The sequence below is a fragment of the Saccostrea echinata genome, unplaced genomic scaffold (assembly GCF_033153115.1).
Source record: "Saccostrea echinata isolate AGI-Se365-2 ecotype Australia unplaced genomic scaffold, CSIRO_AGI_Sech_v1 ptg000040l, whole genome shotgun sequence".
NCBI classification, from domain to species: Eukaryota; Metazoa; Mollusca; class Bivalvia; order Ostreida; family Ostreidae; genus Saccostrea; species Saccostrea echinata.
The window spans coordinates 143,156-215,244 of record NW_026889789.1 but is presented as its reverse complement, the minus strand read 5'-3'; the positions used below and the strand labels follow the sequence as shown (position 1 = coordinate 215,244).

The following is a 72,089-nucleotide window of genomic DNA, read 5'->3' as shown; positions in this document are numbered from 1 at the left end:
TATGTAATTTTGAAATTTACGTATGTGTCCAAGAGCACACCTGCCGGGAAAAACTATATAGCTGCAATATTCATGGTGTTTACTTTTATAGATTATATCATTACACATAAAGTTAACATTTGATAAATAATGAAAATGGAAAAATAAGATATAAGTTTGATTCGTTTAATAATCTACATCAAAGTATATAGTAATATCACATTTAAAAGAGATAACCTTTAATTGGCCATAAGATGGGAAGAACTGAAATATTTTACTCCAGTAGCCTGAACGTATATTTTCAGTAACTCAGCATGCTCAGTGCTCTAATACTAAAATACACAAATCTTGCAAGATCAGAATTATTTTATTCATACAAGAATATGTACCGTGAAAAAAAAATAGTAAACTGTATTGTACCACACACACACAATTAATATAATTATTCGATTTTTATAGAATATCATGCATTAAAGTTTTCACATCACAGTCCTACAATATAGTTTTCTGTTAAAGTTTGGTTGATTCAAATTAGTCTGAACATCTAGTTATGAGATCGTGATGTGACATTGTACGTGTAAATACATGCTGAATTTCTTTTCACGTTTCTGGTTCTCGTTTCTGTCTCCCCCCCCCCCCCCCAAAAAAAGAAACGAATCATAAACAAGGAAAGTTTCGGAAACCATTTATGAAGATATATGTAAATTGTTTCACGATACAGATTGTGTAACCATTACAACAATCTCTACAATACTAATCTGAAGAAGAAAAAACCCACAATTAATTATTTACAGAGGCGTATCATCGTTCGTGTGTGTGTGTGTGGGGGGGGGGGGGATGTTCCTCATTCTTTTGGTAAAAACATATGCCGGGGGAGGGGCCTGAAATGAAAATTTTCATACTAAACATACTAGTCAAAACAATATTCTTTGGTAAAAAGAAGCATAAAGAAATGGATTGTGTAAATATGTTTGGTGACAATGTTGTTTTTTCTGTAAAGGATGCGTTTTATAGACATGATTCATTTACATATTTTAGCTATATTAGCACGCAATAAAATTCAATTAGCTTGGTATAAATTTTGCTGAAATAAACCTACAATAGTTTCAGATATAAATTTAAAAAAAAAACAAAAAAAAACAAAAAAAAAAAAAAACAAAAAAAAAAACAAGGATATATATATATGTAGGACTCCAAAGTCCGATGGTGACGCCAAAGTCCGATGGTCTCGCCAAAGTCCGATGGTCTGCCCCAAACCTCGATGGTTAGACGTCTGTGCGGACGCCAAAGTCCGATGGTCACGTTTCCTATGATGCGGTAAAGTGCGATGGTCTGACACGCCAAAGTCCGATGGTGCGGAGAAACAATTAACGTTTATGACGTCACAATATTCCGACGTCAATCCTCGACGCCATGTAGTCCGTAATTCAAAACCAATATTTTAGGATGAGACATTGAGTCATCGAATACAATTTGACTGATTTTACTTAATGTTTGCACTCAGCTGAGTTATTAGGATTAGTCCTTGCACACCACTTGGCTGATAAGGGTTAATCCTTGTGCACAATTACACTGATTATAGGATAGGCTACACCCACCCAAGACATTAAGTGTTAATCTTTGTACACTATTCGATTGAATAGTATTAGTCTCGCACCCCAGAAGAGGTTTGACTGATTAGGGTTAGTTTCTCTCCCAACTAGGATGTTGCAGACTTTTCGACCGATTAGGGTTAGCCTTGCAAACATCCAGGAGATTAAGGTGAGCCTCGCACTCATCCGAAAGATTAGGGTTAGCCTTGCACCCATCCGAGAGGTAAGGGTTAGTCTGGCAACCACTTAAGAAATTATGGCTAGTGGTACAATATATTTTTGCGATTTTTAGTGAACCCTATTACTTTGGCGTTTAAATACTTAAAATTCATTTAATTTATTTTAAACCGTTTTACTTTGGCTTGGCGCGGCATCGTACTATGACGTCATAAATCAGGGATGGGGTCAATTACTTTAAAAAGTAATTAATTAAATTACAATTACTTTTACTTTTTCTTCAATTAAATTACAATCAAATTACAGGCTTTCTAAGACATGTAATTAGCGCGCTTCATGAAATATGCCTACGTGACAAGTCTGTGTGATTTACACACCAATATCTCACACAAAACTTAAAAACATTCCTTAAATGTTATATACATAGAGTTTATGTATACATGTATAGGTGTGGTAAGTGTTTTTTAAAAGTGGTTTTTCTTGACTGAAAGTGTCAGAATCTTTATTGTAACAACTTTTAAGTGTATTTAAAGTTGATTCAAAAATTTGTTAAATTTATTTTACATTTAGCAATCCGGAAGACAAGCCCCTATGCTTTAAAGTTGGAATTTCCAACTTCAAAAGTGTAATTTCTAACTTAAAACAAGATGTGTTTGTGAAACACTGATGTCCCCTTATGGCAACTTATAGCGAAGGTTAAAACTTTCTCAAATGCAAATCAAATATAATGTTGGTACCCAAAGTAAGGTCTTTTCACAAGAAATACACTTGTAAAATATGAAAGCCCTAGCACCACCTGTTCAAAAGTTATGGCCAAGGTTAAAGTTTTTAAAAGTAGGTCAAACTCCAAGGTCAAGGTCAAAGGGTCAAAGTTGTTGGTATCTAAAAGAAGGTCTTGTCACAAGGATTAAATATGTGAAGTATGAAAGCCCTAGTCTTTACGGTTCAAAAGTTATGGCCAAGGTTTAAGTTTTTTTTAAAGTAGGTCAAACTCCTAGGTCATGGTCAAACGGTCAAAGTTGTTGGTATCCAATGGAAGGTCGTGTCACAAGGATGGCCAAGGTTAAAGTTGGGTAAAATTTTGCAGAACTGGATCAGACTCCAAAGTCAAAAGGTCAAATTTGATGGTACCCAAAGAAAGGTCTTGTCACAAGGAATACACATGTGAAATATGAAAGCCATAGCCTCAACCAATCAGAAGTTATAGGCAAGGTTAAAGTTTTTGCGGACAAACAGACAGAAAGATTAACAGACAGACAGACGGACGGACGGACAGGGCAAAAATGATATACTCCCGAATCTTCGATTAAAAAAATATTACGTGGCACTAATAGGCTTCCGTATTACAGCGCGAAACAGAAACGGCACGACTGAAATCGGATTTATGAGAAACGCGAGGGGTTCCGAGTGAAATGTGAACGTTATAATTTTGGTGAAAGAACATAGCCACAACTATATTAAAATGCTGTCTACAGACAAATAATTGGTGACTTCTAAGCATTTAATTTTCTTTGACCAATATGTGTGACTTTGGAAACTTTATACGACAATATTTCAAGATACGTTTTAGTCACGTGATATATTGTGCGTTCAGTATCATGGTTACAGGAAACCTAATATTGGGCTTGCTTTCGGTAAAAAAAAAAATATTTATTAAATTTAAAAAAATCAAACATCAGATAGAGTGTTTCAATTATTTTAATGACTATGTCCTTCGAACCGGGTTTAAGGATAGAATGCTCCGTGTATTAATATGTAGAAAAACAAACACAGGCGGCGCGGCGCGTTGTGCTTTTTTTAAGGATCAATCCAGAGAGTTCCGAATGTCAAAGAGGCGGAAGCAGTAGAGAACAAGTTGAGAAAAACTACTGAGTCTATTGAATTCTTCCATTATATATGGATTCGTTTTGTGGCTGAAAGGTATCCACAAACACAAAAAGGTTTGTTATGATAAATCTGACAGTTATTTTCAAGGCAGCTTCATTTATTTTCTCCAAAATCGTTTCGAAGATGTTCTACATTTTTTCAGGCAGAGTATTGCCGGCCGGGTGGCTATGTGGAAGGCATTCTTACAGTGGCTCGAGGGCCTGTCCCGAGACAGATTATTCTCAACTAGTAAAATAACACTTTTAAAATAAATAACACACCGGAAGCAAGCCCATCTGAGGAAAAGAAAAAAAATGTCAAAGATTTATCTGATTTTTACCCCTATTCCACTGACCTTGACCTAAACTGGTCCAGTTCAATACGTAGCACCTTATAGCTGCTCCAGGTAGCTATTTTTACCGGTGTCGGGTGGTTACATTACGATTCCGTGTTCGACCCGCGTGGTTACGACCCAAGTGGTTTCGACCTACTCTAATGTATATCCCTACATGTGAATACCTGAGTACAGGGGTATACACTGTGCGGTAAACAAATGGATATTCGGTAGCTGTATATTGTATGGCTTCAGAGATGTACGTGTCAACAGGGACCTATATACTAACGTTAGTATATAGGTCCCTGGTGTCAATAGGTAGTTGTTTCCGTATAATGTGTAGTCAACATGCAGTGAGAAGGTTTCTTTTTTTTCTACTATCGCGGAGCATGGATGTTGATGAATTTGATTTAGTAATGAATTATATTTGAACAGTTTTCCATAAAAATTAATCAAATACTTCATCAAATGTACCGTGATTACATATGCACTGTCTAAACATTAATGTAGGTTTCTCCAAATTAAATTACATACGATAATTAACACAAATATACGTGGTCGATATAAAAAAAAATGTAGACAAAAAAATAAAATGTAAAACTGTTGAAAGTGTTAATTAATTTCGTTCGGAAGCAATTAATTGTTAATTAATTGCTTTGGAACAAAACCACTCGGGTCGAACATGGATTCGTGTCGAAACCACGCGGGTCGAACAAGTAGTCGGAACGTAACCACCCGCATTCATTTTTACCTACTTTATGCTTTACTTGCATTTGGCCAAACACAGAAATGGCGCAATATGATGAGTACCAAATTTCTTAACGAGGCCGAGTCTAATTATTTCTACCCTAGATATTTTGATAAATTTTCTTGAATGGATTTTTACTATTATATTTATTATTTTAATATAAAAGAATCAAATGTTTACCATCCCGATTTCTTAGGGGGCCATCTCAAAAGTTGTCAAATTTTACTGTTGGACCCTATGGGAATTTGTTGGAAAAGCACCAAATTATCAGATTTTCCCCATATTTTTTTGTATTTCTGCCCTAGGGATTTCCTTTTCAGTCAAATACATGAAAGTTTTTGTAAAAAGTCACCAAATTGTGAAATTTCAAAAAAGTTGACCATCTGGTTTGGTCAAGGTATTATTACAAAGTTTTTACCCAATGCCCAATACCTCTAATTTGTCATATTGCGGTTTATATTTTGTAAATATCGGCGCAGATGAATTAATTTTGGTAAAAAGAATAACAATGTTTAGATCACTGGTATGTTTCTTTTGATGTTCTGTCAACAGTTATCTAATAAAATGTCCATGCATGGATGTCTTGAATACTCAAGCGAGTTATGTGTCATTCTTCAGCGTCATCCATTGCTTACAGAACCAGAAAACAGTGACGTCGTGAAAGCCATTTCAGCGTTTATTCCTAATTATTATCTTGAAAGCACATTTTAAGACACATAAATGTTACAGATAATGTAATATAATGTTAATTTTGACTCAAAATTACAATACTTAAGATAGGTATTATGTTGCCCCTACAACTGAATGAAACTAAAAAGCTGTGCAAATCATGCACACTCGAATTAGACTCGGCCTTGTTAATACAGTCACACTCAGTCTGATGAATGCTACAAAATTTTTGGCCAAAAAATGATTACTTTCTAACTTATCAATTTGCACCAAAAACTACATCCAGCTTCATTTTTTTATCATTAGGATCAAATTTAAGTCCAAAATGTCTTACAGGCCTGTATCAATCTTCACGCAATTCTAGATAAAATGTTTTTGGGGAGATTATTTAAGCATTTCTTCTCTCTACATCCTCAAAAAGTTTTCAAATTAACACCCTGAATTTTTCTGTGCAAGTGCACAAGATGATGAACAACAAGTGTGAAGTGTTTTCTTTTTAATAACTAGATTTAGCTAGGCCTGCATAGCTTGAATAACCTACATAGCTTTATTTACTTGTCTGAAGTAGCTTTTTTTAGCCACTAAATCATACTTTTTTTCTTAAATTAACATTTTTAGAGGATGTGCAGAAAATTGCACGTTGATCACAGGGGGCTCGTCACGATTTGTCTTCTTTCTAATTGAACACCCCTACACTATAATATACACAAGGGATGTGTATTTTATTGAGTAGGGGTGGTCAAATAGATGATAAATTAATCAAGATAATCCCTTGTGCTTTGATGCAGTGATAATTTTTAACTTTGCCCTGATCTGAAAACAACTCATGAAAAAATACACTCTTAAACACTGTTGAAGATGCGCCTCTTTCAGAACAATTGCAATCAAAGTTCTTAAAGTTTTGGGCTAAATACAACAGTAATTTTTTGACCAAACAGTTACATATTGAATGATATAACAAAGAAGACTAGTTCTCTTGAACATGATAATTGATTGGTAATAATTCAGCACAATGTAAAGAAATCATATCCATGCTTCACAACAAGGTGGTGTACAGTTAAACAATGGATTCTGAAATACATTTTTTGCTTAAACATGCATCCCCCCCCCCCCCCCCCCCGCACTAAAAGTATGGTATCCATTAATTAACCATATATTTTACTCTGATTCCTAATATTTTATTAACCTTTCAGGTTTCTTTAAACCAACAAGACCCCAACATGGATATCGGAAAACAAATTTTTAGAGCTGACATTCCAAGGCCAAAAACCATTGAAAAGTAAATGAGGTACATGTATCATTATATACCAGGAATTAATCTAGGTTTTGGGGGAAACTACCCTTTCTGGAGAAATAGGGAAAATCAACCAGGGGTCTGGGGCCATTCCAGACCCCCAGCGGGTGCAGGGTGAGCCTAATTGGGGCCCAATTGAATTTCAGCATTTTAGTGACCATTTAGAGTGCATACAATAGCCAAGTAAAACCATATTTCACATCTTCTGAACATTTTTACTTTAAATTTCCACCTTTTATGAAGGAAAAAAAAATTATTTGAGCTTTTTGTCATTGTAAGGGGAATTTTTTACTCATCAAAAGGGGAAAATGGGATATTCAGGGGAAATTTTCTCTTGGGGAAAAATACCGAATATCAGTAGTAAATATGCACTAGATTAATCCCTGTATACTGTCTTTCTGGTGCTTCTTATGACAAAATTTCCATTATGCAATGCAGAGGAATATAAGTGGCAAGTTTAGTTGTTATATTTCTAACTATATGTTCATTAACTTTTTTGGAGAAATGACTATTGAGAAAATTAAAATATTCATTAGACAATTGGGGGGAAAGGGTACCTCTTTTGAATTGGGAATGGGGCTCAAATTATAGGCAATTAAGAGCCATAATTTTAGGTTTATTGACCCTCTGATAAGGGAGATAACTCTTAATTCACTTGAATAACTGAATATTATTCCTTTTATAAATTTGTCAGTTGAAGAGTCCATTTCTGTCAAATCTTTCCCCAAAAAAGTAAATAATGCTAAAACATTTTATAATAATATTTAATTATAAATTTGTTTTCTTTTGGAAAATTGTAAGAATTAATGCAAAATTTTACTTGTGCAAACAGAGGGATGACCATCAGACTTAAGGATCCTAATTACTGTTTCAGGAGCTGATTTTTGTGCAGAAGATGCTTTTCATACTGGAGTTTTTCAGTGGGCTGGAAGGGGCTAGAAGAAAATTGTGGAATGAAATCGTTCCAAACTTCCATAATTATTGAGATGGTATAAAAAAAAATTTCTTGTTCTTGGGTATTTTTTATGTATATATACAGCACACTGCCAGTTAAAACTATTTATGTTTGTCAACTTTTTGTAATTTCTTTATGTCATTAATTTTCAAATTTTAAGCTTGATTTCTATAATGCCTCATTCATAATTGTTCATTTGCAGGTATGTGATTCCTTGAAGCAAAACTGTGCATAAAATTCTTTGATCACAGAGAAAAAGATAAGCAGCATGGATCAGTTTCTAACAGGTATAAGATTAAAATATTGACACCCCCTTCCCCATGTCTTCTCTCCATTCTCTCAAGGGGCCAGTTGTTCAAAGGATGGATAACTTTAACACCAAGTTAAATGCAGGGAAATCAAAGTGTTAATTTGAACCTCCTTTGAACAACTAACCCTGGAGACCTGGCAGTTGAAGGTCAGCCGAGTGAGTTAACCTATTGTTAATTGTTTTCATCTGTCGATCATCATACATATATTTGAACCCTTTCTATATTCACAAATTGCAGCTTTCCCCAAACCTCTGTGTATTTTGAGGTGGGTACAGTACAGGCAACGCGGATCCCATATTAGACCGCGTCCCCTCGGCGGTGTGTTAATCCTTTCCGCGTTACACCATCACGGATTTTGATCGCGGTACTACCTGCGACCGTGTTTACACCGCGGCGGGGCCAGGTACCGCTTTTCTTCAGCTTAGATTTATTACCTGTAAAGTGTTGTCGATTTTTAACGATGAAAAAAGGGGGGGGGGTTAATTTATTAAAGATCATGGCCTGCATTATATCGTGAATATCATCAAATGAATTAAATTTTTTTGTTTAATTTTCAGTACTATCAAATTCTATAATAGTTATTTATTTTCTATGTTTTTCTCAATAGTCAAAATTTATTATTTCTTAAATTAAAAAAGACATATATAATTGCCAGTACTTGCGGTAAAATTGGATGAAATATGATCGTCAGCTCATTAACCGTATAGTATTTATTTAAAATCAATAATTCAAACATAAATTATCTTGAAATTGCTAAATAATCCACCTTATAATAGTAGCATTAGATTTTTTTTAAAAAATGCCAACGTTTCTTAATTGTCCACGATTAGCCCGTGAAGTTTCATTCTCAGTTACATGTAGCTAATGCATTTATTTTTTCTGCGAGATTCGATCACAGTCTTTGGTTTCTTAAAAAAAATATGTCTTTGTATAATTATATATTTCTAATATAAATATTAGAATGAAAAACGATGATAGATAGAGATGAAAACAGTATTAAACACGTGTATATTTTGGTATATGTTGCACCATTAACTGCTAAATATTATGCGCTAAACATGTTAGACTGTAGAAGTAATATCAACATGATCTTTTTTTCGTTATTGTTAATAAAATCATTACATCCTATTTATTCAGGATAATTTCATAGCTAGTTTTTCCATTTTAATTCTTTTTGAAATTAATATGATCATGCTCATCAGTATTTTCATTTACACGCACCGTCAAATCGGAAAAACCCTCTTTCATTGGCTGATTTTGGACCCTAAAATAATTTGTACAACACAAAAATAAACTTATTATATTCAGTGACAAAATGTGTTGGAGCGATAGGCTACGAGTTTTCAGGTGTCTGTGTAACTAGCTAAATAAATACTCTAACGAGATATCTGCAATACCTTCAGATAGCGTAATCTTATATTGTGAAGCAATATGGCGATCTTAGAAATAAATGTCTTGGACATGTTGGAAGCAGTAACTAAAGTTAGTTAAGTAAATAGTGTCTGTGGCTGTTACTGTTTCCGTGTTTTTCAGAAACTCGATTGTAGAATTAGACAAAGTCCACAACTGGTCAATAAACTGATAAATCGGCTACAGTATATGATCTGTTCACAGAAACGACTTGTACTGAAACTGAAACAAAAAAAAATTCATCCAGAAGCAACTCATTTCATTGAAATTTTATCATGAATATTTTGTTCTAATTGATGGACTTGATAAATCAATAAACTGACTGAAGGAAAAAAGATGCACGTGCCATAACATTCTGTACGTTTTTTTTCTCCTTTACTTTCTTTTTTAAAATTCTACTTACATAATACGTGTACATGCACATGTACATATATAAACAGAAATAAATATCAAGCCCCATGGGCATTTACATAAAATATTCATAAAACATTATTTGATTTGATTTATTTTATTTCATTCAGACTCTTATTAATTTATTTTAAATGTATGATAGACCCTTTTTCTCTTAATATACACTCAGGGTAAAAAAAAAAGCAAGTTTATATTGACTCGCGTAGATTTAATGGTCAGTGATTATTCTACACCCAATTTAGGTCCGAATATCGGCCCTTTCCCCTCTAAAAAAATTACCGATTTTTTCCCAATTTCTGTTGCTTTTTTCCCAAAACAAAACCGATGTTGTTTTTGTTACATTGAATTTTTATGTACTACTTATTAGCTCTTCTGAGCCAAAGGCTCAAAGAGCTAATGCTATGGCCATTTGTGCGGTGTGCGTAAACTTTTTAGAATATGGGCCATAACTCAAGAACCCCTTGGCCAATTATTGTCAAATTTGTCACAGGGTATCCTTTCCCCAAGGGCTCCCTTTTATACTAAAACTGGGGTTGTGACCCTTTAACAAGGGGAGATAATTAGGAAAATAGAAACAGAAGTACTGGTTGCTAAAAAATCTTCTTCTCAAGAACCACTGGGCAGATTATCACCAAACTTACACAAAAGGATGAGGATATGTTGTAGATTAAAATTTGCACGGGGATTTACCCTGGGGCAAAGGGCGTGGTCTCAAGGTCACTTCAAAGTTGACCAAAAATTACATTTTATTAAAATGTTGATATTTTGCTTACTATAAGGACTAGGATCATCAAATCTTGTCAGTTGGTGCATCTAAGGACCTCATATCATGTTGACTCAAAAGTAGGTCACAGTGACCTACTTTTTAAATTTTGCGGCCATTCTTTTTCAAAATGATTTAGAGGCATATTTTGAACAATTTAAGGCCTATGATCATCAAACTTTGTCAGTTGATGCATCTTGGGTCCTCAAAGTACGTCAACTAAAAAGTAGGTCACCTTGACCTACTTTTTGAATTTTATGGCTAATCTTTTTTAAAACAATTAAGGTCAATAATTCGAATACGGGGAGGCTTAGAATCATTAAATCTTGTAAGATGATGCATCTTGCGGCCATAAAACATAGTTATTAAAAAGTAGGTCACAGTGACCTACTTTTTGAACTTTGCAGGCATTCGATTTCAAAGCGTTTTAGAGGCATAATTTGGACATTTTAAGTCCTATGATCATAAAACTTTGTAAGTTGATGCATCTTGGGTCCTCAAAAAAGGTCAACTGAAAAGTAGGTCACCGTGACCTTCTTTTCAATTTATATGACTATAATTAAATATTTCAGGTACTAATTGGCTTAGAATCATCAAACTTTGTCAGTTGATGCATCTTGGGTCTTCAGAGTAGGTCGACTAAAAAGTAGGTCACAGTGACCTACTTTTGAAAATTTATGGCGATAATTAAATATTTCGGGTACTAATTGGCTTAGAATCATCAAACTTTGTCAGTTGATGCATCTTGGGTCTTCAGAGTAGATTGACAAAAAAGTAGGTCACCGTGACCTACTTTTGAAAATTTATGGCTTTAATTAAATATTTCGGGTACTAATTGGCTTAGAATCATCAAACTTTGTCAGTTGATGCGTCATGGGTCTTCGGAGTAGGTCGACTAAAAAGTAGGTCACCGTGACCTACTTTCAGAAAATTTATGGCTTTAATAAAATATTTCGGGTACTAATTGGCTTAGAATCATAAAACTTTGTCAGTTTAGGCATCATGGGTCCTCGGAGTACAACAACTGAAAAGTAGGTCACGGTGACCTACTTTTGAAATTTTATGGCTGTATTTAATATTTTCAGGAATTATTTGGCTTAGAATTGTCAAAATTTGTCAGTTGATGCATCTTTGGTCCTCGGAGTAGGTTGACTGAAAAGTAGGTCACTGTGACCTACTTTTGAAAATTTATGGCTGTAATTAAATATTTTGGGTACTTATTGGCTAGAATCATCAAACTTTGTCAGTCGATGTATCTTTGGTCCTCGGAGTACAGCAACTGAAAAGTAGGTCACGGTGACCTACTTTTGAAAATTTATGGCTTTAATTAAATATTACAGGTACTAATTGGCTTAGAATCATCAAACTTTGTCAGTTGATGCATCTTGGGTCCTTGGAGTAAAACAATTGAAAAGTAGGTCACTTTGACCTACTTATAAAATTTTATGATTATAATTTTAAAAAATATTTTAGGTATTAATTGGCTTAGAATCATCAAACTTAGTTGATGGGTCCTCAGAGAATGACAAGTGATAAGTAGGTCACCATGACCAACACTCAGGTACTAATTGGCTTAGAATCATCTTGGGTTCTCAGAGTGTGAATTGGAATTTCAAGGGTTTATGTAAATATACAGGATACTTCGAGGCTTCAAATAGAAGTGATAGGTTGTACAGTTTATCAGAAGAGCGATTCAAGGCCCATGGGCCTCTTGTCTGAAATGGAACGCTATTGTTCTCGGTCATTCAGACTCTTAAAATAATAGTAAGGAACAGCAGATTACTTTGTGCGTTTACAAGACTTTAAAAAACACACGGTCATGTCAAACTTGTTGTGTAAATACATCGTAAGAAAGTGTAATGTGCATGTGAACTGGCTAAACATAGCTTTACTTGTAAATCCAAGTACTACTAACTCTACAATAAACATCCCTGATTCCACGAAAACCAAACTGTTTCTACATCAACTACAGATACAACGTAAGTTTTGGGGTATATGTCGATGGGGTATATAGGTCGAAAGGCTCATTTTCAGCCGTAATTTTTAAAAAATCCTTAGATAGGACGAACTCAGAAGATAAGACGAGGCTTTGTATATCGATTTTCTAGAGATTCTTACGTAGATACTACGTATCAGAACATGTAAGCCTCTTTAACTTAACCCGTGATATTAATGTATTGATAAAATAAACTGGTATTTTTATGAGTACAGCATTTTAATAGTGTTTTATACAAACATACCTAAAACTTCGTTGAATTGTGATGTAATGTATTTTCTCCAACTTGCCTGTTAAATGCCGTCGTAGTTTCACTCTGTCGTTAAACACATAAATAGGGTAGTATACAACAGCTATAATTAGGGAAATACCCGAAATCAAACAATAATTATTTCCATTTTAGAACATCGTGAACACATTCTTTTATTCCGGCATTATTTACCGGGGTACAATATTAACTTCGAAGACCGCCATTTTTATATTTCTTGTCCAGGGATTTGCTAAAACACGCAATTGACTATTACATATAACTGTGAGCAATTGAAATTAATAATATTATCATGCTTTAATTTTGCTTGAGATGTTGTTGTAAAAAATAAATTTAATTGAGAGTACATTCGCAATTTAACAGTCATCATGAATTTCACTGTTTTGTTTGTTCGATGATGTATTAATACCCCTGTAACGGCACGTGGATCTGTTAATCATGCCCTTCGGGTGTTTAAACCAACACAGGTGTTAACACCTTTGTGTACACAGTGTATATCCATTTATCTGTCAGACGATGAAAATTATATTAGAAGCCAATCTTTGTATAATTCAGTGTACCCCTTGGGATATAAAACAAAATAGTTATGACTAGCGGTGTATTTAGTAAATAATTTTAGGAATTTACTGGCAACAATTTATTTCACGCATTTTACATTTACTCGTAAATAAATATCACAAGACAATGAAAAAATATTTAGGTATACTATTTCAATTATTCGTTACAAATAAATGGTAAAAAAAAAGAAAAAAAGATTACAATTGCGATTGTGAAAAATTCTTCCGTATTTTAAACTTTGATACGGTTGCGGTTTTATTTTTAGTAAACGATTGCGACTTCCAACTTCACAAGATGGACACAACATTTTGTAAATCTACTTTGAGACATTATTTACTAGATGATATTATAAGTTTTTTGTACATCGACGGATATTTAATGGAACTTATTTTGTAAGAAATCAATGAAATAAATAATTAATTAATTCTTTGTTTATTTTTTTTCCGGAAAATAATTTTAAAAAATACGAAAATGGCACAGATTTCCTTTAAAATTGACGTTAATTTTACTGATTTGGGGGCATTTTTCGTAAACTTGAGCCTTAGATAGGACGATTCGTTAAATAGGACGACCCCAGCGGTTCTGAGAAAAAAAGTATCGTCTTATCTTCCAAAACTTACGGTAGTATTGCAGAGAAATGGGTGCAATATATATTGATGAGCTCGGGTAATAAAAAAAATGCTTTAATGTCTATTATGAGAAAGATTTTCTCTTATGTCTACAGTTAAGGCAAAAAAAAAAAAAAAAAAAAAAAAAATAGATGGAAATATAGGTTGGTCCCAATTAATAACAACTTTCAAAGATTAAAAAAAGGTTTAGAATTTAGAACTGTGTTTAATTTGTTTTTTTTTTTAGTAAATATATTGAATAAATGATGTTAAATTTACTTATAAACCAGTATTTTATTTTACCCGCCAATGATAAAAGTTGAATTTCAATCTTTTTGATTTTTCCCAATTTAATACAAATGTCGATGATTTTTCCCAATTGTAAAGGCCCAGGCCCCTTTTAAAAAATGTAGAAAAATCTCTGATTGTAGTAATTTCATCTGAAAATGAAAAAAATAATGAAACATTGAAGGGACTGGTGTGTTGTATGGCTAGACAATGCCTTGCACATGCAGAGAAATTTACCCCAGGTACTCTAGGACAGGTGTGAAACCCTCAGGGCTTGCCGTTTCCTACTCTTGGTCTGCTAATCCCTATACACAGGAAATGATCACGACTAATACTCAGTGCCTGGGAAGGTCAAGCAACAGGTGGGGCCAATGGCCCCACTGTTCATGAAATGATGGGGCCATTTTGAAATTTAAGGGGCCGAGGGAAATTATCTTGGGGCCATTCTAAAATATATCATAGTATGATGCTAAATGATAATGCATATATCTCTGACAATAAAAAGTGGGATAATGCGATAGGAATTGACAAGTCATATGACATTGACTAGTCCAAATGATTTTTCCATTTCTAAGAACTTCAATCATTCTTATCTAAATTCTAACCAACTACATGTAGTATTTAAAAAAGTTATATTAAAACCAAAAGCACCATTTTTTAACGATGCCGATTTTGAGATCAATTGACAGGCCATGATAAGTAGACTTCATTGAAAAAGGGTATATAATCTTCCATGCGCGTGACTTTCGTAAAACTGTGATCAACCCTCGAAAACGACTTGACACTTACGAACTACTAAGTGCGATGTATTCTCTATTGAGGAGTTGATGGCTCGTTTCATACTCCCCCTCAACGGGGAGTATTAAACGAGCCATCAACTTGTCAATGGAAAATAACTGCGATGAAGAATACCAAACCGATAGCGCTGACTGCGATAAGCAAAGTAATAAAACATGCTTGTCTGCATTTTGCGGGTGTGCCGCATGGCGCAGCGCACTGTTATTTCATTGCGCCATTTATCGACAGTATGCGCATATGGCGTGTGGCGCGGCCCCTTCCCAGGCCCTGAATACTTAATACACAAAGAAAAGAATATGTTCAAGTAAATGTGGCATTTGATTTTTTTTCTTGAGTATTATTAGAATAAAAGTTTTAGTGATGTATCCCACACCCCCCGGCCGTTTTAATTGTTTTATGTTCATCACTATGCACATCCTACCTTCTGTAATTGGAGAAATAATAAAATTAAAAACAAAACACTGTTTACCAAAGAAGTAATACATGTATCGAGGAAAAGAAAAATTATATTGATATCTTGTATAACGTTTACGCGCTCACTCACTGCAAACTCTAACCATTCAATATATTAATTACAGCTTTCCGGTCATTCGACAATTTCAGTGAAATGCTTGCACATTTATACAATAAAGTGAAATTAATTAAATGAATTATACTCTTCTAAATTTGGTAAAAATACAAAAACATAAACAGTATACAGATGTACTTTTTTCCTCATAGGAATGCTGAAAACTGTTAGTTGGAACTCACACTGACTATTGTTTAGCACGTGCATGTAACATTATTGTAGTTCGCATATAATTTGAAAAGAAGTTTTTAGAACTAATATTTCCGACATTAAAATTTGTCATGTTAAACTCTCAATTGACAAGGCTTATAAAAAATTTTCTTGACACTATCTAAAACAAAAGATGTCGCCTAAGTATTGATCTATAATTTAAAAAATAAATAAATAATAATAATAATTTTAAAAAAAACTTTAAAATATCTTCTGCTTAGCAAATTTTTTTTTTTTGGAGTATGTTCATTATTTTCACCTCACTGTTGCAAAATAAAAGAAATCAATTTCATAAATATACATACACTGAAGATCTTTAATTTTTTTAAAGAGGGAATTTTGCTACTGTTCATAAATTTATTGACGAAACATGTAGATTCTCTTGTTGATATGCTATTTTTAAAATTACTTTTTCACTTGTACTAACTGTATTATTTTTCTTTTAATTTGCATGACATATTATAAAATATAAGGAGAGGAACCTTGTAAGTTGTATAAAACTTGTTTCCAATCCTTTTGATGAACTCAATAAAATATGTTCAAAACAGGGAATTTCGCAAAATACTTGTTCGGGGAGATAACTCCTGTTTGTTTAAGATACTAGTTGAATCGATGATTTAACCGCGGTGGGGACAGGTAGGTGATGAATTTCCCGCGGAGGTAATGCGGTTTACCTGTCTCACCTGGCCAAATCCCGCATTGTGTTTATACCGCAACGGGGCTCGGGAAATACGGGATTCGCGTTGCCTGTACTGTATGTTTACTGTCAATATTTCCTATCAAAAGTTACATATTAAGCTGTATATTTTTCTGCATCATTGTTGATGAACCAATTAATGTATGTGGGTCACTCTTACCCACAAATTGACATCCCCTCAAACCATAATTTTGTCAACATATCAGTTCATTTAATTTTCTGTAGACCTGTACATGTATATATATACAAGTTAAGCACAAAATTAGTCAAAATTACATCCATATGATTCGGTTAAATTTTGATAGCTCACAGAAATTTACTCCAAGGAATTAAATGATTCCACAGTACCTAAGTTTTATATAGGAAGACTGTGATAAGTGGTATTTATATGCCAGCATCCTCAGGGCGTATTAAACTATAGTCAATTCTCTAATTATTGCTATGTGATTCAGCGCCATTCTTGCATTACTTCAAACAATGCAAAATTTGCTTTTAAAATAGTGAATCAATAAAGTATTTATTCTGAAAGTTTTAGCAACAATGCAGGGGTTAAAATTTTCCTGGAAAACCCACTAACACATAGGGGTGCAACGATACATTAACCTCACGATACGATACGTATCACAGTATTCAGTTCACGATACGATACAGCTGCAGAACTGTAGCTCTCTGCTTGAGAAAATTCGGACGGACAATGCAGAGAGCTACAGGTCCTAGCGTTGTAAAAACCTTCGATTTACGCCGCCGCTTTTTTGTCACTTGCTTCGGCTATTATTTCTTGTATTTAATGCTTTCCCCTGCTTTAAAGTGGTATCCAATAATTATCCATATATTTTACTCCTATTCCTGATACTTTATTTACCTTTCAACTGTCTCAAACAGCCCTTTATGGTTTTGAAATGTCAGTTTAAAAAATTCCCATTCCTATGTCCATGTTTACAAGTCCTTCTCCATGTTAAATCTGAGGTCTGTCAGATGCTGAAGATGATTTTAACTGCCGTTTATGCGTTATGTTGACCTCAGGTTTTGCATGGAAGCCATTTTGAAATTGTAAACAAGGAAACAAAACGGACGATTTGGATAACTCTGGACCAATTGAACCTAACCGCGGTTTCAATTTAGTGTATCGTGAATTGAACCGTGGAAAAATATACCACGATATACCATCAAAGGGTTTATCGTTGCACTCTTTCTAACTAGCCCAGGGGATGCTGATCAGTAAAACATTACTAGCCCAAATCTCAAACTAACTAGCCCAACAATTTTTTATGCAAAGTGAAAACATAACAAGTTAAAGTCTCAGACGCTTTGGTGACAGAAACAACTCAGTCAAAAGAAACCAGTCTACATAGATAAGTGAAAGTAAACTGATGAGAATTTTTTTTTTCCATTCTGCTAGTCCAGAGGACTATTGTTACATTTAAATTAGCTAGCCTGAGTCTTAAAATGACTAGCCCCTGCATCGGGCTACCATATATTTCAACCCCTGCAATGATGCTATAAACTATGTACATGTGTAATTACAGGAATTACATACATGTGCTACAGTGTATCGGCATTAGATCTTGAAAATCCACACTGCTTTTTTTTAAATAAAAAATTATCAGACATTCAGATTAACATACATTTACATGTATTCATTTTATAATTATATAGAGGTTAGGTTTGTGCTATCATGATAGGGAACAAATTTTTATGGTATCTATACTTATAAATTAATAAATTTTGCAAATAAACTCCGAAACGGGTGCACCAGAGTTCTTACTTACTCCTCTAACAATACACTAGATACAAGCTGATGTCCGTAAACTATATTTAGATTTCACTCGCATAGTAAGTATCATACATTAAATTAAAAGTCTACTTTCATTTTCTATAAACAGCCATGAAATAGCTAAAACGTGAGTAAGGTGGCGTTTCCGGTTGGCGGATCTAAGTTACTGGCAATTTTTAATGAAACTGACAACAAGCAATCGTTTATTTATTACAGAAAACGTCATCACTGAATTATTCAATCAAAACTCGATTTAAATTATATAAAAGAAATAAGCTGTGATAACCGATTAAAAAGGGAAATGTGCAAAATATTTTTGTCATTCGCCGATCTTTATATTGACGGAAGCTTCTAGAACATCATATAGCATCGAGCCCGATGTTAAGAAAAAAACGAGGCGATTATAGCTACTTGACCATAAAAAAGCTTTTGTGTAAATGGTCATAATTGAAATAATGGTTAATCACTGATAACACTATAAGTTGTGAATATGATTATATGTCGAAAGACTATTACATATACATGTATGTAGTAGGTTTTCCTAAAAATTTGTATATATTCCTTACTGAGAGCATCGTGGCAACGAACCCGAAGTACAATTTGTTCTTCGTAATAAACTTGCTTACATGAAAAGAGAAAATTAATGAAAAAGGTATTGTTCAAATACAATTAAAGATGTAATATTTTCCGCTTTAATCAATGCACAGTTAATTTCTGAATACAATCTTTTATAGCTGCAATAATGTAGCCCTCTCCTTTTTTGAAAGGGGGGGGGGCAGAGAGAGAGAGAGAGGCCAGAAAATATCAGATCCAAAAAAAAAAAAATAAATAAAAAATAAAAAATAAAAAAATAAATAAAAATCGTAGAGAGCTACATTATTGCAGCTTAGTCTTTTGTATCAAATACTCAGCCTATTCATAGGACGTTAAAAGCTAATTTTTACACAGGTACTTGGTTCTTGGTTTATAAATATGTATGTACAATGTACCTATTATTGATAGGTAAAAAAGTAAAATACATTTTTACATATCAATAAGGTACAAACATATTTATAAACCAAGACCCAAGTACCTGTGAATTTTTAACCCCCCCCCCCCCCAATCAATTTATTATAAAAATGTGCATATTCGTTGCTTTTATCCTTGACGGAAATGAAATAAGAGCATCTGAAGTACAATATCCATAACATAGTATAACAGGTTTCACAATAAACGTCAATTAATGATTTTCAAGTTAAAAAAAAAAATAATAAAATAAAACAAACACAAAAACGGGGGTTGGGGTGGATAGGTAAATCTACTTCCTGCGGGATTTGAACAAAGTATTTGTTCCTACTATAAGCCTGTAGGCTGTCAGTAGAGAACTACAATATATTTTCTGTCGGTAGTGGTATAAATTCAATTCCCCGCGCTTGCGCGGGATTTCATCTAGTTTGAAAAAAATCACAGGCCTTCATACCCCCAGTATGTCAGTTTAAGTGATATGATGACCTTTAAAAAAATCTTCGAAATTAAATCTTCTTCACAACAGCACAGCATGGCCATAAATTAGTACTGTCATATACACTGTAAATGTTAATGCAAGCATCATCATGTAGTGCAAAATCAAGTTTGTTTAAATAATCTAGGCCTTTCAACTAATTTTTCAAGTTGCACATATGGTAAAAAACAGTTGATAGATAGATTTATAGGTACATGAAATTCTCAAAAGATTATAAACTATACATACCTTTAATTAAGTCATAAAAAAATTAATTATTAATATTTGATTTGCAAGATGTGTTTTAAGGACAGGTAACTCAAGTGTAAAAACGATCAAAAAAGTGTCGATTTTTGAGTTATCGTTTATAGTAATGACATATAGGCTGCTTCAATTGGTATTGTTATGTTCACAAAAAGGTTCCTTATATTCTTTGGTACACAAAAGGGTTGACCAAAACAAGGAGAATGTCTTCACTCTACCTGGAATAATGGGATCAATGAACGGGGAATGGACTATATTCAAGATTTTTAACTCTCTCCGACAGTTGTTATGAAGAAGAAAATATAATGCCATGTTTTTTGTGTGTGCATTGTTGTGCTTCATCTGTAAAGATATATATTTCTACAATTAAATGCAACAATAAATTATCTTATTCTTTTCACTAAGCAAGAAGAAGAACCATCAAGTATAAAAATTTAATCAGGTCAAAATTAAGAATGGGGATGGATTTCACTTTCTATTTTTATTAAAAATTCACTTATATATTATTGTACAGTGTCGGTAACTACATGATAAATAAGTTTAACATTTGAGCTAAATTTTAAAACCACTGGATTCCGCTGACAGTGAAGGAACACTTTAGAAATGCTAAAACTTGACATGCTTAAAAACAGTTAGTTTCCTCGGACCTGCTGTAAACAAGTTCCGGTAATGGGTTATCGTTCTTTTCATCGAACCTTAGCGGCAGTTGAAAGGCCTTAATAATCATTCATGTTAACTCTACCACTTTTTTACTGCATCTCCCGCCCACCGCTTTTATTAAAAAATCTACCATATATTCTACAAAATCTATTTTTGGATGATTTTGTTAGCCATTTTTGAAGCCTCTGGGTCATAAGATCTCATTGGTTTTAATGATATTGCATGAATTGACTAGTAGCATACAAATGTTTTTATCACACTGATGTTAACATAGATTTCAAGCAAACATTTTACAATGACTGTGCACACATCTCCGTGATTACATTGGTTACAAATTTCCTTCAGATCCCTGCCAAGAAAAAGGGAGCGATACATGTAGTATTCTAGAACCTGTATGAAAAACTTGACTTCACTCATCAAAGTGAAAATGAGAATCGGCATTTATTTAATACTTTTTAGCTCACCTGAGCCAAAGGCTCAAGTGAGCTTTTCTGATCGAAATTTGTCCGATGTCTGTCGTCGTCATTGTCGTCTTTGTTGTTGTCGTTGTAAACTTTTCACATTATCAGCTTTTTTTCAAGAACCACTGGGCCAATTTCAACCAAACTTGCCACAAAGTATCCTTTGGTAAAGGGGATTCAAGTTTGATCAAATGAAGGGCCACACCTTACTCCAAGGGGAGATAATTACAAATTTGTGAAGAATTTATTGCATAATTTAAAAATCTTCGTCTCAAGAACCACTGTGCTAGAAAATAGGAAACTTATGTTGAAGCATCCTCAGGTAATGTAGATTCAAGTTTATTCAAATTATGACCCCCGGGGGTAGGGTGGGGCCACAATGGGGGATCAAAGGTTTACTCAGGAATACATAGGGAAAATCTTTAAAAATCATCTTCTCAAGAACACGCAAGTGAGTTAAGGCTAGGTATAGACGTTTCTATGAAACTGAACTAATTAAAACGCTAAAGGGCTATACTTATTATGCAGAAAAGGTTAAAACTTATTTTCTAATGCAAACTTGGTACCCGCGACAAGTGATAGCCAGTACACATTATGACGTCATATTATGACGTCATTGCTCTCTACTACACAAAGTTATAAAGAACATCAACAAAAAAGCTTCGGCGCAAGGGCATACGCTATTTATTTTTACAGAAACAGAGTCTAATTAGAAGCAGAATATTCTAAGGATTTGTGATATTGCTGCACAAATGTCGACAGATCAGTTGTTTAATTACTATTTGTAAAGTTTTGAGTTGAAACGAGATAAAAATTCACAGTCCAGCGTAAGTTTCCTCAATTTTTTATCAAACGAGAAAGTGCATAGGATTTGTGCAGCACTTTTATTAATCTTTAGAATATTCTTCGCTGTATTATACATTATTTACTTAAAATTAAATAGGGTATGCCCTTGCGCCAAAGCCATTTGTTGATGTGTTTTATTACTTTGGGTACTTAAGAACAATGACGTCATAATATGACGTCATAATGTGCATTAGCTATAACATGCCTTGGAAACTAAGTATGTATAAGAAAATGAATTTAAGCTTTCTCTGTATAATAAATATACCTCTTTTGCATTTTTATTAGCTCATTTGCATAGAAACGCCTATACCTAGCCTTAAATCACTTGCGCAGCAAAGCCATAATTGGTCATATTTACATGGAAGCATCCTCAGGTAGTGTGGAATAAAGTTTGTTCAAATCATGACCCCCAAGGGTAGGGTGGGGCCACAATGGGCGATCAAAGTTTTACATAGGAATACATAGATAAAATCTTTAGAATTCTTCTCAAGAACAGCAAAGACATGATTGGTCATAATAATATAAGACCATCCTCAGGTAATGGGTATCATTTTGTGAGCTCAGTGCTCACAGTACCTCTATTTAAAAAAAAAAAAACAACAACAGCAAGGAAAGGATTAGTCATATTGATACACAAGCATTCCTCAGGTAGAGCAGATTCAACATGGTTTACATTATGGTACTAGGGGTTAGGGTTTAGCAACAATAAGGGATAAGAACTGTGAGTGCTAAATCTTGAAACAGGGTATTATTTTATCTCGGAATAATTATATGTTTCGGAATTTAACAAAATGTTGTTTATTGATGTAGAACATATCTGTAGATTGTAGAAGCAGATTTGCAGTTGAAATTTGCCGTAGAACCCTTTTCTAAATAATGGAGATGAATAAATCATGCTGAACTGTGCCTTTTCTTGTATATAAATGTGTTTAATTCATGTACGTGTTATATATGTTCTTAACTTCATTCTTCTTTGTTCTTTATTTTGTACTGGGATATGTGTCTACTTTTATGTGTTTGTTGAAATTGTTCTACGTTCCGTAGTCGTGCCGGGCACGGACTACGCACACTGCGCATGCGTCCGATTCGAGTCTTCCGCTGTGTTGCCTTACTTAGCAAATTTGCCTACTACCGATTTCATAAAGAAATAACTCACGAAGAACGATAATACATACCAATACGTATTTAGAAGGACCACTGCAAACACTTACTAATATCTTTACCGCTTAAACATCGTTTAAATCCAGCAAATACCTAGAAAAACGCGACCATGTTAACACCTCACAGGTTCCTACATAGTGCAGCAGTTCGACGTCACGTTTCAAAATACGACGTCACAGGTACTCTGTTTTCCCGAACTTTCTAAAGCAAAATGGCAAATAGCATTGTAAGTAATATAAGGTATTATGTCGTCGTAAAATAAAACACGTAGTTTATTCTTCTTGCTAAAAGTTACGGAAGCGTAATAGGGCCGCAGCAGTATCTTTTATTAATTTGTTTTAACAAATTACTAATTTGTTATAACAAATTATCAATTTGTTATAATAAATTATCAATTTGTTAAAACAGATTACTAATTTGTTATAACAGATTACTAATTTGTTATAACAACTTACTAATTTGCTATAACAAATTATTAATTTGTTATAACAGATTACTAATTTGATATAACAAATTATCAATTTGATATAACAAATTACTAATTTGTTATAACAAATTACTAATTTGTTATAACAGATTAGTAATTTGTTATAACAAATTAATAATTTGATATAACAAATTAGTAATTTGATATAACAAATTAGTAATTTGTTATAACAAATTAGTAATTTGTTATCACAAATTACTAATTTGTTATAACAAATTACTAATTTGATTTAAAAAATTATTATTTTTTTTACAAAATATGAAGGTGAATACAGATCTATGGAAGCCAGATCAGATCAGATCAGAAATCTTATTTTAAATCGGTTTAATGAAAACGTAAAGCGTAAGCTTTGGAGAGCTTTTGATCAATATGTTAATGTGGATTTAGATGAATTAGCAACTTAGATTAAAGCACTTTAATTTTTGTTTAATTGCAGGTTTTTTTTTTTTTTTAAATTTTTGTTTTGTTTTGTTGTTGTTTGTTTGTTGTTGTTTTTTTTTTTTTGAGTCAGTTCCTTGGAATAGATTTCTCTGTTAGACAATTAAAAGAATAGCTGCATCCCAGGGATTATGTAGAAGAAATACAGAATGTTGGATCCTTCGAGAAAAATTCGAAGTTCCGGACAATTAAATATGATTTCAACGTCGTCCATTCAAATCAACACTTTTTTCAATGTCAACACAGGGGTCAAAAGGGGAGAAGACCTATTTTTTCCTTCTTTACACATGTGTAATATTTTGTGTGTATTGTTATAGCAAATTATATTGCTTAACGATTTCTTGTAAAATATATGAGTAGTCCTATATGATACAACCAGGATACAAATTAGAAATGAATTTGAAGAAACAACTGTCAAAGTTTTCAGCCAATAATAAGTTATGAAGGCTTTAGCGGGACTTCGAGGGCTTTTCCAAAAGGCACGTATTTTGATTATAAAAATTACATACATACATGAAAAAATTTCACAAGGTATCTAAATTCAAATTTTACGAAGTACTACCCACTCAAGAATATTGTTTATTTTCGTTTTCAGAAAAGGTTATTACAGAGTGTTTATCAATTTTTCTATGATAATTTATCTACAAATTCATTTTTTATCAATGTTGCCTTTATTGCACCCAGCATAAATTGGGGCCAAGGAGGTTCACCAGAGGAGCAGATTCAGGTTTATGCATTAGGAACGGCGGTTTAGTTTAAAATATATTTTATTCATGATACATAAACTGGATTGAACAGTAGGCATAAATCATTTGGTACATGTATAGAATGAATCGAGAGGGAGGGGGGGGGGGGGTAAAATGAAATAAAATAAAAGACATATTGAAAAAAAAATGTTATAATGAACATGTTGATTCAGGGTGGGAAAAATTCCCTCTCCAAATAACATGTCTTTGATAAGATATTTTTTCCTAGCATACGAACGGGGATGCAATGACCTGCAATGACCTGGTAGATGGGAGTTAAGGACGGAGCCCTGGTGGGGGAGGAGGACAAAATTCAAATAGAGCTCCTAAGAATAAGCAAATAGGAACCAAAGAATTTGATGCATTGTATCTTTATAACAATAATGTTTGACAGTGAAAACTCTAAATGCTAAAAGATATAAATCCAGATTAACATATTAGTCAAAAGCTGTAGCTGCAGAGCTTGTACATTTATTATTTTCACAAATCCAACTTATAAAAAGATTTCTGATCTCATCTGGCTTCCATAGATCTGTATACTCTTTCACTTTATCAAAATTATTAATTTGTTATAACAAATTAATAATTTGTTAAAACAAATTATTAATTTGTTATAACAAATTACTAATTTGTTATATCAAATTGATAATTTGTTATATCAAATTAGTAATCTGTTATAACAAATTAGTAATCTGTTATAACAAATTAGTAATTTGTTATAACAAATTAGTAATTTGTTTTAACAAATTGATAATTTGTTATAACAAATTAGTAATCTGTTATAACAAATTAGTAATCTGTTATAACAAATTAGTAATTTGTTAAAACAAATTAATAAAAGATACTGCTGCGGCCCTAATAGGCTTCCGTAAAAAGTTCCCTTTTACCTAAGTAATCAAATTTCACAAAAGGAAACGGAAGTGAAAAGTTTTTAGTACAGAAAACAAGCTTTAAAAATTGGAAGATCCAGGATCCGCCCGCTTGTTTCACCTCAGCTAAGAAGTGCATATTTAGTGTGCAAGTCTCAAGTTCTCAAGCTTCTGTGACGTCACGCTCAAATAAAATGCATGTACTTTTCACTTTTTCTGGGTTTTTTTTTTCATTACATGTATCATTGTTACAAGGATAAAGGATTTTTAAGGATTAATACCATTTAAAATTAATGAAAATAAAAACTTGTTCGTACATAAGTAAGCCCCTAGTAATACATTTATTTGTAAAATAAATCAACGAAAAAATGGGCGAGGTACAAATGACTTCCTTTAAAAACAGTGACCAGAATTATTACGTGGGTAATGTCAATACCCCCCCCCCCCCCCCCCCCTCCATACACACACCCTAATTTACACGGAAATCATCAAATGGAACACAGTTGAAATATTTTAATATTTTTGAATTATTATGAAGTCAGACAAATAAAATGGGGAGGTGCTGAAAAAAACAAACAACTCAGAATTAACAAGAGATTAAGCAACTAAAATTCTATATAAGGGGAATGGGGTCTCACTTTATTCATGGTATAATTGGAGGGTTCGATATAACTGCAAAAACAGATGTTCATACACAATTAATAGTAAAATTAAAGCCCTTTAATGAACTATAATGACATTATCATTCATATATATTAAAAGTTTCTCAATACGCTACAAAAAATACCAAAAGCATTTTATGCTAAGCACATACACGAATTTATCATCTACAGTGTATACCCGTATGTGTGTCTTCTTTCATCTGTCTCTCTTTTCTCCTATCCAATGGAAGTGTGAGTTGTAATTATATGTTATTACATGTATTGTAAACTGATGGGCTGTATTGCCCAAAGTTTTATTCTGATAAACTTCATTATATTTATTTCAGTATTTCAGAATCACAATCGTGTTTATCATATAAAAAGCATATTATTCTATGTTTTGATTACAGTCAAATATCAAATATAATTGTATCAAACTATGTTGTGAGCCCTCCTTTTTTTTTTTTTTTTTTTTGAACATCATATAACCAGTGCGCCAACATGGATCTGAGATAAAGATTACCACAGACAATACAGGAACTATTTAATTAAATATAGTTTTAACACAGGTATGTGCAAAATCTATGACATCACAGCTCATCGTTGATACCCACGGCCAAAATGTACGTCGGATCTTCTTGCTTTCTGGGACGTGGACTCCGATCTGTGGCTTGCATGCAGTTTAAAAACAATGATGAAATATGATACAAATTAAAACTGATTCAAAGCACCACATCAGCTGCCATTACTTTAAGTTTTAAAGTATTTCCGCAAGAAAGAGTCCAAGTGTATTTTTTTTTTCAATAGATTGCCCCCCCCCCCCCCCTTAAAAAATATGAACTTTTAAAGAAATGGCACAACTTTCATTCTCTGTGCGTTTCTTAATTAAAACAAATGAAATCAAAAGAATCCTTAAAAAGAGATCGGAATGTTTTATCTCATCAAAATGAACAATGATGATGCCTGTGATTTCTACACGATGACATAATAAATGTGAAGTGTGGGGAAAAAGATGGCATCATTCGCAGCTGTGGCATATTAAAAACAAAATTTACCAGTTAGTCGATTTTTTTTCTATCTCCGATCTATAATACTAAGAGAATACATGTATATTAAAGGTCCCTGTTTTTCTTTTTAATTTTTGGCACTGTAACTCAATACATGTATAACGATTTGCATTTTACACATCCTTCTTTATTGTTTCTGTACATCTATACATCCACTGGATATTTTCTTTATTTCGTTTGAAAACCACTTCCCTTCTCTAAACTAGTTCGAATTGTTTCTTTCAAGCCCACATGTATATGAACGATTTCGTAGTGCGTTCATGCTCAGCCATCAGTGAAACATATACCATGACGTATACAAATTACATGGACAATATTTACCGTATTTGAACCACAGGTACTTGTGGACAGGACCCCCCCCCCCCCCCTCCAATATGCCCCACAGGTCAAAAAATATTTTTAAGTATTTTTTTCATAAATTATTCTTCTAGTACACATTTACAATGTATTCCATAAGAAAAATCCAAAAAATAACACAGAATTAACGTTTTACTAAAAACAACATTTTCTTGTGTCCTGTAGGTACATATGCGATTCCCATCTGTTATTTACACATGTATTACTATATATTTTGCATATCTAATTAACACAGTGACTTCAATCCAAGTGTAATTCAAGTAGATTTTGGATTGAACAGTAAATGCAAAAGCTACGAAATGATATATATGTACATGAAAGGGCATCAATAGTTGAATATGCCTGCCAAATTTGAACCTTTACTACGGTTGGATATTTAAGTTTTCGCACGATGACAGTTTAGATGAACACACAGAAAGAAGATATCCCAGATGTTCGATCTGTGAAGGCATAGATATATTTTATTAAATTCTCTGTTTTATAAACGCTGTCGTAATTTACAAACATGCATGCAAATCTTCATACTTTGTGTACATACAGTCATGTAATTGGATATAGGTATATTTTTTTCCCAAATACCGATATATACATGTACACAATTTTATATTTCAATCCTGTGCTATATACACGTGAGTTGCCCTTTTCATTAAAACTAATTCGGATAAAATGTATCTACTACACATTGTAATTCAACTGAAGATGCCAATGCTGTGTGCATGAGAATGTTGAATTTTACATTAAAACATAAATGAAATATAACGTGTAAAAGTTAGTTATTTTCACACGCTGATATACATATATACATATGTATATATACGGATATATGATATATACATATGATATATACGGATATATGATATATACATATGATATAATTATACGGATGTACATGTATCCGTTCAACGTCACATCTTATTTCACGGTCCCAGAGAGGTGGATTGCCGTGCATTTAGTGTTCAGAATGATTATATCAATGTGAACCATTTACGAGATGACAGTAGATATTTTTTTTTTTAAATTGGGCGTCTTGTGATGAATGGAAACTTTTTTTTTGAATTCGAGAATGAATCCGATTACAGTGCAATATGTCATCAAATTAAGTAACACTCCTTCTCCAATGGATGAGTTTTTCCAAGGCTGATGACTGCCTGATTTGGAAAAGAAAGTTTTAGATTTTAATGCACGAGTTGGTAATTTATATTTTTATCATTCTTTTAAAATATAGTAACCAACAGTAAGAATTTTAAGATGTTTGAAAAAGCAATGTACCTCAATATATATATATATATATATATATGTAACGCAGTAAAATGGTGTTTACATGTGATTAATTTTATGAGTGTTAAAGGGGTTAACAATGCATACACATGGTACAAGGTAATTCATTCTTTGCAGGCACAATCATCTACATGTATTAATATTTTCTGTGTCAGTATGACTGTTCAAGAATCGAACTCGCATTCAAGCATACCAACAGTTACCTACCTGCAAGCATACCTACAGCATCCGGACCCCCCCACCCCCTTCCCACAGAACGTCTACTTCCGTAAGTTACGTATGTTCTGGCCAAAGTATATAAGAACCTAAAAATCAAGTGCTGAGCATACTCATTGAACACTTAAATAATGTTAGATTGACATCGAGGTTTTGTGGAAAAAATAATGAAACAGCAGAGGAGATAGATTTCAAGTTTAAAATCTGCAGTGCATTCATAGATAAAATTGCAACATGTATGAATAGATAGCTAGAACTTTTGCAGATTATATGAAGGATTTATTTTTTTCACGACCCAGCAAAAATCAGTGATATTCTATACGTTCCTCAGTACCAATCACTTTTTGAATTTTACCTATATCAAAAATAAGAAAAAAATCAAGTAGTGTATTGAAAGACAAAATATTCAATCCAAACAGGGAAACATTCTGAAGATAGCGGTAATCATTGGGATTTCCTGTGGCTAGCCGTCATTAGTATTAGTGACATAGCTCATGCTCGGATGATAACTGGAAAGTTTAGAGAGGTCAGAAACCGCGTCAAATCTGTTCTCTCTAAACTTTCCGTGCACATGTAATTCCAGAACACCTCTACATTTTACATAATTAGAAATCATCACTTCCATTGCTTTCAGTTTCAGAGCAAGGTATCGAGTACGTTTTGGTTTAATGCATGTTTTATACATGTACGGCAAGTCCAAATCGGCAGTCAATAGAAGGGCGTTATTCAATCATTTTTTGAAGCAAGATCAAGTGAAAGACATTGAATAAAATCAAGTGTGAATCGAGGCACCCCTAGGAATCCCAAGCTGGCAAGTGTTGAACCTTTTGTCCTTTTTTGTACATAAATATGATATTTTTAAGAAATGCTAATTTCAACAATTTTTTAATTTTAATTTAATAAGTGGATCGAATCACAAACTACTGGTTCCTGCCAGGTTGTCGAATCCATCATCAGAAAAACAATCGTGCGATGTCACAATCAACACAGCTTGTCAAGGAATTTTGGTAGTTGATAGTGCCGCCTTAACTGAAAAATGTATGGTCGTGCCCCCTCAAAGTGAAATTGCTTCCTACGGGCCTGCACTGCACCTTCAAGGGTTCTGTTTTTTTGATATCTTTATGCGGATAGAGTAATCTGCCCTTTGATATAGAAAAAAAATTCAAACGAACAGTTTATTACTTAATTTGTGATTAAATCAAGCATTCATAACTTTTTAATAGGCCAAGATGAATAGATTGAACACTTCATCTGCAGGTATTTTGCCCACTTTATTAAATAGTAGTGATTTCTGTTCATCAGTACATCATTGTCTTTGGACATTTTTCCTGGAAGTAAATACCAGGTGCCCTATGTTGAAATTATAACACATAAGCTCAATATTAAATTGTACATCTTTACATACTATAATTTTCTCAATGTTCAAAAAATATTTTCCTATGGTGTATAGAGGGGTCCTTAAAAACTTTGGCATTTTGCCACTTGGCATTTAGTTAGTTTACTATGTTTCAGCAGCATAAGTTCGTTTGTCAGTATTTTTTAAAATTTTCTTAACCAGGTAACTCAGCTTTCACAGGATCCACAACAGGGAAGCACACATCTCTTTCCATGAAGTTACTAACTCATAATCCGTTTCCGACAATGTAGTCTATTAATCAAAAAGCACCGGTACCTTTGCTTTTTACACACAAATAAACAGCTCCGTTTTGACATATATCCTGTTTTCTCCAGCATTTTCGGTGATTAGTCAATGTTTTAAAGGCACGCTAAAGTTAAAGATGAGTATAAATAACGACCATTTGATAACGAAGGGGGGGGGGGGGGACAAATTACTTGAAATCAGATTATTTATTTTTCATGCCCTTTCAAGTCAGAATATTTATTTCTAAGATGACCAGAGACCAGAAAAAAGGGGGGGGGGTCTAGACGAACTCGAAAATCATTTTACTGAAAGGATATAGAGGACCTGAGTTAATGTTAGATTACTTATCAGGACATACAGTGTTAACGATTGATCCAAAAGATAAATAATTTCATTCCTATATTTCTTTCAAGGGGCAGCAGTATATGTCAGATTACTCCGGGGGGGGGGGGGGGGGGGGGGCTGTCCCCTCCATTTTTCTTTATCGTAAATTTTTACTATTATAATGTTGTTTGAAAGTTTCTTTGAACATCTTTACGAGTTTGTATCATTTAGTCATTGAATCATTCTAGAATAATCATTGGTATTTTTCAGTCAACACAATGATTTAGGCACCCCAGAATGACAATTATCACTCGCCCTTTAGGATCGGTATATACAAATATCAGGTGACGAAATCATCGTATTGACCTCAAGAAAAAGTCAACGATAAATATATACTATTATTACTGCCTAATTACTCTGCATGTCAATGAGAAACTTCGAAATGAACCAACAAAAAAAAAATCCCTACTCAAATCTCACTGATGTATCAAATGACTTTATTAAATGGACAACACTAACTCATAGATTTTATTTTAATGTAAGTTTTACCAGTTATTGTACCGTATTGTGCCTCTCAAACAAAAGGAAGGAAAACGTATTTTATTCTGCCAGAGGGAACGTCAGGAAATGAGACCTTATAAGGGACAGTTTGTGGAAAACATCTTGGGGATAGAAAACATTGTATGTATTATCTTAAAAAGTCTGATAGCTTTTGCGATGAAATTATATATCACAACTCCTTCTGCGCTGAAGAAGACCTCTTTTGATATCGCAAAGCATGAAAGGAAATTTAACTGGCTGAAGAAAAAAAAATGTATCAACCTTAAACACTAGTATCATAGACTTTGTATTGGGTTAAGCGATAATTATGGTACATGTACCTCTAACATAGATTGTCGAATATCACCGATATACACATGTACACACTAGCTTGTGAATAGGATTTATGAAGCAGCTGTAATATATATATGAAGGTTAAAAAAAGTGTACCATATCTAAGACAGGAAATTGATTTAAACAATATTTATGCAGACAGCCACAGGAAATTCTTGATCCACACTGATTTTCATTTATTTTGAGTCTACAAACAAAATGCGAGTCATTACTATTCATTTATTTTAACGCGTGGTTTCATATTTTATACAGCAAAATGACGGCAAATCGTATTCAGCATGTGGTCTCTCTCTCAGTTTCTATCTCTTTTGGAAAGGGGGGCACTAAATTCAGAAATGCTTTTTTTTTATTGGGACAGGTCAGTCAAATTCCATACCGTTTTCCAGTTACCAACTTTTGAAAAGTGGGAGGAATCAAAAAGTGTGCAAGTTTTATTGTTTTAATCAACATTATTCCTTATAAATTTACATACCTACATTCATGCAGATCGTAAAAACCATGGCTTTAAAACAGGTTACTTTACACACGCTCAGACACTTTAAATTTAAACATATTTTATTTATTTATTTTCATATGGCTAATTTATCCCATCAGATTTTCTGGTAATATCTGATTCCTTTACAGGTTCGTGAGCGTGACGTCACAGAAGCTTGAGAACTTGAGACTTGCACACTAAATATGCACTTCTTAGCTGAGGTGAAACAAGCGGGCGGATCCTGGATCTTCCAATTTTTAAAGCTTGTTTTCTGTACTAAAAACTTTTCACTTCCGTTTCCTTTTGTGAAATTTGATAACTTAGGTAAAAGGGAACTTTTAGCAAGAAGAATAAACTACGTGTTTTATTTTACGACGACATAATACCTTATATTACTTACAATGTTATTTGCCATTTTGCTTTAGAAAGTTCGGGAAAACAGAGTACCTGTGACGTCGTATTTTGAAACGTGACGTCTAACTGCTGCACTATGTAGGAACCTGTGAGGTGTTAACATGGTCGCGTTTTTCTAGGTATTTGCTGGATTTAAACGATGTTTAAGCGGTAAAGATATTAGTAAGTGTTTGCAGTGGTCCTTCTAAATACGTATTGGTATGTATTATCGTTCTTCGTGAGTTATTTCTTTATGAAATCGGTAGTAGGCAAATTTGCTAAGTAAGGCAACACAGCGGAAGACTCGAATCGGACGCATGCGCAGTGTGCGTAGTCCGTGTCCGGCACGACTACGGAACGTAGAACAATTTCAACAAACACATAAAAGTAGACACATATCCCAGTACAAAATAAAGAACAAAGAAGAATGAAGTTAAGAACATATATAACACGTACATAAATTAAACACATTTATATACAAGAAAAGGCACAGTTCAGCATGATTTATTCATCTCCATTATTTAGAAAAGGGTTCTACGGCAAATTTCAACTGCAAATCTGCTTCTACAATCTACAGATATGTTCTACATCAATAAACAACATTTTGTTAAATTCCGAAACATATAATTATTCCGAGATAAAATAATATCCTGTTTTGATTTCTGTCTACATTTTACACTCATACTTCAGCATTTTTAAAATATTTGCTATTTGATCTTTTTTGGAATGCTAAGTTGACTTCTGATAGCACTGAAACCAGTGTTAATTAACTAATTGCTGTTAAATGCAAGTCTTCCTGATAAGGGGGTATAAAGTGTTTTCCCTGGAAATTGGACTTTAAAATGTAGCCAGATTTATAAATACTCATGGACGTTAGATTTGGATAAATGATCTTTCAATCTTTCCTGTCATTAAGTTTATGTAAAATAATGATATTTGAAAAGTATATTCCATTTCTATTTATACTGAAAACAATGTTTTACCAAAATTACTGAGTTATCTCTCTCTGTTTTCACAAACAAGTTCTGTTTTGTGAAAATTCATATAAATATCTATGTAAATCTGAAAAAAAAACATTGAAATGTGTTAACTTTTTAAAATTGACTTGGAGGTAGGCAGCAGAATAAACACTATTGTTCACAGGTTTTTAACATGAGAATATAAAGGGGAAAAACTTTAAAGAACTTGTAAAGAACAGCTAGAAAATGATGAACCATATTGATATAATATGCAAGTATTTACATGTAGTGCAGATTCTTTTCTTCCATTCTTCATCTCTAGGGAAGGGTTTGGCCAAATATGGGAGCAAAGTTATACAAATGAATATTTAGAAAAATAATAAAAAATTGTTTTCATGCATGATGGGTTCAAGATTTGTCATAATAATTTGCATACCTTAGATAATGCAGATGAAAGTTTTTCAAATCATGATCGTAATGCTATGGTGGTGCAAAAATAGGGGATCAAATTTACCTGGAAATATATAGGAAAAAATCTTTCAAATCACCTGGTAACTTTCAGAGCAACAGGACCATGATTATAGTCATATTGAAAAGCAAACAACTTCAGGTATTAGAGTTTGTACAAATCCTGGTCAGAGTAAAAGAGGGGGTGGGGGGAAGGGGGTGGTAGTTCCGTTGATGAGAGTTTAACATAGGATTTTTTTTCAGATAATGAAACCTGGGGTCAGCAAAAGTCAAAATTGGTGATCAAATTTTACATAATGCATGTAAACAGGAAAAAAATCTTCTTCTCCAGAGGCAAAGCCTTGTTAGTCAATTTGATATTGAGGCATCCCCATGTTGATCTGTACAGTTACCTGGTAAATCATAACCCTTTAATGCTATAGTGGGAAGTGGGGCTGCAGTGTAGGATCCCAATATTTCATCAGGATCGTAAAGCCCAGGTGAGCACTGTGGTCTGTGGGCCTCTTTGTTCACTCAGTAAGTTATTAAACATTGTCTAATTATCATTATGCAGGTTGCATTCACATCATTTATAATTTTTCTCACTTTGTTGCAGGTCTGTTGTATATTGGCAGCTGTTTCTCGTTCATTATTTGTGCCAAGAAGCATATCACACATATATCCTCTGTTGTTGGACAGGTTCTAAAAAAATACAGCCGAGGCCACGTTTGAGCTGTGTGGGATCTATGTTCCCTTTCGGATATCCTCATTTTTTTGTGCGTCTCCTCATGGAACGTTGTATACATTATTAGGACTTCTAATATCTGATGGAAGAATCAAGCCAGACCTTTTTTCCCTCCATTATGATTCCAGTATGGTAAACTACCTCAGGTCAGGAACTTCTGTAGATTTTTTGTGTTCTACAACTTAGTGAAATACACGTACTCTTGCAGTTTCAAATTTGGGTCACATATAAACATTGTTTCTGTGTAGGAGTCATCAAGCTTTGCCTTGCCCGGATTGCAAAATCATCATTTTACTCAGTGTTTGAAATAACCGTGCGCCCGACCGCCCGAGACGCACTTACATGTATTGATGCCCGGCTGGACGTGTTAAAATTTTCAATAATTAGAATTCATCTATTTGATAAATTTCTTTCATATCAACTAATAGTATCGGTAGCAAAGTGTAACAAGACAAGAGAGAGAATTCATCAGTCTATAGATTCTGGTTTGAAGTTATGGTAACCTGGTTCCAGTCACATAATCATTGAAAACAAATTTATAAAAGAAGATTTTTTTTCTTGGGCTAGTAGATCTTTGGCAGGGCTAACAACTTTTACTAGCAGTCAGCCCTGCATGTCTGGCTAATTTTGCAGTGAGTTTCAAACACTGTTTTACTGCTCCAGCCCTGTGCATTGGTTTCTGGAAAAAAATCATTTATTTTGTGGCTGCACAATGATAGCAAAATATATCACTGCCATTCTTTCCATATTAGGGGGTGTCCATCTCTTATCCACAACTCCTCCTATAACAATGAATAAAATTTAATGATACTTTCTTTAACAGAATCTTTATTACATATGGTGCCATCGCACACCTCCTCTTTCACATTTCAACTGAACAGATATTTTGGGTTTCCCACAGCAAAAAATGGACTTTTCCTTTATACTAATATGGGATCAGGGGTTATCAATTTGTGAGTGACAGTGCAGTGCTCACAGTACCTCTAGTTTACTTAGTCTACTTATAGGAACTGGTAATAGGACTAGGTTTGTTGTTCCTGAGTTTTGGTATTGCAAGCCCTTATTGTGAGGGATACTTCCTCTTTTGTGTTGATGTTCATGCAGCCTCTTTGGTCCTTTCTTTGGCATAATTTTCATTATTTGTTTACATAGACAGTTTATACTGTAGTCAGTATTGTTTATGATGTACATTTTTATCATGATCATGTTTATGTTTTGTAAACTTTTATTTCTTTATTTTAGAACTTCATACACTGGACATGTGACTGGTCTTTCAAGAGAAACTCCAGGTGGCAAGCCTCATCACCCCTACTGATATAGATCCAATCACCAGCCACCAATAGGTGAATATTGTTAAAACAAATTCCAAGGTACAATACTGAAATCTCTTTTAGCACCCTTATTTCTGTCTCTGACTTAAAAAATAAAATGATAATATTTTTATGAGCGAAAAATGAATATTGCAGGGTTTTATAGTGTTTGTTTTGTCTGTCTTCTGTCCTTCCAATAGTAGGGCCACACTAAATGAAATCATATGCAAACATTCCCAAGTTAAGTACTAGTACATTGTTTTTAATGCCCCTGTAATCCAGGGCTCTAGATTCTCTATAATTGGGGCCATTGAATGGCCCCATTCCCAATGCAAAAAAGGTACCTTTTTCCCCAAAATAAAGGTGTAAAATTCCCAATTTTCTGTAGCAAAATATTAAAAAAAAAAAAATCAAATTCAATGAAACTTGATAGCCAAAAAACAAACACTTACAAGTGAAACAAAATAGGTTCTATGTATGACTGTATTAATTAGTTCACATCATTTATATTTGTAAACTGGTTCGGGGAACCAGGTTATTGTTATTATGGACTTAGGTAACAATGAGCCATAATGCGAAGTATTATGTCTGACTCAATAAAATTGACAAGAAAACATCATCTAGGTGCCATAAAATAGACATTTTATTTAAACAACAGTAAGCTGTGCTTAGCACCACTTGCGCCAGTCAGTTTCATGCTTAATCTGAAAACCGCGATGACCATGTGATCGAGGAAATTCAGAAAGATGTGACTAGCGACTGTCACTCGGAAAGACAAATAACTACAATTTCAACACTCAAAGTTAGTAATGAGCAAAGCCAATGTACTTCCATAAATATCCTTTCCATATTTGTTTGTACTTCCATAAATATCCTATCCATATTTGTTCTGTTTAACAGTTCATTCAAAAACAGAATTGATGACAAAATGCTAGAAAACAAAATTTGAGGGTTTTTTTTTTATGAATGTTGGATTTCCCAATTTTCCAAAAAGGATGGTAATTTCCCAATTTGAACAGCCCAGGCCCCAGTCCCAAAAAGTGGTGTGAGAGTCCTGTAATCCAAGATTGGGATGCATGCATATTAGTTTTTGCTCTGCCCATCCATCCATCCGTCTGCAAAAACTTTAACCTTGCCCATAACTTTTGATTGGTTGGAGTTAGGGATTTCATACTTTACATGTTTATTCCTTTTGAAAATACCTTTCTTTGGATACCAACATATTTGACCTCTTGACCTTGGAGTGTGACACACTTTCGCAAACTTTCACCTTTACTGACTTTTGAATAGTTGGTGCTAGGGCATTCATACTTTGGGGCTGGGACGATACAACTTTTTCTATAACGATACATATCACGATAATTGAGCCATGATAGGAACTTTAATAATCAATATAGAGTTCTGCAGATACTGATAAAATTTCTTTTCTATTTTTTTCTGATTACATTTAGTCCAGCTTAGGTCTGTCCAGCCCAGCTGTCCATCGATCTCTCTGTAAACTTTTCACATTATCAGCTTCTTCTCAAAAACCGTTGCACCAATTGCAACCAGACTTGCCACAAAGCATCCTTGGGTTATGGGGATTCAAGCATCTTCAAATAGAGGGCCACACCTTCTTACAAAGGGAGGTAATAAAGAATTAGTGAAAATTTAATGGCATCTTTTAAAAACATTCTTCTCAAGAATCACATGGCCAGCAAAGTTTGGGCTGTCAAGAGTACTCGAAATAACCGAGAATCGCGGTCCAAGTTGTTCGGTTCGGTTTCGGTTCCATTTTTCCGCATTTCGGTTCGGGTCTGGTTTATATATTAGAGTCTGTTCAATACAAAAAATGGCGTCGAAATCAAAGAAATGATGACGATAATAGTGATAAATAACCATCACAACTGAAATCTACTTAATTCCATGACAAAACACTTGTCACGGAAGTATTAGATAATTATTAAAATGAGCAGGAATGGTCAGGTTGTGGCTAATAGTAGGCCAAGTAGTTCTACACACTGATGTCTAGACGTTCGCATGGTTAAGACTTGTTTTCAATGTAAATTTAATGTCACAAATAAAGATTTTTCAAGTTAAATTCATGAAATTAAGGTTTAAAATAGATGTAAATAACCGAACCAACAAACCCAAAACTGAACCGAAAATTTACAGAACCGACCCGACCCGAAAAATGTTGGAAGCGTGACAGCCCTAAGCAAAGTTGAAATTTCTGAAAGTAGGGCCACAATGGACCGCCCAGAGTTTCCCATAAGAAAATATTTAGTTTGTTTGCTTCGTTTAACTTCCCTTCGAGAATTTTTCACTCCCATTGAGATGCCATCACTTGCTGGCATCACCTGTACTCAGCACAGTACGGTCTAAATTTGAGCAGTGAGGGATCTTTTTTGTGGGAGCACTTACTGCAACACAGGACCTTGGTTTATATGGTCTCATCAGAAGGACCGTATCCATGATGCACAGCAGTCAGCAAACACTCTAACCACTGTGCAATGTAGGGGACCATAGGAAATCTTTAAAAATCATTCTCTCGAGAACAGCAAAGGCATAATTAGTCATTTTAATATGAAAGAATCCTCAGGTAGTGTAGATAAAAATTTGTTATAATGATCTTGACCCCAAGGGGTAGGGTAGGACTACAATGGACGATCAAACTGTTAGATAGGAATATATAGGAAAAAAATCTTCTCAAGAGCAGCAAAGGCATTATAAGCATTATTAAACACATTGATATGGAAGCTTCCTCAGTGCAGATTCAATTTTGTTCAAATCATGACCTCTGGGGGCTAGCTTGGGGGGACAACAGGTGATCGAAGTTTTATAAAGCAATTTATATATGAAAAAAATCTTTAAAAATCTTATTCTCAAGAGCAGCAAAGGCATGATTAGTCCTGCTGATATGGAAGCAACCTCAGGTGGTGTAGATTCAATTTTGTTCAAATGGATGACCTCTGGGGGTAGGATAGGGCCACAATAGGCAATCAAATTTTTACATACTAGTAATACATTGAGTTCATGTATATAGGAAAAATCTGCTGAAAAAGAACAGCAGGGTCAGACTCAGGTTGTTGTTGCCCATGGGCCTCTTATTTCTTTTTTTCTTTTTTTTTTTTTTTGGACATCTTATTTTAGTTTTAAGATCAAATATTGTCTTTTTAATTTAAGGAACCTTTTTGTAGGTGCATATGATGCAAATATCTAGATGGTGTGTAGACTCTCAGCTTGTGATTCTGGGGTAGGTGTGCTTACTTTTAATTTCTCAGCTAAAAGCCACATAAGGCAGTTTTTTTTTCAGATCTCATTTTTTTTTTAACTCAATTAAGTTGAGAACTAAAGTGAGTTTTTCTGATCACCTGTTGTCCGACATCTTTCCCCCACCACTAAACTTTTCCCATTTTCCTTTTCTTCTCAAAAACCACCGGGTCAATTTCAAACAAAGTTGGCATAAAGCATCCTTGGGTAAAGGGGATTCTAAGTTGTTCAAATGAAGGAACAAGCCTGCTTCCAAGTTTAAGTAATCAAAACAAAAAACAAACAAGAGGCCCATGGGCCACAGCGCTCACCTGAGTAACTTTGGCCTTGCTGTTTTTCACCTGATTTCTCTCCCCCCCCCCTCGTAGTACTTATTGTGGTCCCCCCCCCTACCCCCGAGGGTCATGATTTGAACAATTTAGAATCTACACTACCCAAGAATGTTTCCACATTAGTTTCAGCTTTTCTGGCCTAGTGGTTCTTGAGAAGAAGAGTTTTACTACATATTTCTATGTAAAACTTGGATTCCCTATTGTGGCCCCACCCTACCCCTGGGGGTCATGATTTGAACGATTTAGAATCTACACTACCCCAGGATGCTTTCAAATAAGTTTCAGCTTTTCTGGCCTAGAGGTTCTTGAGAAGAAGATTTTTAAATATTCTTACTATATATTTCAATGTAAAACTTGGATTCCTTATTGTGGCCCAACCCTACCCCCGGGGGTCACGATTTGAACGATTTAGAATCTACACTACCCAAGGATGCTTCCAAATAAGTTTCAGCCTTTCTGGCCCAGTGGTTCTCGAGAAGAAGATTTTTAAAGATTTTAACTACATATTTCTATGTAAAACTTGGATTCCCTATTGTGGCCCCGCCCTACCCCCAGGGGTCATGATTTGAACAATTTAATATCTACACTACCCCAGGATGCTTCCACATAAGTTTCAGCTTCTCTGGCCCAGTGGTTCTTGAGAAGAAGATTTTTAAATATTTTTACTATATATTTCAATGTAAAACTTGGATTCCTTATTGTGGCCCCGCCCTAACCCCAGGGGGTCATGATTTGAATAATTTAGAATCTACACTACCCCAGGATGCTTCCACAAAAGTTTCAGCTTCTCTGGCTCAGTGGTTCTTGAGAAGAAGATTTTTAAAGATTTTTACTACATATTTCAATGTAAAACTTGGATTCCCTATTGTGGCCCCGCCCTACCCCCGGGGTCATGATTTGAACAATTTAGAATCTACACTACCCCAGGATGCTTCCACATAAGTTTCAGCTTTTCTGGCCCAGTGGTTCTTGAGTAGAAGATTTTTTAATGACCCCACCCAATTTTTGTATTTTCTTGATTATCTCCCCTTTGAACGGGACTTGGCCCTTCATTTTAACAATTTAAACTCCCCTTTACCCAAGGATGCTTTGTACCAAGTTTGGTTAAAATTGGCCCAGTGGTTCTTGAGAAGAAGTCGAAAATGTGAAAAGTTTACAGACGGATGGACAGACGGACGGACGGAAAAGCTCACTTGAGCTTTCAGCTCAGGTGAGCTAAAAACAAAAATAGGGTGGGGTCATTAAAGCAATCTTCTTGTCAAGAACCATTGGGCAAGAGAGAATGAAATTTACAGGTAGTGTTGATTCTAAATTGTTCAAACCGTGATCCTGGAGGTAAGATGGGGCCACAATAGGGGTTGAAAGTTTTACAATTAAATATTACAGAAAAAAAAAATCTTCTCAAGAACCACTGGGACGGAGAAGGTGAACTTTTGTGAAAGCTTCCTGAAGAAGTGTAGATTCTAAATTCTTCAAATCATGACCCCAGGGGTTAAGATGGGTCACAACAGGAGACAAAAGTTTTACCTTGAATATGCAAGAAAAATCTTGAAATATATAGGAAAAAAACTTTAAAAACCTTCTTCTCAAGAACCAGTGGACAAGAACAGATGAAACTTATGTGAAAACTTTCTGTGGCAGTGTAAATTCTAATTTGTTCAAATCATGGCCCCATAATTAAGGATAGGGTGAGAGCCAAAATAGGGGATAAAAGTTTAACATTGAATTATATAGGTAAAATCTTAAAAAATCTTCCTTTCAATAACATTGGGCCAAAGAAGGTGAAACTGATGTGGAAGATTTCAGAGGATGTGTAGATTCTAAATTGTCTCAATTTTTGCAAGGGAATACAAAAATCTTCTTAAAATCTTTGGACTAAAGTAATTCAGGTGAGCATTATAGTCCATGGGCCTCTTCTTGAATTAATTATTGTCTATGAGTTCAGCTACATATTATTAGCTCACCTGAGCCAAAGGCTCAAGTGTGCTTTTCTGATCAAAATTTGTCCGTTGTCTGTTGTTGTCGTTGGCGTTGTCGTTGGCGTTGTTGTTGTTGTTGTAAACTTTTCACATTTTCATCTTCTTCTCAAGAACCACTGGTCCAAATTCAATCAAACTTGCCACAAAGCATCCTTGGGTAAAGGGGATTCAAGTTTGTTCAAATGAAGGGCCACGCCCTCTTTCAAGGGGAGATAATTAGGAATTAGTGAAAAAATAATGGCATCATTTAAAAATCTTCTTCTCAAAAACCACTGGGTCAGGAAAGATGAAACTTATGTGGAAACATCCTCAGGTAGTGTAGATTTAAGTTTGTTCAAATCATGACCCCCGGGGGTAGGGTGGGGCCACAATGGGGGATCCAAGTTTTACATAGAAATATATAGGAAAATATCTTTAAAAATCTTCTTCTTAAGAACAGTAAAGCCAAAATTGGTCATATTTATATGGAAGCATCCTCAGGTAGTGCAGATTCAAGTTTCTTCAAATCATGACCCCCGGGGGTAGGGTGGGGCCACAATGGGGGATCCAAGTTTTAGATAGAAGTATATAGGAAAATATCTTTAAAAATCTTCTTCTTAAGAACAGCAAAGCCGTGATTGGTCCTATTTTTATGGAAGCACCCTCAGGTAGTGTAGATTCAAGTTTGTTCAAATCATGACCCCCGGGGGTAGGGTGGGGCCACAATGGGGGATCAAAGTTTTACATAGAAATATATAGGAAAATATCTTTAAAAATCTTCTTCTTTAGAACAGGAAAGCCATGATCGGTCATATTTATATGGAAGCATCCTCAGGTAGTGTAGATTCAAGTTTGTTCAAATCATGACCCCCGGGGGTAGGGTAGGACCACAATGGGGGGGTCAAAGTTTTACATAGAAATATATAGGAAAATATCTTAAAAATTCTTCTTCTTAAGAACAGCAAAGCCATGATTGGTCATATTTATATGGAAGCATCCTCAGGTAGTGTAGATTCAAATTGTTCAAATCATGACCCCCGGGGACAGGGTGGGGCCACAAAGGGGGATCAAAGTTACATAGAAATATATAGGAAAATATCTTTAAAAATCTTCTTCTTAAGAACAGCAAAGCCATGATTGGACATATTTATGTGGAAGCATCCTCAGGTAGTGTAGATTCAAGTTTGTTCAAATCATGACCCCCGGGGGTAGGATGGGGCCACAATGGGGGATCAAAGTTTTACATAGAAATATATAGGAAAATATCTTTAAAAATCTCCCCCCCCCCCCTCCCTGGGATAGGATGGGGTCACAATGGGGGATCAAAGTTTACAGAGGATTATATAGGAAAAAATCTTTTTCTCAAGAACAGAAAAGCTATGATTGGTCAAATTAATATGGAGGCATCCTTGGGAGTGTAGAATGAAATTTGTTCAAATGAGGGCCCCCGGAGGTAGGGTGGGGCCACAATGGGGGATCAAAGTTTTACAAAAGAATATATGGGAAAAAAATCTGCTGCTCAAGAACAGCAAAGCCATTTGTTATATTGATATGAAAGCATCATTAGATAGTTTAAAATTCAACTCCCCCCCCCCCCCACCCCACCCCACCCCAATGTAAACTTTTCAATACTAAACTGATTTTTTTTTTTTTTTTTTTCCTAGCCAATGTGCTCAGGTGAGCGATGTGGCCCATGGGCCTCTTGTTAATTTAATCAAGGCTATTTATTAATAATTATATATGAATTATTTCATTCTTTGAGCCATTTAATAAAAGGCTGAAACAATGACAAATTTCATTGTTAATTTGTTACTATATATAACCTTTCTTTGACAATCATTACTAATGATTACGGAGACCATTGCTCATTTTCACTTTCAAAATTACTACAAATATCTCCTTTATAATAATTGATGGGTAGCAGTTTATCATGAATCAGTTAGTAGATGGGATAATTTGACCTGTGGCCGGTTACCAGTTGTGGTGGGTAATGATAATAGAGAGGTTTAGCAAACCAATGTGTACGCGTACGTGTAGCAGGGGATTCCCCCAGGAAATCTGTGCGTTACGTCATCAGTTTTGCTAATGACGAATTTCTACACGTATCCACTTACGTGTAGATTACCGAGTACACGTAAGTCCAAACTTGTAGCCTATATTTCTTTAACTGCTGTTTATTTTTTAAAAAGTGTGCGTTTTCCTAAAACCTGAAGATTTAATGCTAATACTGATATAAAGAACAAAAGTCTATAATTGAAAAATATAATTTTATAGAGTGTTAAATATACAACATCTCGACTTTCAAAACAAGCTTTGACGGTTCAAAATTATAAGAGCTCTTTTCATTCTTTTTCTTATGAATATTATACAATTATGGACTCTTTCGATGGTGAATATGGTTTGTTATTCACCAGAAAAATATCAATATTGACCGAGGCGAAGCCGAGGTCAATATTGATATTTTTCTGGTGAATAACAAACCATATTCACCATCGAAAGAGTCCATAATTGTTTTATTATATAGTCAGAATTTGAATGAATAAGACAATGAAGGCTGCCTGACGATTCAATTTTCATTAACGAACTTCTGTCATAGAAAAATAATCAAATGTCCAGATTACAACCTATATCTTCCGTGTTTTCCCTTCACTGTGTGTAAGACATCGAAATGTTAAGAAAATAATCCTGCCATAGACTAGCGAAACAATTTTTCCTGCTCAAATATTCAGCTAGCTCCGACCGTTGCAACCATTGTGCTCAACGTTGCTTGAGGTATTGATTGTGACGTCACAATACCACTGCACGCGCACTGACCCTCCGGTGAATATGGCTTCAAATCTGGTGAATATGTAGTGTTATGAACTGTTTGCGTTTGTATAGATTATATAGGGGCTACTTATAGACTATATAATAAAAGCATATATTCATTTAAAAGGGTGATATGCATATAAAATTTAATGTGTTTTCTATTTTTTTTAATGTTAAGCACTTTTACGTTTAAAACACTTACAAGTACACGTACAATTTATACTTTGCAAAACGAGAAAAATAATGTAAACGTGTACGTGTAATTCTAACTTGTAGTTTACACGTACATGTACACGTACAAGTGAGCTTGCTAAACCTCTCTATTATTTTGCGGGTGTGAGCCACAGAATGTGAAAGGGGTGGCAAGTATGCTTTTATTTAAGGAAGCTGCTGTATAAGTGATCTAGCTCCATGATTCTTGAAAAGATTTTAAAATCCTACCCCAATTTTTACTATTAATTATTTTCCTTCATAAAACATTGTGACCCTTTGAATATCCAGCAGAGTTGAGGTAGCTTAGTTAAAATTGATCCAATGATTGTAGTTAAAAAGTGATGTTCAAAAACGTAAAAAAGTGGACATGGTTGGAGCCACAATAGGTGATCAAAATTTTTAGAAATAGTGGACTTTCTCAGTAATGCTACAAATTGTTGATAAAAATTATTTTATTTTTAGCTCACCTCGACGAAGTCGAGATGAGCTTATGCTATACCCCCGGCGTCGGCGTCGGTGTCGGCGTCGGCGTCGGCGTTAGCGTCGGCGTCCCAGGTTAAAGTTTTAGGAGCAAGTCCCATTCCCAAGTAACTATAAGCCCTACCTGGACCAAACTTGCATGGATGATGCATCTAGGGATGGACACTACCAAACTTGCTTCGGATGCTGGATCTGACCTAGATTTTCCAGATGAGTGACCAGGTTAAAGTTTTAGGAACAGGTCCATTCCTTAGTAACTATAAGCCCTACCTGGATCAAACTTGCATTGATGATGCATCTAGGGATGGACACTACCACACTTGCTTCGGATGCTGGATCTGACCTAGATTATCCGGATGAGTGACCAGGTTAAAGTTTTAGGAGCAGGTCCATTCCCAAGTAACTATAAGCCCTACCTTGACCAAACTTGCATGGATGATGCATCTAGGGATGGACACTACCAAACTTGCTTCGGATGCTGGATCTGACCTAGATTTTCCAGATGAGTGACCAGGTTAAAGTTTTAGGAGCAGGTCCATTCCCAAGTAACTATAAGCCCTACCTTGACCAAACTTGCATGGATGATGCATCTAGGGATGGACATGGCCACACTTACTTCGGATGCTGGATCTGACCTAGATTTTCCAGATGAGTGACCAGGTTAAAGTTTTAGGAGCAGGTCCATTCCCAAGTAACTATAAGCCCTACCTTGACCAAACTTGCATGGATGATGCATCTAGGGATGAACACTACCAAACTTGCTTCGGATGCTGGATCTGACCTATATTTTCCAGATGAGTGACCAGGTTAAAGTTTTAGGAGCAGGTCCATTCCCAAGTTACTATAAACCCTACCCGGACCAAACTTGCATGGATGATGCATCCAGGGATGGACACTACCACACTTGTTCAGATGCTGGATCTGATCTAGATTTTCCACATGTGAGACCAGGTTTAGATTTAGGAGTAGTCTCATTCCCAAGTAACTATAAGCCCTACCTGGACCAACCTTTCATGGATGATGCATCTAGGGATGTACACTAACCAACCTGCTTCGAATGCTGGATCTGACCTAGATTTTCCACATGAGTGAATTTTAGCCATATTTTAACCAAATTAGCATGGATGATGTATCTAGGGATGGACACTTCCAGACTTGCCTTGGATTCTGAATCTGATGTACATTTTCCAGAAGAGTGACCAGGGTAATTTTTTTGGAGTAGCTATATAAAATTATGGCCTGTTATGATTAAACTTGCATAGATGGTGCATCTAAGGATGAAAACTTCCAGACTTGCTTTGGATGTTGGAACTGACCAAAATTTTCTTGATTACTAAACAGGTCAAAAGTTTTTTGAGCAGGTCTATAATTAAATCAAACTTGCATGGATATTGATCTTGGGATGTACCCTAACTAGAAAAAAAATATGATGTGAAATTTGCCTTACATGTAGATAACATTCGTCGAGGTGAGCTTCGTAATCTTTGATTACCTATGTTTATGTCTAAGAAAAAAGTTGAAAATGTACATTACTTAAGGTGAATATATATATTGTAGGGTTGAAGTTAATATTTGGAGTTGCCAGACCTCAGACAGTGAAAATTCCAAAGACTCAGATGGATATGTACAAGTAATAGGACTGGTATCAACCGCTGAGATGAGACAAACTGGGAATTCTTTGATAAACTTTTTTCAAGCATTAAGGAAATCTGATAAACACAATAAATGCTCATATATGATTGACATTAATAATTTATTTATAATTTTTTCTCAGTTTGAAAAACAGTAGTTATCACAGAATACTTAGAACAATTGGTCCAAAACAACAATTTGGAACAAAAGGACAAAACATATCAGGGTTTGCTTAATGGTTTTATATCATTAAATCAAATAAAAAACAATTATTGCGGATTTTCAGTCAAAACGATGATTTAGCCACCATCAAAGTACAGTATTCACCTTTCCCTTCAGGCTCAGGCTCAGTGAAAATTGTATTCCTCAAGCGTCTGATTCATCATATTGACCTCAAAAAACTGTTGTTGTGTAGTTTGTATAACCAGTCATACATAACTGGATGATGACCAGCTTATATAAGACACCAGATCTATTGCAAAAGATACATGCAAGTAGAACATAAAATGCCAGTAATTCCTGTATTTGTCATGACAGTGTAGCCATGCATAAGATTTGAATACTTTGAATTTCGTCAGAATTCAGGGCAGAGATACTGCCATGTCCAAGTTGAGCTGATTGGCAAAGGATTGTTCTATATTCTTGAAGAAGTCCTTAAAAAAATCCTCGAACATGTTTAGACAAGGAAAATGATAAGACGGTTAAATAATTATATAAGGCAAAATTGTATTGTGCCACTTTCCGTTTTTTCTTATCTAGTTTGCTTTTATTACTTTCAAGAAAGACAATTCAATCTTGCGCTCTTCAAAAAGTTTATCATGTAAGAGTTGCAATTCTTGATTAATTTGAAACCAGTCTACAAATTTGAAAAACTTATGTACTGAAAATAGATCAAAATCTAAATCCAGTATTAACTATTTTTTGATTTTCAAATGTAGATTTATACTACGTGAAACTTGCCCGTCTCCTTCTGAGAAAAAAATAGGCATGTAGTAGTTTAGGTTTGGATTTACATGTACAATTACCAAAACACCATAATTTGACACAAAAACAGCAAAGGCGTCGGTATGATTTAGATGCATAACGTTAGAGGATATTCAACGGTCCTATTAAACAGAGTACGATAGAGTACTTTAGAGTACGCTAGTAAAATTTAATAATTTAATGCAATTTAACTACTTTTTGTATGTTTTTCTGCTTTAGTTAAACATAATGAATATATATTTTAAATTAGATTTGTATGTTTTCCTAATTTTAGGAGTTATTTCAAATTCTGATTTCAGGTGACGGTTTATCGTTTGATCCCGATCTAATTTAACTTGAACATGTTGAAATGTTTCACTGTTAATGTAAAAAATATTTATATAGGGCAATAAATTTAATTTTTGATAAAATTTAGTTGAAGTTAGTAAGTCTAAAACAAAATATTAATCGAGATCAGAGTGTTAGTAATCTTTAACAGTTTAATGCATTGAATCATGAATGTTATTTTCTTGTCAAAATAGCGCTAAAAACAAATATTTTGAAATAAACATTGCAATATTAGTTTATAAAAAATGTTTAATCAAGTTATATTTACATAAATAAACAATTGAATTACATTAAACTACACATTTTTTCTAGCGTACTCTAAAGTACTCTATCGTACTCTAGCGTACTCTGTTTAGTAGTACCCACCCAAGGATGCTTTGTACCAAGTTTGGTTAAAATTGGCCCAGTGGTTCTTGAGAAGAAGTTGAAAATGTGAAAAGTTTACAGAGGGACGGACAGACGGACGGACGGACGACGGACAACGGGTGATCAGAAAAGCTCACTTGAGCTTTCAGCTCAGGTGAGATAAAAAGTTGGGTTTTTTTTTTATATTGTCTTCTTATCAAATGCAGAAAAATGGTAAGTTCTTTCTAGTTTGAAATCAACATGGCAATTTTCACTGTTTCTTCTCACATGGTACATGTAAGGTGTGAAAAATTCTATACATATAAGGTTTAAATTGTTAGTTGTGTGAAAAGTCTCAATCATAACTGTGTAGACGTTGGAGTTCACAAACTTATTTCCCGATTAAAAAAGATCAAATTAATATATGTGATCATGAGCATACATGTAGGGGCTTGTCTTCTGGATTGTTAAATGTAAAATAAATTAATAAAATTTTTGTATCTACTTTAAATACACTTGAAAAGTTGATACACTAAAGATTCTGACACCTTCAGACAAGAAAAACCATTTAAAAAAAAAAACCGTACCACACTTTTAGGTCAAGGAGTATCATATATCATGAAATGATTTTATCATATGGCTCTCTAGAAGTTAAATTTATGTTATAACTCCACTTTATAATTCAGTACCTTGGAGGAAAAAGAAATTTAAAAACAAAATATTTAAACGACCGAATACTACAAACAAGAAATAATACAAAATCATTTATAGTAATGCATGCGTGTCGGTGAAAAAAAGTATCAAAGTCATGAATCTGGCCGCCACTGAACATTCTTAATTGCATGTATTTCATATGGGACTGCTATGATACTGCAGAGTAGTCCCACAGCAGACCCAAAATGCAGTTCTTGGGGCTTCATTCTGCTGGGACTAATTTCTGTTAGGTTGAGTCTCATTGGTACTTATTTCGCCAAGACCTCAGTTGAACAAGTTTTAAAATACCCCCCCCCCCCTCCCCCCCCCCCCAGAAAAAAAAACAGAAATACGATTTCAATTATTCAGTAAAGAAAAAAAAAACACATGTTCTAACTATAATGTAAGCTCCAATTGTTTCATACAGAGCTCTGAATACTAAATCCAGTAGGTTTAAATAGTCTTAAAAATGGCATAAACCCTCTTGAAAGAAAATCCTCTGACTCTTACCGGTAGTTTGCAATCGGCATCCTCGGATGACTCACAGGTGCTTGCGCCCCCCCCCCCCCCGCTTGGTGTTCCGTACCTCAAGGGTTCTTTAACTTGTTTAAATAAAATATTTTTCTGTGACACATTCACAAAGTTTTACAACTGAAAAATCCCAAATTATGGCCTAAACCTAGCATTTTGTAGATAAAAAAAATCACCCTCTCTGTTTCTTTTATTATCAGCTTGTGTGCGAATTTTTGAATTTTTCTTCAAACTCCTTTTCAACTATCAAAACGTTTAAGATTTTTTTTTGAAATTTAGAATTTAGATTCAAATTTCAAATAACCAAAACACTATTTTTCCATTCTGAATTTTTAGAATTTTACTTAAAATATCCAAAAATATCAAATTTCAAAACCCGATTTGAATTTTGAAACAATGTCTGTATCAATTCAATATTCTAAAAATTCCAAAAGAGTTTTTGACATAGTTTCCAAATTCATATTTCAATATACGAAATCTGTTTCGAGTTTAGAAATGTTATTCCTACAAGTAAGAGCCGGCCTACACTCCTGGCGCGAAGTCAAAAGTATCTCGCATGCTGGAGTGTAGAAATTTGAATAATATATTAAAATTCTAAAACTATGATCATGAATTATTTTAGGAATTTGAATTGTTAAGTGTTACACGGACCCCGTACTTCGGCTAAACTGGTAAATAAAAAATATCTATATCTACAAGTACCATATTTACAGCCAGGGGGTGCCTAATGTACTTTAACTCTGTGTAAGATCAATCTGAGCCTTGGTGCGTCTTCGCAAGCCAAAGATAGTGCCTTTTCAAAATGTGACATGCATGCACATGTACTCAATATTTACATTAACTAGTCTAGTGTGACATTGGACACTGAATCTAAAATAAGTAACACGGAATTCCCCAACTAAATTTCGTTTTTTTTTTTTTTTGTTGTTCACTACATGTATAGCTAAATATTACTAAGTATAAATTGTTATCGATCTGTTTCAGTATGTTTATCTAAATTTTCGTGAATATGTAAACCTATATTTTTTTTTACGACGAATCTTAACATAAGTTAGACTGGTTATGTCTATATCGTACATGTATCAGACAGACAAGGTCAGTCTTAAAAATAAGCTAGTCAAGAAACACCTGCTGTGACGCCATATTATGTAATTAAAATACAAACTGGATAGATTGCTGCTTAAATAGAAATGGGAATGCTGAAACAACATCGTTGCCTTAAGTTTGTCACATAAATATTTTTTTCTGCCTTTTTAGTACATGCGGGTACTAAAAATTGAAAGACAATTAGGCTAAGTAGGATCTAGGTATTTTTTTAAAAAAAATTTCTAATGTAAATTTAACAATTTTTATGCAGGTTTAAAAATAGGTCTGATTTAAAATTTTGACAAATATGATCTTCACCATAATCTGATAATGTGAACATCGTATCAAGACACGATTCGAAGCAATTTCCTATGCAGAGTTGTCGTTCGTTACTCTGTGAATGTATGAGCCGATGGTAGAGAGTGGATTCGAAGTTGGCCAACAACTCTTTCCTTCCTGTGGCCGCTTGGTCGCATAAATATATCGTTATCGTTAATAATCACGCGTTATATGTGATGTCATGTTATAAACCAATGAAAAATGCAATATTATTGACTTTAACAATAAACAACAAATGTAACGCAGAATGCGATTGGATAACGAAAGATCGCATCAAAGGTTAAATATTTTCCGACCATGCTTTAGGCCTATCGCATTGATAAATATTTTAATGAGCTACAACCATGACCGAAACTAGAGGATCGTACATTTTGGCCTTGAATGCGTGTGATTTGGGATCTTCTATCACTAAGTTGGCACACAGGGCCGAGCTCGTCACAATATTATTTCTTGCCCTACGCTATGATAAAATGCACAAGGTAGGAAAGATTTTTAAACAAAATTTTCGATACATCAAATTTTCTTTCGTCTCACTTTTTTTTTCTCGAGTTTTATATTTCCCATTCTAGGTCCCAGATAGCAAGACTACATCGGGCCAACATTGGTTGATTGTTAGTAGGTTGGTTTAGTGTTGGCGTTGGGCGGTAAATGATGGTCCAACATTGGTCCAACGGATGATATGATGGCGTGAAAGCTGGTCCATTGGTGTTGGGTATGCGATGTTGGACCAATGTTGGTCCATTGTAGTAAATGTTGGCATGAAACATGACCATTATATGTTGGGCATTTGATGTTGGCCCAAAGTAGGTCCAACCAAGTAGATGATGGCTTAAAACAAAGCCACTAGCTGTGTGTTGGGATGTAAAGTTGGCCCAACATAGGGCCAACCAAGTAATGTTGACATGAAACATGAAATGTGTGTTGGGCATGTAATTAGTGTTGGTCCAATGTTGGCCCAGTGTAGTTAATTTTGATTATAATGAGGTATTGATATGGCTTTCAACGTTGGCCCAGAGTTGGTTCAACGGAGTGAATATTGGGAAGAAAACAACTTTCATTAACATACATGTAGTCGATCTGTTAATTACACATATTAAATGTGTATCTTTTAGAACCACTTTAAAGCTTCTTTCAATAGAGACATCTCATCTTTCGTTAAAATATTATGAACGAGGGATTATCTTAATAGCCCATTTATTAATAATTTACAGTGTATATGTTAATAAAAACGAAAAATTATTCCAGAACCTAATTTATGAAAATAAGATATTTAATACTGATTTATGTTTGTAATTCGTGTCCGAGACTATTGCAAATACATGTATATAGAAGTTTTAATTATTCTGCACAGTATATAATTTTGTAGGTTCTATATTTAGCATCATGGAACTTAAAGTGCTGAATTTTAGAGCTCCAAATAATTAGGTCAGTGGTGAAATCAACTGGCTCAGCAGATGACTGGCCAGTTTCCTAGGAAACAGTCATTGTTTCGTAAACTCGGAGTGGTCACATCTTATCACTTGCAACACTTGAACAAAGTATATACATCTGTTTTGAATCGCAAGAAAGAGAAAATGGATTGTTTTAGCCCTTGAAATGTAAGTATAGTCGTTTTAGGTGTGATTGATAGAATTTTATCTCTGTGAGTGTTTTAATTTGAGCATAGTTTGTAAAATTGAACATGTTACTAGTATTCAAGAATTGCAATTTTCAAAATATGCAACAGTGGCGTATATTCCATATAGGCAAAAAGGCTGTAGCCTACACATCATTTTCTTAGGGATAAAAAAAATGGTTGGAAAAAAGGAATAAACGATTATAATAATTCTTATCTATTAATTCTATTTTGTTGCAAATGCCAAAATAGCATTCTCAGCAATCCGTACTTTTATACCTATCCAACGTTGACAGTTTTACTATATATTTAATGACAAAACTTCCTATAGTTGGGATTTTTTAAATCCGAAACTCAAGTATTTTATCAAGTCTGTATCAGAGAATTTCAAAATCACCGACAGCAACAGGAGGCCATGATAAGTGCAGGAAATAAAATTAATTTTACTGGAAATAAATATTTTGGTTAGTTAGTAGGAAATTAAATGTATTGATCGTATTTAGATTATTCAGTAAGGAAGTTTCCATATTTTCTAAGTAGAGTAAAAATAAGTTAAAAGTTCTCAATTTTGTTAAGTAGTCTTCATATCATGATATAAACTAAAAAAATGTTTACAATATTATTTTCACTTGTCAAATTGTAGACGACAATCGTATCTATGTCATCTACAATTACTGGAACTATAGTTTTGGTTAGTAGGAAATTAAATGTATTGATTGTATTTAGATTATTCAGTAAGTAAAAGTTCTCAATTTTTTTAAGTAGTCTTCATATCATGATATAAACTGAAACTGAAATGTTAACAATATTATTTTTACTTGTCAAATTGTAGATGACAATCGTAGATGTCTTCGCAAAAAAGATCCCACCGACCCCCCCCCCCCCCCCCCTTTCCCCAAATCCCTATATATCGAGAGGGGGCGACCTTCTCTTTGCCTACCCACATTCTGCACCTCGGGTTAAATCTCTGACTTCTCACTAGCCTACACATTAGCAGATAGGAATATACGCCACTGATGCATGTATATTTACTAGATCTGGTTAAGTTATGATAACTTATAAGTAGTAAGTGACATCATTTTTGAACGGATTAAACTCATATATTTTTTATATCATTTATAGCATCTGGTGGGGAGAAAACCCTTTGTGTTACAAGACCATTGATGGACAGTGAGCGATTTATCTCAATTATCAGTGTGAGAGACATGGAATTTACAGACAAAGGAACAATAACATGAACAGGAAAAAAGGAGCGAATGGTTCAGAAGTAATATGTGGCAGGAGAACATTCCAAAGTTTCACAAATTTGAACAATGGGACTCTTATTCTAGAGGAATATTATATAGTGATTGAAGTGATATGGGATAGACTTGAGAAAACATTGAACTACTTTTATTTCCCTCTGTTGATTTCATTCCATAGGAGTGACAAAAAATAAAACATTTGTTTGTGGAACAAGGTAATTTACCATGCAGGATTTATTCACTCACTTGTGTTTTTTTTTTTTTTTTTTTCGTAATTATGGAAATAAAAAGGTTACAGGAATTCATATTGTTGAACTTAAATAATTCAATCGCCGATCATTTGCCAACATGTTTATAGAACGTAGGGCCAACGTTGGTCCAACATTCATTCTTAGCTTTAAAAAAAAAAATTGAACAAACATTGGGCAAACAGGAAGTTAAACGTTGGGCCAATGCCAGATAACCAACCGTTGAATGTTGTCCCAACGTCGAGCCAACTTGTTGGTTGAATGTTGGGCCGATGAGCAAGATGATGTTGGGTCAACGCATAAAACTGACAAAGGGCCAACGTAATTTTCACCGTTGGGCTTGCGTTGGCCCAACATAAGCTTGCTATCTGGGGTATCAATCCATAATGGAAAGATCACGGTCACTGCAATATTGAGTATGTGCATGTAAAACTGGTTTAGTTTACGATAATCCACGCAGAAACGCGTGCTTCCAGGGCACAGGCACTTGTTTCGGTAATAAATTTTTAACCCATAGTATAATAATAACACAAGGTATCTAACTCCGAATTACACGGAGTACCCCCCTCCCCCAGAATCGCACTCATTTACACTTTCAGAGGAAATACACTGACAAACTGTTAATACCTATGTTTTCTATGATAATTTATCTACACAACCATATATGGCATGCTTGTCTTTATTTTCTTTAGTCTCCGTAAACAGCGTCAAACTCTGCTCGCCGTGTGGAAAAGTCGAATTCATCCATGAAATGGTATGTGCTAATCCCGCACAGAGAACAGAATTAAAAAATAAGTGGGTTTAAAAATTCAATTCCAGTGTTTAAATATTGCATGAGTAAATAGAACTTGTTTACGTCTGATTTTCCCTAAAAACATTACGATGTTTATCCAATGTAATTTTAGAAAAAAATTTTTAGCCAATCAAAATCTCTGTGCGGGATTAGCACATACCATTTCATGGTTGAATTCGACTTTTCAACTCGACGTGCAGAGTTTTGACGCTGTTTACGGAGACTAAAGAAAATAAAGACAAGCATATGCCATATATGGTTGTGTAGATAAATTATCGTAGAAAACATAGGTATTAACAGTTTGTCAGTGTATTTCCTCTGAAAGTGTAAATGAGTGCGATTCTGGGGGAGGGGGGTACTCCGTGTAATTCGGAGTTAGATACCTTGTGTTATTATTATACTATGGGTTAAAAATTTATTACCGAAACAAGTGCCTGTGTTCCAGGGACCTATATACTAAGAAAACTCCAATAAATTTTGGAATAAGATAAAAGAAAGTTAGTATATAGGTCCCTGGTGCTCAGAGCTTATAAAATACTTGTGAACTGTGCGTAATTAAGCTTCGAGGAGTTTTATCACTCATGACACTTTCCTCTCCAAAATAACGATTTAAATTTGGTTTTAGTTAACTCGTACGTGAAGTGTGAAGGTGAAGTTCGAGTAGGAAATTCAAAACGAACGTGACAATAAATGAAGAAGTGTTAATATCTTAGTAAGCGACAAAGCTGATTTTAATAATTATTATCAAAATGAAATTCAGTATGCATTTAAGTATCAATATTTCAGGTGCATTTAGTTTGTGCAAGTGCACTTCCTGTACGAGTTATCTAGTTCCAAAATTAAACTGACCAATAAGAGCGCGCCGATCGGCATATTGGTCGTGGAAAGTGTCAGAGAGGTAAAACTCTTGGAAAGTTTCGGTTTCTGAAAAAAAAAAAATCATTCCCCGATCAATCGATACTTAGAATGTTAAATGTTACATTCGTGAGAAATTAAATTGAGACGAAGAAATGTGAGGTATCGGAAATTTTATAGTTTGATTCCTCCGTAGTGTATTTTATAGTGTAGGGGTGGCTGACAGATTAGCATGGGGTAAACCCACCCTCAACTTCAGTTTTTTGTACAAAATTCTTAAATGAATTATACTTCTTGATCAATATACTTTGTTTAAGCCATGCATTAAACATGTATTGTTTAAATGTGAAAATTTACCTCTGTTTAAGCAATATGGCATCCAAATTTTAAGGGTGCACTTGATTGCGATAAAAAGTGCCGTCACCTTCGTCCGCCGTGGTCAAGGGGACCGCCGAGAGCGGCTGGCAGCTAAAAAAAAATCCCACCAACTTTCATAGTATACTTCTATATATATTTAAACTCCTTTGATTACGTTACAAATTGACTATATATATTCTACATAATATAGATTTTAGAGTTAATACCCAAGTATTTGGATGAAATTGTACATCATTGAAACATTTTACACAATAATAGTTTAGCAAAACCATGAACATTTTATGAGTAAACTTGTATTGAAGTACATGCATTTCGAGACCTATATTAAGCAATGACTGAGAGGAAAGCCTCTGTCAGTAGGCTTTGTGAAATATATAGAGGATATTCAATGTTTGTAGATGAATATGGAATTTACGAGTAGGACAGGATTTTTTGATATTATCACGAGTGCGAATCAGCACGAGTGCGAATCAGCACGAGTAACAATATCAAAAAATCCTGTCTCACGTGTGAAATAAATTCCATATTCATCTACAAAACATTAAATTTTCTTTTTATTACATTTTCTTTGATTTCCCCTTTGCCGCTGTCTTTTCGTAACACACTCTCATAGTCTGTGACGTCATTGTTGAGCGGTTGAGACGTCGTAGCTATAAGCGGTTGAGAGATGATAAACGTTGTAAACATGGATTTTAACATCATATTTTGGAGAAACTTTGGCAGTTTTAGTCTCTGTCAGGATGGTTCATTTTACTCTCTCTATCTTAAAACAGGCCAGGGATTTTTTTTTTAACTCTCTTCGTAAGGGGAAGGAAAATCGAGAGTTTTGCCGCACTTCTGATATTCTCTCACACTGTGAAAATACTCTTTTGATATCTTTCACACTGTGTCAGAATATCACTTTTATTCAATAAATAAATTACATTATTATATAGTCTATAAATAGTCCCTATATAATCTATACAAACGCAAACAGTTCATAATACTACATATTCACTGGATTTGAGGCCGTATTCACCGGAAGGTGAGTGCGCGTGCAGCGGCATTGTGACCTCACAATCAATACCTCAAACAACGTTGAAAACAATGGTTGCAACGGCTGTGTATCTGTACAGGAAAAATGTTGGGTAAGTCTATCGCAGAATTATTTTCCAAACATTTCGATGACTTACACACAGCAAAAGGAAGACACGAAGTGTTAAGCTGTAATCTGGACATTTTTTTTAAATTTTTCGACGACAGAGGTTCGTTATTGAAAATGGTATCTTCATGCAGACTTCGATGTCTTATTTATTCAAAGCCTGACTATATAATAAAACAATTATGGACTCTTTCGGTGGTGAATATGGTTTGTTATTCCCCAGAAAAATATCAATATTGACCTCGGCTTCGCCTCGATCAATATTGATATTTTTCTGGTGAATAACAAACCATATTCACCACCGAAAGAGTCCATAATTGTATAGTATTTCACTGTTGAAAATGTAATAAAAATGGGTTTTAAGAAAATTATCACATATATTAATTTGTTAATTTTATTCGTTTTTGCTTGTTTATTATACAAGAAACATTTTTAGCTTAATGCACTCTGTATTTCGGGTGAAATGTGGGAGCCCCAAATTCCACAAGCATATTAATAAAACATTTTATATTTATTACATGTATCAAACACCTGAAAAACGTTTCTAGATTAAATTCAATCATTTGTATATTTCGATTTTGTCCAAAAAGGCCTTCTCTTTCCGATCTATTTACTTTTTCTGTGTCAAATGATATGATATATGACTGATGATATCTTTCTAATTCGTGCACTTTTTGCTGAAAATTTCCACCTCTCTTCATTTCATCACAATCACACGCTGTAACGAACACTAAAATCACTGCAAGAAAGTAAAAATGCTGTTTATAAAGAATTTTAACTAAAGAAAAAAAAGAAGAAGAAATCAAGTCTTTCTTTTCTGCTCTTAGTCCAGTCTCACCTTATTTTTGGGATGCATAGTGTACTGCCACTCCACCAAGCACGTTCCTCATTTTCTATCCTGAAAAGGTAACTAGATATACACCTATCTTAGTTATCTTAAGTTCAGTGTATCTATTTAAATGTTTATTTTCATTTAAGATAATTGATCTATTTTTGACATACTTTATACACATCACATGAGAAAAAATGCATGAAAATTTAAAAAAAAAAGAAGATAATAATTGCTACTTGCAGGTACTATAGGGCTGTGAGTTATTGTGAGTGCGCTATTTGCATGAAAACGGTGCAGATATTATATATATATATATCACAGGCGCTTGACGTTTTTAACCTTTCTTTCCATAAATAAAAAATCCCCCATACTATAATAATAACAAGGTTCGTCACGGTCGCCATCTTGAATTTTTCAGTTCAGCTACTTCGCCTCGATTTTTAGTCTACAATGTGTTTAAAATTAACGGATACAACCGTTTCCCTCAAGTACTTACTTTAACTATGCCTCCACTTTCGGGCAATTCAACTCAAATCACATTAAATCCTCTCTAATTCTTAAAATGTCGCTTCAAACTCAGTCTTCTGCTACCGATTCCGTAAAACTTAGAAAAGGGAGGCCGGAAGTTGATGTTGTTATGTAAATGGGAAATCCCTCTACTTAAATTTTATTGGTTAAAAGAAATATGACATTTCGCGGGAAAAATCATGCAAAAACAGTAACAAACTTTTTCGACATGTTGAATGCTGAGCAGGCCGATGCTTTCCACAATCATCAGAAATAATATGTGAAATATTTTTTTTTTATTTTGTTGAAGAAAAAATCATGAGGAAATAAAAATTATGCTTGGTCCTGGAATTCTGGTTACTAATTTCTCGTGTAAACCAGACCCCTTGCATTCTGGCATAAATATTTCTTCCCTACAATAGTACTATTTTCAGTGTTTGGAAGCGATGAAAATTATAAAAAAGAAGGATAGATATGTGTAATACATGTTTTATTTTTCATCACAGTGGTGAGCTGGCCCAGATCACTGAACCTCCGTGTCCCCTCTTTCTACAGGCGCGAAGCTGTCTTTGCAAGTACGCAAGTGCGTTACTACACATCGTTTAAAAAAAATATCTAGGTCTGAGAGATAGAGAGATTGTTGAGAGAAAAAAAAATATTAGCATCATCCGGCAAATATCCGCCCCCTCCCTTTGTGTCCAAAATATACATAAGATTTAATAAAGCAATTTTTTTGTGTGTGGCTGTGAGCCCCTACCCTGACCCCACACTGGTCGCCCCCCCCCCCTTTTTCAAGATTCCTGGATCCGCCACTGTAGTATATGATTTTAAAATTATTTTTGCTACCAACATTTAAAATACTTGTTGCTGAACATTATTATTACATATTATAACAGAGAGCAGACGATACAAATGTAGCGGTAAAAGATTCTGCATGCCTCAAGTACATTTACAATAAGTTTCCGAGAAAGTTAAACTTCGTGTTAAAAACAATTTACTGTCTTGTCTTTCATAAGGAAAGCCAAATACCATGCTATTCCCTGCAAGAATGTGATTGAAATATTTGTACAAGCCAGGAGCTTCCCCTCCCCCCCCCTCCCCCCCCCCTCCACCCCAATCAAGGCTTCGCCTAAGACCTACGGGTGTCCTCACAGGATATATTGCAATTCATTTATTTTTAAGGGAGGACCAATTGATTCCGGAGGGGGGGGGCTGGGCTGGCAATTTTTTCCCAGCTTTATTTCCATGTCAGTGAAGGACAATTAGATTTATTTTCAAAATCTGCCAGACCCCCCCCCCTTTTATGTTTTGACAATATAATTGCATTTTTATTTGGATTTAAGCCCCCCTTTACTTTCAGGTGTGTAACTACGCCTCTCTATGTAAAATACAGTGTATGCTATTCAGCCTAAATATTTCAGTGTTTCTTAAATAGCAGTTGAAAAAGTACACAGTTTTAGGCTAAATATATATTTATTTGCAAACAGTTGGGGACTATAGATGTATCAATATAATTATATTACTAAGTTATTTATAAAATATGTACCAGTAGTCTAAAACTGCTCAAGCTCCATTTTTAAACAGCTCTTAATATTAATATAACTCTCAAGATATCCACCAATCAGAAAAGGGCTTTCCCGGATTGTGACGTTCTAACATCAACTTCCGGCCTCCCTTTTCTAAGTTTTACGGAATCGGTAGCAGTAGACTGAGTTTGAAGCGGCATTTTAAGAATTAGAGAGGATTTAATGTGATTTGAGTTGAATTGCCCGAAATTCGAGGCATAGTTAAAGTAAGTACTTGAGGGAAACGGTTGTATCCGTTAATTTTAAACACATTGTAGACTAAAAATCGAGGCGAAGTAGCTGAACTGAAAAATTCAAGATGGCGACCGTGACGAACCTTGTTATTATTATAGTATGGGGGATTTTTTTATTATTTATGGAAAGAAAGGTTAAAAACGTCAAGCGCCTGTGATATATATATATATATATATATATATATATATATATATATATATATATATATATATATATATATATATATATATATATATATATATATATATATATATGCAGTTAAAGTTTTGATATGAACATAATGTAATGTTGAAAAACGTATTCCACTGCAAATCTTAATGTCGCTTTCATTTATTTACAAATTTCAAGATGAAATTTTCAGCCGTAAAATCGTTCCGAATAAATTGCAATGAATATTAAAAAGTTTTTATCCTATATATTAAAAAGAAATCAAACCATTTCTCGCAAAGAAATGCATGGATCTCCTTTCATGCAAAATCATAGCAAGTCGCTTAAAATCGATTAACTTCCGTAACGATTTTGTTTTAAATTTCACGCACAGAATGCAGATTTAAAAAAGAACTGAAACTTATCTGAAAGTGACCACGGAACCTAATATCATCGATTCTAGTTGCGACTCAGCGATTTTAGACGATTACGTTTTCGACATTACAAAACGTATTAGACAAAAACAGTTGTCTCTCTTAAAAATTTAACTTCCGTAAAGGTTATTGAGGAAAGTTTTTGCATTATAGGTATAAAATTTTTTATTATTTTGGAAGAGAAATGCTTTATAATTTTGTTTAATATCCTAAAACAAACTTTTTTTTTTCACTATTGAAGAGAATTTTAACTTTTATCGCTGGAAATTAAATTCCTTAACGATATTTTTCCCGAAAATTTAATTTCGGATTCATGCGAAACTTCATAAATCATACTTTAAATAGCGTTCTTTACTGAACATCAGAAACGAAACATTGGTCAAATTCAGCTTTATTTAAAAAATAATAAGGCTTGATCAAGCATAAACTTCCGTAGCATTACCTTAAAATCAATGGTATATGGAAATTATTGTAAAAAGTTAACGACACCAGATTTGTGGACAATTCTTTGGTTTAAAGTTCACTGTTATGTTCTTTAGAGAATTATGATGTTCATTTTGCTATTTGAAACGATTATTTTTTTCATGTTTTATACCCTGAATTGGTCCATTTATCGTAGAATGACTGATATAGGAAAATTCTTAAAAGATACTAAATGTTTTTAGATGCTGCTGGTGATCTCCTACTCGTATCCAGAACCAACGTGTTTTGGTAGCAGATTTGTAGGGATGGAAGGATTGACATTTTTGTAGCTGCAGATCTGTAGCTCGCTGGTCTGAAAATATTGGAATGGATGACCAGAGAGCTACAGTGCCACCCATAGAAAAAAAACTGTATATTCATTGCGCACAAAAAGTTGCACTCGGTTCTGGATTAATTTTTTTGAAATTCTTACCTCAACTGCACTAAAGCTCGATTTCAAAAAAAAAAAAAAAAAAAAAAAAAAAAAAAAAATCCTTCGACCTCTATCAAATTCTTACATGTACGTAGTTGACGCCTGCACGTAGTGCGTTGGACCGAATTATTTTGCCACCCAAAATGGCAGTATAAATAGACGAAATTTTATTGGTCTCAATTTCATTCCGGGGGGGGGGGGGCTATTAACAACGGTTACCAGGAATGTTTTGTTGTGGAAACAGTAAAAGAATATGTAAGGAACACACGGTTAGTAATATTTTGATATGGAGATTTGAAAAGCACGGAGAAATAAATTGAGAAATAGCGCAATTTTGTGTGTGCAATAAATATACACTTTTTTCAATGGGTGTCACTGAAGCTCCCCGGTCTGTCCTTTTTTCCGGAGAGCTACAGTTCTGCAGCTAACATTTTTTATGAAACCTTGTTTATAGCCTATACATTATCCCCATGTATTTTGCATTGTTTTCATACCTGAACGCTCATAATAAGAATGTATTCGGCTTAGATAAATTGAATTAAACTTTTTATGTCTTCATTATTTAATTGAAACAAAACAAGATGAAAAAAATGAATTAGTGAGTATACTTTTGAGATACAGGACGTCAAAAATATGACGGGAAACCAGATTCATTGAGTTAATAAAAAACATTAAGTCTAAGAAAACTTATATATATGTTCTAGAATTAAAGTTTTCTTCTAATTGTTTATAGACTTTCCAAATTACAAAGAATCAACATGTGAATAGAATATAAAGAGTTGGTAGGAGGAAAAACTTCCTATTTTGATGGGGAGCACAAGAGAAGTTCGTATTGCATGTAAATGGCATTTACTTCATGTGCTTAACTTTGTTAAGATATTGATTTTTGGGTTCTCACTGATATCCTATACGCCTCAAAAAGTAACATGTCTTGCTACAATAATACAATTTTTTTTAGCTGCATGGAGAAAAAGATATAAGAATTCTATAGATCCTAAGACCACAAAGTAAAAATCATCATATATTGCATACTTATCAATTAATAAAAGATAGTAATCCGATCAAACACACGACATTCTTAATCACAATAAATTTCCTGTATAAATCACTGTGTCCCCGAAGTAACTTGATTACCCTCAGTTGAAAAAGGAGAGGACAGGTAAATTTGATGCCTTTGAGTATAAAATTCGTCGACATATGTTATAGTGTGCATTGCAATGATTCATCCTCAGTACATTGATGATTATAAGCGGATCGGAGTACAATGTCATGTAAGAAATAAGTCAACATAGAAAGAAATAAAAAAAAGCTACATACGGTATAATTATAATAAACCCGGTTTGCAGACACTCAGATGGTAGGCTCTAATTGATATCTTTCGTACCTGTGCTTTAGTAGTACATAAATACATGTACTGCATGTAGCTGAGGAAACCACTGTCGACTGAGGTACATCCAAGGCTGACGTTGGTTTTTGAGGGGTGAATATTGTCAATGTTACCCAAAACTAAATAAAGTATTTATAATACATGTACATGTATTATACAGAATGTTTTAGACAAAGATATTACAGCGCGCGCATAGATTCCGCTTATTCAATATTTTTTGAAATATATTACTCGTCGTCAAGCAATGTTGACTGTTGCTAATGTACGTGGAATGTTGTCATGTATGTATTATGTATTCTCAGACTGTATGACCGTAGTTTTATAATTTAAAGGATAACAGTGCTTTTAAACAAATATTTCGCGACGAATCTAGAAATTTACATGAAAGTATATATAATATTATAAAATACTCGCCGTTGTAGTCCAAAGCTTTGGTTTAAATTATAACTCTACATTTCATTAAAAAATAACAGGATTCCTTTTAACTCAATATAATTCTACAACCCTTCTGTTAAAGCTCGTCTTCATGCCTGTTGACGCCCTATAAGATCTGTGTGTCACAATATAAATCGATAGAGAAACAATTGCAATCCTATATTCGATAAGCTACCGTGCACTTATATGTCAGGGATAAAGAAATATTTGGCGATTTTATTTGAAAATTTTATTTCCGTCTTCAAGTCGTATTTTTTCCACGTTCTATACCCGATTTTACATTTCGTCGACTGATTCGATTTGAATGTGCACGTGTTTATGAGCAATGCATGCTGCAAACACAGTGATTTTGTGAAAAAATCATAATCATGCTGCAATTAAATGTAAGATCCGAATTTTTTATTAAAAAAGTTGTAATTCAAATTATACGATAGTTTAATTGAATGGCATGAATATGCTGGTTTCAGCACTTTAATATTTTGCACATACACTCATGAAATTTGACTCTTGGTTAACTGCGGTGTTATAAACTTTCTCCTGTCACACGGTGTTAAAACACATTCTAAGAGCCATGTATTCAAGAGAAGAATTTGCGTTAAGGTAAGTTATAGTGAAACAATCTTTCTGGTAAACTTTTATCATGACAATAAACCTCTGCCAAGCCCCCCCCCCCCCCGAAAAAAAAAGAATAAAAAATCGACAGATATAATTAAGAAAATTGACGTATAAACATAATTAATTTTAAAAAATCGGAATTATTTTATTTAATTACTGAAAATATAGTTCATATGGTAATCGATTACAAGAAAAGTTATCTTAATTACCTGCAAATGGAATGATATAGAACATAAAATCTAGGGCTAATCTTTTCATTTGCAGACTGTCTGTCCCTTATAACTGAAATTTCTTTGTGTTCTCATGATGCATGAAAAGTATATGACATTAAGCTTGATAAAATACGCGACGATTCTGAAATTCATCCAGGTGAAAAATTGTAGATCATTGTCAAAGGAAAAAAAGACGTAGGAGATCTCGGTAGATCAACATTTCTCTTCGTTGAAAAAAGGTTTAACTCTTTAAATATAATGTAATCCACACAAAAAGATTATTATTAGTAGTAAAGATTTAAGAGTCATCACTAGGGTTTTGCTTGGGACTCACTGGGGGGGGGGGGTCCTCAAGGCGCCCCCTCCCTTGCCTCCCTAATAAGCTGGGTCTTCTCTTAACATCGAATTCTACCCCATATTTTAGTGAGCTGTGCTAGCTTTTTCTAAGTATACAATTGGTATTACCGGGATGGATGACCATAGTCGTAATTTCCGTCTGTTTCACTGTACATGTATATTATTTTGTGTATGGATAATATTTGCTTGTACTCTTAAAAAATGATATTTATTTCAGCTAAATCAATAAATGAAATTAATTCATCATTCTGTGTGGTTTTTCGAAACAAAGACAAGATCAGGGAATAAAATATTATAGTTCGCTATCCAAACAAGAAATGAACGTTAACGCACAATACGAATCAAAGACTTACCTACTCCACCTAAGATTTTCACTTAGACTTATAAACGTTTACAGATATCAGTTACCATTTTTATTATGCCCCCGGATCGAAAGATCCCGGGGGTATATTGTTTTTGTCCTGTCTGTTTGTTTGTCTGTTTATCCGTTTGTCTGTTTGTCTAGCTGTCTGTCAGTCTGTTGTCAACTTTAACCTTGCCCATAACTTTTGATTGGTTGGAGCTATGACTTTCATATTTCACATGTGTATTCCTTGTGACAAGACCTTTCTTTGGGTACCATCAAATTTGACCTTTTGACCTTGACCTTGGAGTTTGACCCACTTTTGCAAAATATTATGAGACTTTAACCTTGGCCATAACTTCTGAACAGTTGGAGCTTGGCGTTTCAAACTTCACATGTGTATTCTTTGTGACAAGGCCTTCTTTTGGATACCAACAACTTTGACCTTTTGACCTTGACCTTGGACTTTGACCTACTTTTGAAAAACTTTAACCTTGGCCATAACTTTTGAACAGTTGGTGCTTAGGGTTTCAAACTTCACATGTGTATTCCTTGTGACAAGACCTTCCTCTGGATATCAACCACTTTGACCCTTTTGACCTTGACCTAGGAGTTTGACCTACTTTTGAAAAACTTTAACCTTGGCCATAACTTTTGAATGGTTGGAGCTAGGGCTTTCATACTTCACATATGTAATCCTTGTGACAAGACCTTCCTTTGAATACCAATGACTTTGACCTTTTGACCTTGACCTAGGAGTTTGACCTACTTTTGAAAAACTTTAACCTTGGCCATAACTTTTGAATGGTTGATGCTAGGGCTTTCATACTTCACATATGTAATTCTTGTGACAAGACCTCCCTTTGGATACCAACCACTTTGACCCTTTGACCTTGACCTAGGAGTTTGACATACTTTTGAAAAACTTTAACGTTTCTCAAATGCAAGTCAAAATCCAGGCCAAAAGATAAAAAATGTTGACACCCAAAGAAAGATCTTGTCTCGAGGAAAACACCTGTGAAATTTGAAAGACCTAGATACAACTGTTCAAAAGTTATGGCGAAGGTTTTCAAATAAAAGTCAAACGTCAAGGTCAAGGTCAAAGTGGTTGATATCCAAAGGAAGATCTTGTCACAAGGATTACATATGTGAAGTATGAAAGCCCTAGCACCAACCATTCAAAAGTTATGGCCAACAGATCAAGTTTGCATTTCGTTCCGCTTCATTGATTTTTGACGGAATTACGGCCTTTTCAATTTTTACGGGTTTTCCGCAATTTTCTTCTAAACGCTTGTAGATATTGAACTGATTTTTGGTATGTTGCTTTACCTTGATTAGTTATAGAGCAAGTTTGCATTTCGGCCCGCTTCATTAATTTTTGACGGAATTATGGCATTTTCAATTCGTAACGGGAACCAGATTACACTTGCCGGTAGGGGGACAAGTATTGCTAATGCAATACTCTCAGAATGCTTGTTTAAATAGACAATAAAAAACAAATCTAGTGTTCATGACGTTACAAGCGATCTCCTTGCGTCTGAATTGTGAACAAATTTGACACTTGGTGGACTGGCGGTGACAAATTTCTTTCACAACCCAAATAGGGAGATCTCACCCTGCACTCGGTCAGTGTTTTTATAGAGACGGTCCATATTTTGGCGCCGCGCTTCCCTTGGGACTGCTTTGGCTTCCACGAGGTCCATTCGCTCAAGGATGTGAATCAAAATGAACTCCATGTTTGTAGGAGAAATCCCCTTCCTTGTTTCGTTGCATTGCGGCATCATGCAGATGACGGTGCTAGAGACATGTAGGCAAAGGCCCCACAAGTTTTCCTTGCTATGAGGGCATACTTAATTGAAATTTCGTACGAATACGGACCTAACAAAAAAGGGGCGAACAAACAAATAAACATATAGATTTGTTAGGGTAGTTCATTTACAATTTTGGTTATCCTATCTCGTTCTGGAGTTTGGTCCATTTATTATCTAAAATCTTGCTGTGGAAATTTTCAATGGTTTGTGTCGCGTCGGACTAAGAGAAAGAGCGTCAAATAGGCACTCCCTGCAACCATATCAGAATCAAACAATTATCAGTCTTGGCATATTGACATGTAAATACAGGGAAGTCCATGTAATTTTTATTCAATCTTCAAGAGAGTTAAATTAATCCAAATTAATGCAGGACCTCTCATTTGCAAGTGAAAAGGTGCGATCCGGCTGTTATCTCGTTAATTTCGAAAAATAAAAATACTTCAATTTTGAATAAAATTAACGAATTTGTCCATATTTTCACCGAATATAAACATTGTCGGATATAGGCAATGGAATATGTGTATCAAACCTGCTGTATGTGTGCGCTGATGTGGACGGAATACTGCGCGTTATATTTCCTCACAATCATCCCTAGGAGCTGCAGACGCGGAAGCTTGGTTTAAACATTACTTCAATCCAAATACAAAAAGTTTGAATTGTTGTTGCAAATGATAAAACTAGTTTAAAATTCAAAAGTTATTATAAATTCAATATATTATCAATTTCACAAATACATTTTAGAAATAAACTGAATCTAAAAGAATTTTGTAAATTTACTCGCACAAAAATGCACACATATCTAATCTCTGACATCTTCGTCCATTTTCATACTGACCAGCCAGTAAACTCAGAGATAGGAAGAGAAATAAGTGTGTGTGTTTGGGGGGGGGGGGGGGCTGTATGATACTGAAATATGGGAGATATATATCTATACAAATTCAACGAACACAATCATAAGATTTTATTTTTGTTGAGTAAACGGCATTGATGTGGACAAGGACTAGAAGTTCCTAGCATGTGCAATGCAAAAATGCCATGATTTTTAAATATCAAATGAAATAAATTTTAATTACAGATTTTAAACAGAATCGAAAAATAATACCAAAAAAATAGTAAAGTAGAGGAATAATTAATAAATTCAAAACATACATTTCTTTCCTTCTATGGTGTTGAACGATTAGTCAATTCAAATAAACAAATACAGAGTTAAGTTCCAGACTTGATTCCAAAAACACATACCCAACTGAGCTTGACCTTAGGTAAAGATCATGAAACATGCACAGAAGTATTGGCATTTTGCAACAAAATACTAATGTTTGAATCATATCTAATCAAAAATCAAAAGTTTGAGCAAGTTTGTACAAAATTTAGGACAGCATTACAACTATGTAAAAATCAATATGTCTCCTCCGGTTTGGGGAAACAAAGCAGATTAAAGATTTTAAGTTTAGTAAATGTTCTTTGTATACCACATTCCATATGTTTGTGCATTTCATTCAATTGACAATATGAAACAGGTAAAATGTCTTATGAACAATTGACTTTTAAATCGATCTTTACACAGAAACAGAATTGCTATATTCGTCTCTCTATTATTTAAGGCAAACACGTATGTTTTATAACCAATCTTTATATAAGAGACAACAAAACGATTCTTTTTCCAGTTCTTAAAGACAAATAAACTTGAGTATTTATTGTTTCTGTAATTCAGATAATCTTTTTGAGGATACACCGGAGGCTTTTTAGCTCACCCGAGCCGAAGGCTCAAATAAGCTTTTCTGATCATCTGTATATTTTAGAATCAATCTCTATGTTGGAGAGAAAATGATTTTCTACCCATTTCTTAAAGACAAATAAACTTGAGTATTCACTGTTTTCGTAATTAAGGTAGTTTTATTTAAGGATACACCAAAGGCTTTTTAGCTCACCCGAACCGAAGACTCAAGTGAACTTTCCTGATCAAAATTTATCTGTCGTCGTCGTTATTTGTTGTCTTTGTCGTTGGAGTAAACTTTTTACAATTCAATCTTCTTCTTCAGAACCACCAGGCCAATTTCAACCAAACTTGGCACAGGATATCCTTGGGTAAAGGGAATTAAAGTTTGTTCAAACGAAGGACCACGCCCTCTTCCAAGGAGAGATAATTAAGAAAAAGTTTGATATAGTTTGGGGTCATTTAAAAATCTTCTTCTCAAGAACCAGTGGGCCAGAAAAAATTGAAACTTATTTGAGGGCTTCTTGACATAGAATAGAATGTACTTGATTGTAGAATCAATTTAGTTAAAAGCATGACCCGTGGTAGGTTGTCGCCACTATGGGCAGCCAAAATTTTTCCATTGTTATATATATAAAAACCTTCTTGGCACGAAAAGCAAAGCCATAATCAGCAGGGCTCTAATTGGCGACTAATTTAGTCTCCATGGCGCCTAAAAGTTTTGATTGGCGCCTAAAAAAAATTCATAAGTCGCCAAATTGGCGACCATTTTAATATGACTTGGCAATCGTCGAATTCTGGAAATTTTAACATTTTAACAATCTTTCTGAATGAAATATATGAAGATAACGAACAGTATTCAGGCTCAAAAGTCCACCAAACAATACAAAATAGGAGCAGAGCAAACACGGACCTCCAAACATCAGAGGTGGGATCAGGTGCCATGGGGGAGTGAGCATCCCCTGCCGACCGGTCACACCCGCCGTGTGCTCCTTGTCATGATCGGGAAATAACGGAAAAATCCGTTGACAATTCAGTGTGTAAATAATGGCCTAACAATTTGTATGAAAAACGTCAGTCAGCATTTGACTCAATGATAAATTGTATTTGCTGACAAGGTCATTGTATGGACCATAGAACTTACGGAATGATGACTTTAAACGAGACAGCTGATATTCTTGTTTCATTAACTTGTTTGTCAATAATTTACCTCGTTTTAGAAATTGTACATACGTAAAGCATGCTCTTGCGTATCGAATCAACTGAGAGATATATATCCTATATGCAGGTGATGAAGGTATATTGCTGCTTAAGTAAGGGAAGTTGACGATTGAAAAGTTAAAGTCATCACGTTTATCATAAAGCTTGGTTGTTAGATTAACATTAACGTCTTTTTCAAGTAAAATATCCAGATATGAAACAGATGTGTCAGACTCTGTGGTATCTTTTATCTCAAGCTCACAAGGATATATCGTATCGACATAAGAATGGAAATAGCCATTGTTAATTGACATATATCTAAATGTCGAGTAGAAGGCCACAGCAAGTGTTTTCTTCTTTTCACGTACAAGATTTTGGACAAATTTTGCTTCATATGAATACAAAAAAAGGTCTGCTAATAACGGGGCGCAATTGGTACCCATGAGAATTCCAATAGATTGTTGGAAGACATGGTCTCCAAAAACCACATAAATATTGTCAATTAGAAACTCAAGCATCTTTTTAATGTCAACTTCAGAGTACTTGTGTGTACAATCAGAATGTTTTTTTTAACATGAAAAATGACAAGGTAAGTAAATTTACGAGTTCCATTTTTATTGAAAAAGCAGCTGTCAATGATATCAAAAAGCCTGAACTTTAATTTTTCCTGGGGAATGGTTGTGTATAAAGTTTTTAAGCTGTTGATTTAAGTAAAATCTTGTGATTTCAAATTTTCCAAAAGTTCCTTGGAATTTTTAAGTATCCACATCTGATTTACACTACTTTAAAATTTAAAATTTAAAATTTAACTTGAATTTAAAGTTGAAAAGTCGTAAGTTTTTAAGCTGTTGATTTTAGTAAAATCTTGTGATTTCAAATTTTCCAAAAGTTCCTTGGAATTTTTAAGTATCCATATCTGATTTCCACCACTTTAAAATTTAAAATTTAACTTAAAATTTAAAAGAAGTAGGAATTATTTTTAGCAATGGACATGTCATGTTTTCTTAATCACACCATGGGTCCCTATATTGATTACTATTAATTTTTAAAGTTGGCGCCTTAAAGAAAAAAAAATATCAGGCGACTAAAAATTTGCATTGGCGACTAAATTTTTTGATAAGACGCCAACTGGCGCCTACATTTTAGAGGTCCCTTAGAGGCCTGATCAGTCATATTTGTATGTAAGCATCCCTTGGTAGTGTAGACCTTGGAGGTAGAGTATGGCCATAATGGGTTTTAAGTAGGAAAATGCTTGAAAATCTTTTTTTTTTCAAGAACAGCAAAGCTATGAGTCATGTTTATACGGAAGCATAGTGTAGATTCAAATTATTCAAATCATGACCCCTGGGGGTGGAGGTGGGGAGCAGAATGCAATCAACGTTTTACATATAAAGGAATACATAGGAAAAAAGTATTTTAAAATAAAAGAAAACTATTTTAAGTCAAATATATATATTAGAGCAATATTTCTCCATTAAAGCACCGATTTTTCAATGAATTTTGACCTACAAGTCCCTCATGGCAGGCCTGCCCCTAAATAAAATCATGATATTTTGATACGTTGTGATCTAAGGAATAGTTTAAGATGGGTTTTCAGGGGCACCCCTGCACTACGGTCGAATTCACAAAAAAAAAAAAAAAAAAAAAAAAAAAAAAAAAAAAAAAAAAAAAAATTACAAAAATTTAAGAAAT

At 34.3% G+C, this 72,089-nt stretch overlaps 2 long non-coding RNA genes across 2 annotated transcripts; both read left to right on the top strand.

Annotated features, from left to right (window-relative positions):
* The first annotated feature begins 35,006 nt into the window (after positions 1–35,006).
* Positions 35,007–47,326, top strand: LOC133200663 (uncharacterized). The gene is made up of 3 exons (XR_009722987.1): positions 35,007–35,270; positions 36,367–36,467; positions 47,035–47,326. It is a non-coding gene; the product is annotated as an uncharacterized LOC133200663 (long non-coding RNA).
* A 4,512-nt stretch (positions 47,327–51,838) lies between these two features.
* On the top strand, positions 51,839–54,500 carry LOC133200666 (uncharacterized). The gene is made up of 3 exons (XR_009722990.1): positions 51,839–51,893; positions 52,781–53,012; positions 54,152–54,500. It is a non-coding gene; the product is annotated as an uncharacterized LOC133200666 (long non-coding RNA).
* The last annotated feature ends 17,589 nt before the right edge of the window (positions 54,501–72,089 follow it).